A 60,948-nucleotide genomic window follows, 5' to 3' on the forward strand; every position below is an offset into this window, starting at 1 on the left:
TGCCTCAGCTAAAGAAGAATGATCATTTTTGAGCACTGTTAGCTCTTCCTACTGTTGAGGGTCACTTTGGTTGACTGCTCTTTGGTTTAGCAAACAATATGATGAGCATTCTGGATAAGCAAAGATACACATTGAGCTTAATCTGGAATAAAGGTTTCAAATTAAAAATTTCCAAATAGGCTTACAAAACCGTTCAGCGGGGTGGGTGATGATGGGGAAGAGGGCGAGGAGTGGAGGAGATACACTTGGGCTTTGGGAGCCCTAGGAGATCATGTGAGGCAGGAACTTGAGGGCGAGAAGGTCTGATTCTGAAGTTCAAGGTGATTTCTTTTCTGTCCCTGGTATTGGTGCTGCTTTGGGGAATGAAAGAAGATGGGCGATGGCCTTGTGATGCGTGACAACTGCGTGAAGGTAAGGCAGTGTGTACAGATTTTAGCAGGCAGAGGCAGCGGGATGAAGAGAGCACACAGAGAACTCAGTAGGGCTTCCAGGTGAGGTGGCCATGAGGACAAAGGCTCCCACCCTGGAATTGTTACTAATCTCAAGAGGAGTACTAGGCTTCCCTCATAATCTCTTTCTCCTACGACATGTCTCTTCTCTGCTTCAGTTCTCAGACTGGGAACCAACTGGAATGGTCAAATTATGAATCTGGGCAGAGCTCCACATAATTCCACTGGTGTGCTGGTAAACTGACTCCTGGGGGGCGGGAAGGAAGAGTGGATAATTTTTATGGTGAAAATATACCCACTTGGTCAATTTCATGCTGCAAACTTTACGTCACTGAATGTGGAGTTGGGATGAGATATATAGAACCATGTCTCGGAAGCTGGTGTAAGCCTGCTCCAGCATACCACTAGTTCAATCCTTTAACAACAATTCATTCCACTCTGTCACAGGCCCAGCCACCTGGCCTTCTTTCAATTCCCTTTACTTGCCCTGCTTCCTCTTGCCTCAGGACTTTCGTACTTTCTGTTCTGTTCTGCCTAGGAAGCACTTTCCTTCCTTTTTACCTAATCCATGTCTACTCATCCTTTTGTTTTCGGCAGGTCGATGACTTCCTCAGGCCAGCTTTATCTGACCTCTCTGGCGAGGTCAAGTTCCTTAAGTCTCGATTCTCATCGTGTCATGCCGTTTTCCTATGTTACAGGTACAATTCTACACTAGTTCAATTGATCATTTGATTAATATCTGTTTCCCCTCCTTGGTGGTAAACTTCAGGAGGTAAGATCTCATCTGCTTTTGTTCACATTGCATAGCCTGGCAAGTAACAAGTAGGCAATGATAATTTGTTGAATATAAATGAGCATCACAGATCATTCCCAATCCTAGTAAGTCATCAGCTGGTCACTTTTGATTTGCAGGTAGAAAGTGTAGAGCACGAAGAGTAAGATTATCTCTTTTTTCATCAATAGCATACCTGGAAATGCTTCAGATCAAGAAACACTCACTAAATTAGACTCTCTTAGTGAAAGTCTACAGCAACTTCTTCATATCTGAAGAACCACATACTAAACCGGCAGAGGTTTAGAAATCATTTTGTGTAATCTTAAGATACATAACAATGTCTTCTGTGGTTGCCTGATAGTACCTTCATCAAATGACCATATTTTTTTCATTCTTTTCTATCTACACATATCTACTTGATACACCAGGATATATCCAATTAAAATTACTTTAATATGGGAAATAATAAGAGAAATTGAAACTTTTAAGGGTCATATGTGATTTCCAGTCCTCAAAACATCAACATTCCATAGTGAAAAATTACATCAATGCTTAAATAATGGAAACATTTAAATTATGCAGCAAGTTGAAGGGGTTTACCAAAACAAAACAAAACAAAACAAAACACTATTGAATAGTAACTAAAATGTTTAGAGTACTTATGTACTAACTCTTCATCACAACTTTATGAGGCACGAAGTTAAAGTACTCAAGGTCATGGAACCAGAATGGTTGAGACTTGAAAAATAAGGACTGTGATACTGGAGCCCACAACTCTAATTACCGAGCTTTGTGGCCCAAGGGGAAAAAAAACAAATGAAAAATAGATACAAGGATCCTTCAGTCAGGCAAGACATACTATGGATAAAGATATTCAAATAGAATTGGAAGAAAGCAAGAAGAAATTTAAATAACCATGCTAGAGTAACAGGATGGGATAAGATTTTTAAAGGATAAAAACCCAGCTTACATCTTTGGACCTATACAACATATACACACTGTCATTAGTCTCTTGCTAAGAATTCTAAGACCAAAAGTAGATTTCAGCTTATTCTTCTGTAGTTATGTGAACTGTGCCCTCTCCTAGTCATAGTAGTAGTAGCAAATTTTGGCAGTAAAATCATAGTTAAATTTAGTTAAACTGCTTAGCTATGCATCATAAAAGTCCAAGGTCACCCAAATGTAGTTTTCTATAATTTTCTGTAAAGAATCCATTAGGCTCTAAAGCCAGGATTAAGAAAATAATTAAAAGACCAAGACACATCAGACTTATCACTCTCTGAGTATTATTCTCTTTACCAATAACTCTTTCACTGAGAATTTCCTATGGCTCAATGCTAGGACAGGCCACGAATTATTTTATTTAACTCTTACAAACCCCTGTGATCTACCTACTATTACTCCCTCATTTTAGAGTTAAAAAGTGAAGTAACTAACTCAGATTGACACATTCAGGGAAAGAAGGAGCAGAATTTTGAACAAAAATTCTTTTTATTTCATTCACTCAACATATTTCATCAAAAAATTAAAATGAAATTTTTCGTTTGAAAGCTCTGACAGACCATTCATGAGATTTGATCATATATGAGATGTCAGTTAATGCCTATTTCTTTCTGGAAACCTTTTAGATACATATATCATGAGGAAGCTTCTGCTTTGTAAGAAGCCTATCAAAGCAGCCACTGTGCTTACTGAAAAAAACCCAGCTCCAAAAAATAAGAAGCAGCAGAATCATAGCAGTAGTAGTTTTCAACATAGTAGTTTTCAATTCTGACCTATTCAAATCATCTGGACAGTTTTCAAAAAATACTGATATTTGAGCTCCATCCCAGAGCAATTAAATCAGAATGTCTTAGGGGTGAGGCTTGAGCTTTGATAATTTTGAAATGATTCCTAAGCACCTTATCCGCTTTCTCTACTTCCTCCAATCATGCAGGTAAAAAAAAAAAAAAAAAAGTTCATTGTATAACAGACACAAAAATTTTCAATGTTTTCAAATCCTTTTTGCTAATAAGCCTAATTTGTAAACTGATACGCCTGCTTGTAATTGTTTATTTTATAAATCTATCTAAATTCTGTAACCAATTTTCTAGTTTCAAAAGTTATACCAAATGACAACAGTAGATGGCCCACCTCTCTCAAAAAGATCAAAGAATTACATACTAAATGGACGGACAAAACTTTCCTTGAAAATTGGCTATAAGAGGTGGGTAAGAAGATAAAAACATGATGAGGAAAATAAGAATATAGAGTCTTTCCAAGAATAATTGAAGAATAAGTTAAAAGAATCGCATACACACACACACACAAAAGCTAAGAATGGAAATGAGCAAAAGTGATTCCAATATATGTACAATCTTGATTGATACTGATAATGAAAGTAGTGAAAGTTTGAATGGGGAAGTTGGTAAACTATAAAAGTTGAGTTCCAAAGTTCCCCTAAACATGGATATCTTTTTTCCTCTTTTTCGGTGAAAGCGAGAATGGAAGATTTGGTTTTATATGGACAACATCTGTGAGGAAACTTGATTATGTCTTTCCCCTGACTGTCAATATGTACCATAGAGAAGGGCCAAAAAGGCCAGAAATTTTCCATTGCATCATTTATTCTTAAAATTGTTTTTCATTTTCACTTTTACCATTTATATTATACTTCAGAGACACAAAGTAAATATACCCAACTCACTAGAAATTAATGAAAATTAAAGTCTAGTTAAAGGCTAACTCCTCTATCGTTTAGTCTAAAATGAAGTATTTGTCATAAATAAAATAGTGTGTAAAGGGATTGTCTTTTCTTCTTTATTCAAGTGTAATTTGTAACTAATAAAATAATGATATACTCTTTCAATAACTTTTTTCCTGCAGATATTCATACATACCCAACGGATATTCATGTTCATCAAGTAGGAAAGAACAGATTATTATTTCCATTTTACAACTAGGCCAACCGAGAGCCAGAGAAAAAGTGATCTGACAAAGCTCTTCAAATGAAGCTAATCTTATCTCTCCCAACCCAAAGTTCTATTGTAAAATAACTTTTCTCACTTTGTTATATCTGGGCTGATAGAGGTTTGAGGTTACATGTTCACTGTGAAGGATAGTTAATTGTGTCCTAATTCTAGGACCTATCATGACTAAAAGCTCAGAGTCCAACATGAGTCATTAGTTTCAACTTTTGACCCCAAACTCACGTTGGACCTGTGTAAAGCCAGAGACCCTACTAAAAAGCTGTTGTGAGGAGCCAAGAGCACACATCTTTCCCACAGCACTTATAACCTACCCTAGTACTGAATGTCAGGAACATTAAACCACACTAACCATTAGATTCCTCCATATACACGATGGTACATTACCAGAGTCCCATTTCAGTATGCCTAAAAAATGTGTTGAGCCTTAATTTAGGCTACAATCTGGCAATATGTGCAGTTATGGCAAGGCATTGATCTTACCTTGAAGCTCTGATAGAGTAGACAAATTTTTCTTTCAAGTCCATTCACTACATCTTTTTGGCATAAATTCATCCCAACTTTGGTTCAGCTCTGAATACAAATAGGTAAAGGTCTAAGGATCCACTTATTCTACATGTGAATGTCAAGTTATTTTTAGTAAGTCTGATTCCTATTTAATGTCCTATGGCTCATTTCATTCCTGGGCACTTGATTAATCCCATTTGTAACTATAAACAAGTACTGGGTCTACTCATAGGTACACTACATCTGTGAACAGATCATGTAAATCTATATTTAGAATTTATTTTAAATTAAAAAAATTAATTTTTCTGAACATTTTTAGGAAGTTATATAAATCTAATTATCATGATATATTTTGACATAAAATTGTTTTATTATTCTATATTACCTCTAGAATGAAGTCCAAACTGCCAGATAAGGAATAGAAGGTCTTTCATAGATGTCTCTAACCCCTGTCTCCATCTTTATCTATTACCACTCTCTACCATCTCTCCCATCCCCGCAGAACAGGTTCCCTGCTCTTGCTACCCAGAACTAACCATTTTTGGAGTGTGTTATTAGCCAAGATTGCCAGCTGTAGGTCTGTGGACCCATCCATCCTACAGATGTGTTTTGTTTGGGCTTTAACAGTGCTTAAAAAGATTTTTGTTTGAGCATTTCACAGGGCTTCTATCTTCTGAAAATGAAAAGATTCACCAACACTAAGCCCACATTCCTACATGGCAGCAACTAGTGGAAGCTAAATAATGGCTTTTCGCTTTAAATGTGGCATGCAGTCTCCAATTCTCCATAATACTGTTCCCTTTTCCTAGCCTAGTCATTCACTTAACACTTCCATATTATTCCCTCATACTAGTGCCTCTTTGGGACATGTTCTTCTGTGTTTCTCTCTGGTAAACTTTTACCAGTCCCGATTCAGTGTCTCCTCCACTGTGAAGTCTTTCATTTGTCCCCATCATCTGTGATCCCTTATACCATGCTTATCATAAGACTGATTGATCACAATGTTTTAGTATTCATTATAAACATCAACTCTCTGACTATCTGTCCCCTCAAGTTCAAGAATCTAGATCTATTTACTTCATTGCTGGTATTTAGCACAAGTGCCAATGAATGAATAAGTATCCAAGAGAGTCATGATATAGAAAAGAATGAACTAATTTCCATAACATTGAAGGAGAGACTTTTTTTTCTGAGGAAGGCATCATTTGTACTAACAGTGGTTGAAAGTGGGGCAAAAAAGTAGAGTAGCAAGAATGTTAAGGATTCAAGCAGAATCCTGGCTTAAGAATAAATTCAGAAAGCAAGATACACAATTGTACATATTTTGCATACAGATAGGTAAATAATAATAATAATGTACACTCGAGGAAATCTGTAAAGGAAACAGACACAAAAGTATTTGTATTTATAGTCTCTAGCTGAAAACATTTTCAAACGTAATCATATTATAATTGTACAATTAAGGAAGGACAATATCTGGAGTTCTTTATAAACTTATTTTCTACATTACAGAGGTAAAAGGTCCAAACTTCTAAATATGTATTGTGAAAAACAAACAAAAACCATGAGAAAGTAACTCTCATTTTTCTAAAATTTTCACTAGAGAATGAAAGGGGAGGAAAAGAGAATACTAAATTCATTAACATCTTAAAAAGTTTGACTGGTAGGTAGACCAGAGGTCAGCTGTATTTTTCCAAAGCAACAATTATCATTATGTGGTCTACAGATCTCTTATGCTTTCATCTTAAATTAATTCTAGTAAGCAATAAAAATATGGGGTAACAGTTGAACAGTTGACTGAATGAGGCATATGAAAAGCAAAAATTATTTGAACACATTATAACAACCAAACTAATGCCCTGTGTTAAACAACAATACTCTGGTTTGTGTAATGGAATCTTCTTTATTACTCTGAGATACACGTGCTCTCTTGTATAATTCTAGAGCACTTCCTTCAGCTTGTAACTGAAGTACTCTGACAAATGTGTGCTTACATGCATTTAAATTTTTCCTTTATATTACCTACTATTAATCTACTCCTACTTCTTTTCCATCAGCTACTTAAAAAAGGAAGAAGAAAGAAGCATGCAGTAATTGACCTAGAAAGACAAGTTGCCAATTTTTTAAGTGAAAGAAAGGAAGTGTAGTGTCTGTAAGGTGACAAGTTTATGTGGGAGTGTTATTTCAACTGACTTCAAGGAACCTCATATTTTTCTGGTGTAAAATCAAGTTAGCAGCATGCTCTTAGTTTTTTTTTTTTTTAAAGTATTCTCTCTCTTACAAAATTCTGTTGAAGAAATAAAACATACACATCTAAGTATAAGATACTAATTTCCTCAAGTATCTTCTATGAAGTTACAAAACTCATGATGAAATAACAGCCTCTTTAAACACTGTGTTCAATATCTCTGACTTCAGTTTATGCCGTTACAAAGTGCCTGGCATCAGAACATTCATTCTCAGTCCCATGTTCCCCAAGCCTTTGCACTATAAGCAAATAAGAGGTAGAAATACTAAGAGGAAGAACTGAAATGTCTTATTCTGGGAAGAAGAAAATATATCTTCACGTTATCGTTCTAAAACATCTATTATCATGGTCAAATCCTTTCCTGTCACCAGTTTTTTAAATTGAATGTTCTATTTTACTTGAATGAACAGCAAAATGTATAAGCTTTATAGTCTATAAATACATAAAGAGCTGGTTTTTTGAATCCATTTTCTTGATCCTAAGGAATTAAATTGCTACCTTTAGAAAACTGGATAAATTTCACCAGGGTATTTAATACAGAATGACATTAGTTATAGTCTTATTTCTGTTCTTTAGCATAGAGGAACTTACCTTTGACTTTGAAGAATATAAAGTTTATTATTTTTTTCAGCAAATTAGTCGGTAGGAGATCTCGTTTATCATTTTCCACTGAAATAAACAACCTTTGTTTCGTTTTTGTAGCTTTATTCTATACTTGGGCTCATTATAGTGCCTGTTAACATGTGGTCCAAACCATTTTCAAATGGCCCCATTTTTACATGTATACATAAAATATACAAATATAGATCTAGAAAAATTAGGGATGGTGGCAATCTGAGACTTTTCAATTTTGCCACTTACTAGCTGTGTAACCTTGGGCAAATTTCTTAACCTCTTTATCTCTTAGCTTCCTCTTCTCAAAAAAAGAGGATAATACCTAAATTATAATGTTGATATAAAGATTAAATGAGATAATGTATATCAAGCTTGACCTAGCCCCTGAAACATAAAAACATGGCTAATAAATGATAATGACAACAAAGCTGATGACCTGATGATGGTGATGACAGGAAAAAAGAGAGAAGAACAGTTTTTGTTATTTCATATTCAGTCTATTCATTCTGGACAAAATATATAGATTCTTCACTTAATCCAAGAAATGTTAGGAAGAAAATGAACTTTTTGGAACTGTTTAAATAATATAGAGGAATGAGGGAGAGTTTATGGACAGGCTATGCAGAAGTAACTATGCCGTTTTAATTCTCTCTTTCATTCATTAAATATTTGCTGTGTGCCCAATATGCTAGGCACTTCTCTGTGAAAAAACAAAGCCTCTTTCTCTCTTGAGCTTATATGCTAATGGAGGAGGAGACGATTACAAAGATACGTCCCAATATATTACACATGAGAAAGTGGTTAAGTGTTAATGAGAAAAATTGAGCAAGGAAGGGGCATTGGGAATGTGAGGATGGGGAGCTGAAATAGTAGACAGAGTACACAGGAAGGCCTCACTTGAAAAGGAAAATTTTAATGGAGACCCAAAGAAAGGGAGGGAGCAAGTCACGTGGATAAAGGGAAGACCATCCAAGCAAAAGAAAAAGCAGGCCCCAAAGTGGGAGCATGCCTAACATTTTCTAGGATCAGCTAAGAGGTTACGGAGATTGGAGTGGCCTGAGCAAGCACAATAGGAAGATGTGAGGTACAAAACTGGTGAGGGTGGGCAGCGGCAGGGGCTAGGAGATGGCGAATCACATATATGTCAGTATAGGGACTTAGGGTTTTACCCTAAATTAGGAAACCATCCGGTTTTGAGCAGAAAAGTGACATGGACTGGTTTATTTTTTCAAAGGATCTGGCCGTTGTCTTGAGACTGAACTGAAGTCAGCCAGTTATAGGTGAAGATGATGATGGCTAATGACAGAATGGTAACAATGGAGGTGGTGAGATGTGGCTACATTCTGGATATTTTTTAAAGGTAAAGCCAACAAGATTTCTTGATGGATTATGGAGACATCCATGGGGCATACATTCCAAGACCTTGAGTGGATGCCTGAAATCACGAATAGTACCAAACCTTATATATACTATGTTTTTTTCCTATATATACAATAAAGTTTAATTGATAAATTAAGCAAGTAAGAGATTAACAACAATGATTATTAATAAAATAGAATAAGTATAACAATATGCTGTAATAAAAGTTATGTGAATGTGGTCTCTCTCTCAAAATACTTGGAATTTTTCATTTAATATTGTAGTTGAATACAGGTAAATAAAACTGCAGAAAGTAAAACCATGGATAAGGGGAGACTACTGTAGTCTTCAAGTTTTATAAAATGAAGTTGCCATTTACTTAAAAAAAATAAAAATGACTTGGATGGGTCCAGAGATGAGGACCAGGCTTTTAGTTCCCTGAGTCTGGAGTTCAAGAAACAGATCCAGACTGGAGATAAAATTTCAGAATCATGAATCTACAGAAAGTATTTAAAACCACTTGCAAGAAATTCTAAAGCCAAGGGGATAAACACCTAAAACAGACTTTGAACAAGCAGAGCAGAGGAAATGAACATAGAAATGTAAGAGGATGGGTTATAATGTTTGCTGCAAGGGGCTTCAAGGTCAAGGATGCCAAGCACAGCTCACTGTAACAGGAAACTAGCCATGGGGCAGGGCTGTGAACAACAATGAGCAATTCTGACTTCTTCTTGCCCACCAATGGGACCTGATGATCTCACCTTACTCTCAGTTCTTACACCTCAGCCTGCTCTCCATATTAATTGAAACTAATTTAAATAAATAATTTTTTTAAAGGAAAAAAATATCTGCTTCATTATTTAATTCTAACTTAAATTTTCTACTGGACAATAACAACTTACTAAAGGAAATGTTTATCCATTTATTTCATATGCAAAGAAAATGTCATGCTTTTGTGACATTTGGTTAAGCTTATTAGAAACTATTCTTATCAATTTATAAAAGCAGGATCTTGAAATGGGCTATCCTCAGTTGTCACATATGGCCAATGACCCTTCAAGCCCCTGGGCTTTTCTTCTCACACTCTACTTTTAATTAGCGTTTCCTCCCCAACACCAGGAACTCTGTTTTTGGCCTCTTCCCCTGCTCGCCCTGCACACTCTCTCTCCAGGAGCTCAAACACCCCACACAACCACCACCCACCACTGATGATGTTCTCGTTCCTCATTTTTCACTTCTCAGGACTAAGCTAATGAAAACAACACTTCACTGGGCATCTCCCAAGTCTCCCCGGCATCTCCAAAGCCACACATCCCGAACTGTTATTTTCTCTCCAAACCCTCTCCTCCTTATCCAGAATTACCTCTCCCACAAGATGCATCATCATTTATGAAGTCTCCAGAACCAGAAACCTAGGAGTTACTCTACGCTCTCCTTCATCAACCCCTTTCTCAACACAACATCCAGTTAGTCTTGTTAATTCTACAACTTAAATGTTACTTCCTTTCTTATACCCCTTTTGTAATTCCTGCATACCTTTACCATTACATAAATCAAAAGAGTTAGCAATTATGTGTTTCTATGTCTGTGTTCCCTATTAGCCTGTGAATTCCTTAAGGGAAAATACTGGACCTTATTGTGGAGATGACTAATTCCAGATTTCAGCAGAGGGAGGCTAATCGGTAAGGGTGAAGCTAAGGCCGTTTGTGACTGCAGCAAGTGGCACTGAGAAGAAAGGGGCTGATGTCTTGCAACAGTAAAAAGCATTGCAAAGTTGATGTTGGATGGCGCCCCCTAGAGTTGTGCATGCACAGCCTGCACAGTCACATACAGAGTCCTCATTATATACACTTGAATCTATGAATGAGACTTTATTGAATGTGTGCTATGTAACCAACACAATGATAGGCACTAGTGAGGGATAAAGAAGTCTCAAACACGGTCCTCATTCTTTCAGGAGAAAAGAGGTGGATGCGCAATACATGACAGTACAAAGTTAACTGATTTACATGGTGTAGACTGTGTCCTAGAACAGAAAAATCATTGAGAGTAGTAATGAAAACCTTCACGCAGGAGGTGAACTAGAGAAGTGCCTTAAAAATGATTAAAATCCAGTAGATTAGGAGACTGTAAAAAGGAAATAAACACATAGATTCTAAGATGTGTTCACAGGATAGCCAAGAGACTGATCTGGCTGAGGGAGAGGCTGAAGGATAGTGGGGAATAAATAAGACAGGGCAGGAGAAAGACTGAAAAGCTAGGCAGATGGATGACTATGCAAAGCCTGCAGGAGTCATTCATTTAATCCTATGTTCTACTTAAGATTCATATTTCTTTTGGCTCAGTTGAATTTCCTTAGGTCTTCTAACACAAAAAGCACATGACATGGATCCAGCAGTCTGCAAAAGTAAAGGAAGGGAGAGGGCGTGCCTGATGTCAATCAACCAAGAGAAACACACCAGCTGATGAAGGAGGGGCATTATTTCCCTTTAAAAGGAACCTCTTGCTCCCTCCTATGAACTAAAAGACTGATCACTTCAACAGGAAAGGCAACATCGAAAGGAATTGAGAGGTGGGCGGATGAGAGTTACAACTGCACAGCAGAGCATCGATTACAGATTCTACAAATATGTATTTTAACTACAAAAAAAGCACTTAGTGTCTGGTCCAAAGAAAGATTTTCGTGTGTGAGTGTGATGAAAACAGAAGCTACCAGTTAAAGAAAGGACAAGAAAGGAAATGAAAGAGAGGTGTGAGGTTTGTCAACCTTTTCCCTAAGCACCATCTCCAATTCACAGTGAGTGCGATATAACTCCCCAATGTGACAGAAAACTCATCATGAAACTCAAGCCAGTGGCAAAGCAGAATGAGCAATTTCATAGAACAACAACGGACATGAGGTCTGCAACAGAACTACAAAAGGAAGAAAAGTTAACTGTTAAACCCCTAACAGTTATGTTCTGCCTGTTTTAGGAACAACAAAATTTAGAAGCCGTATAGTCTTAATTTTAATCCCCAGATGTAAATGTTTTTCTTTTATAAGCTTGCTTAGAAACTGAACATACTAGACTCTAGTAGATTTTTTTTATGTAATTTGTTGTGCATTATCAGCTATTTACATAATTACTTTAATTAAGCTACTTACAGCAGTTCCTGTAAATATGTGGAAGATCACTAAAACATGTAATTATGCCCTTATATCATTAATTAAACTATATAAGCTGGGAAAATTACTGTAAATATGTCTGGAGGTGTCATTAGTCTGTGTAATGGAGACATAGAATTCTTTATTGAACTACAATAAAGTTCTCTGCACTAATAATCCATTTAAAATACCACTTATGATTTTTTAAAAAAATTCCAGATCTCAGCCATAAAAGAAAAATGTATCTTTCATACTCATATGATTTGAAAACTGATGCAGGCCTTAGGTTTTTTTATTTCCAACTTGGGTGGAACACAAATTAACAAGTGGGCCCAATTCCCTAGTGGTTGTTACTAGAATTTCAGGGGCAGCAGCTGGAGCCTGAGCCCTGAGCTCTTCCTCTGGGAGGGGCACAGACAAGGCCCATCCAGGAGGACACGTCTGCCTTCAGTGCCCGAATCGGTCCCACCTCCGGATTCTCATGTACCTACCAACCAACCTCTTTACTCAGCATTTACACGTCCTTAGCTGTCCCGATGCCCTTAGCCAACATGTTAGATTAATAACAGTAGATTCTCAAGACTGCATTTTAAAGGACATAAACATTAGAGTGAGAAATCTCAAAGCACTACATTTCTAGAGCTAAGACTTCAGACATTGTGAGCATAATTAGTGAGGCCAGGAATCTAGTCCTTTGTCACTTCAAATCAGATGACTTCTGACTCCCTCTCAGGGAGCCCTTGCAGTTAGCATTTGAGGTACTTCGAGCCTTATGTTAGGAAAAAAGGACACTGATTGAGTCTAGAAAAATAGCAGATAGCTCTGCCAGGGGGTGGCAAATGATGTCCACAGTAGCCCTTATTGGGTCAAAGGATGATTGCCATAGAGGAAAAGGTAGCTAGGACTAAAAAGATGAGGGGATCCCCAGAGCTTCAGAAAGATACACAGGAAACCCCCTCCCTCAGAAAATAACAAACAGAGAAAGCTTTCAGTTCTTCAAGTGCAAAAAATAAAAACTTATGACTAGAATTCTGATTCTCTTTAGTTTAATGTTTATTTCTGGGGAGAGGAAAGGTTAACTTTGTTCTTATACCAAAATCTTACACAAGTTTTCATCTTTTTTGGAAATCAACGTCTGCATTTTAAAAATTTCAATTCTTTGAAGTAGAAATTTCTAAGTTTAGAAGAAGGTACATGATTTTATTTTCAAGAATTATAAAACATAACACTTCCATTTATTTCTAATCTTTGTATGTAGTGGATAACAGACCTGACTATATTTCATCAAATTCACATTTTTGAACAGTTATTTAAAAACTAGATTTAGATTAGAATTTCAGCTTTGTATCAACTTCCTTCCCTGAGGCAGAATTAAACTCATTCTATAAACGAATACATAATAATATACCTCACTTTTGGGGTGCATCAATGACTTCATGAATCTAATGACTACAATGGAAATTCTCCCCTTAAAAAATGTAATGAATATATCCATCATAATTTACACAGAATTTAAAGTGTGTCATAAAGTGTGTCCCAGACCCAGGTTGAGAGTCCCTAAAATACACTGGATTTTTATTTTTATTTATTGAATTGCGAGTGTTCTCTATTAGAAGCTCTGGAGAAAGAAAAACATTTTTAAAAAATTTTTTTTAAAACTTTAATGAAAAAATCATATCCGATTACAATACATAGTACAGAATATTGGTGATATAATGTAAACACTGGTCAGGAAATTACACTAAGCTTTAATACGCAAATGCTACAAGTATTGTTAGTTCTACGCCCCCATCTTTTCTCCCTTTGATGAATTTTCATTTAGGCTCAGAATAGTTTATATATATAAACAATTTTCCAACATATTCCTGAGGTAACCCTGTCTTCTGATCCTGCGGTGTCGTCATATCCGGCCCTGAAAAGTGAGGCAGCCTCAGCAGACCTCTCCTCAGACTCCAGATTGTCAGCTTCTGTCTTTCCCTCAGGATTCGCCTACCTACAGAGCACTCTGGTCTCCTCAAGGTGAAGCATGGCTCTGAAGGCAGGTTCCTTTCTTAATAAAACCTAGTAAAGGCTGGGAGATAAGGGGACTGTGAAGAGAAAACAGAAAATTGGAAAGATCTTACTAGTTTTCATTATCTGTCTGCAGCAGAGATACTGCACGGTGTCAGAGAAGAGATCTGAGTCTCCTGGAAATATCTGCTGCTTTTCTTTCACTTGGTGACAGCCAAGCCGTGATCTCTTTTCAAAGCCCTCAGTTAAGCTGTGCAATGCTACCTTCAAATTCAAGGTTCTCTCAGATCTACATTGAGAAGGAAAAGTCATGTCAAAACTGCAATTTTCATGTTGACCTGAACTTTTATTCCTTCAGGCAAGTAATTGCAGGAGCTAATCTCTTGGCCAGCCAAAGTAAATAAGATTTTAGGATCACACACCTGGCCACAAAGTTCATCCCAGGATATTGCACTACAAATAGAGTCCCTGATACTATCAATGAATTAGCTTACCTCACCTAGGAAAGTGGTTGCTGTCACACTGTAGTTCAAGTGGCATCAGCATGATTGTTTACATTAGGGAAAACAAGACTCTACTATGTAATTTTATAGACTTCAGTGATATCCCAAAAAATACGTCGTTGAAGAAAATGTTTTAAAAAACATTTCACAGAATACTGAATATAATGTACAATCTGTGGGTACTGTATTAATTATAGATAGAGTAAGATTTGGGTAAAATTTAAAAAGTGAGGTTAATTCTAGGCTTTCTCCCAAGTGCACCAATGGGATATACTTACTAGGATTTATCTCCTGAATGAGATTTTTCACTCCAGTGTCTAATTTGGGCCAATTCTCAACCAAATCCCCGACTCAAAAATGAATGAACACTAAGATAGATGCAGTAGTGTTCGATATGGTCATTTAATTGGATCAATATGGTCATTTAATTCAAAGCAAGAGTCTGACCAGGAGTCTGACATCACCCTAGGGTTACTGTCAGATGGATAAAGTATCCTTGGATGGCCAATCCACTGAAAACACGTTCGACTAGGTTATCCAGGGAAAGTCCTCACCAACATCTTCTCTGGCTGTTTTATAATTATGGGTTGCCTAAGCTTTCTCCCACAGAACTTCATGCACTTTGTCTGGTAATTGCTACACACTGGTCTTCCCCACACTGAGCTCCTTCAGAGCAGGGACTTGTCACATTCTCCCTTGTCACCAATGCTAAAAGACTTGCTGGCAGCCATGCTGTCCTTCGTCTGCATCCCTCAGCTGCTGAACCTACTGATCCTGAGGAAGGTGCTCAAGGCCTTCCAGCTGTGCTGCAGATGTGGCTACCTGGAGACCATGCCGAGAGGACCCTGTCTTGCCCAGCACTCAGGAGATGGAGTCAGTGGTGAAGGCAACAGAGAGACTCTTCTGAGGAGGGGACTAATGGGGTGCCCCAGTCTATCTATCATGGTCATCACAGAGTAAATCATGATTGCATGTTTGTTGGCATCCAAAGAAGTAATAAGATGCTCTGTTTATGTGAATTTGTCCAGCACAACACCATAATGACTTTGAATCTTGAAAATTATTTTCTAAATCCCAGAAGAAAAAATTTTAAAAAATACAATTTTTTCCTACTGTATAAAAGCAACATAAATTTTGTAAGCCACATTGCTAGAGCTGCCTTAAAAATGAAGAATAAAGAGGGTATCTAAAAATGTAAATATAATTAAAGCCTTGCCTTTGTGGACTTTAACATTGGTCATCTCTGATGAGCTGAGTATCTGCTGTTGATTCCCTTTCTTCTCTAAACATCAAGCAAGTCATGTAGTCTATAAAAGAAAAGCTTTTAGATTTACATGAAACCTGACCACAATACTACTAAATTCCAGTTGTTTTCTTTAATGAGTGTATGCCTAATTATGGCCAACTAATCCTTTGGTTCCAGGCATGACTCAAAGACAGAAATTCCAATAATTGCTGACTTCAGAAGGTCACATACTCAGAAGGTCATAATCCTTCTTTGGGAAATTAACTAGAGTAAAACTTTCATTCGAATTCCCTGTAAAGTTATTTTTCATTCTATTTGTTACAATGGGTAAAACTTCAGAGAGGCCTGGAATTCCATCATCCCTCTCAAAATAAGTTATGTTCTCAGCTCACTCATTGAATTATCTTATTTTATTGTTAAAAAGAATTTTAGAAACCTTACCTTTATTTTTGAGATGGGAAGAGGTGGTAAAGTTTCTAGGAAAATCCAGTCTTTGGAATCAAAAAGACTTAGGTTCAAATTCTGACTCTGAACTTGAAAGGTCATGTAACTTTGCATATGTACTTAAACTTTCAACTGTCTGTTTCTTTCTCAGTCAAACGCAGATCGTATCACCTCCTTGACAAGGATGAGAATTAAAGTTAGCCTGCGATGTGCCTGTCACAGAGGAAATGCTTAATAAATGGTAGCTATTAATCTAGTGCTTCAGTTTATTAGTCGTAAACCATATTTGTGTTCTTGTAGTAAGTTATTCACAGTTTTATGAAACACTTTGACGTATATTACCCATTTGATCCTCACTTTGTTTCTACAGGATCATGTGTAGAATAGATACCATCTCTATTACACAAAAAGAGATACAGGCTTAACGAGTACGCATTTTACTTAAAGTTATGTAGTTTGTTTGGGAGTGCTAGGACAACACAGGGACTCTGACTCCGATCACATACATATTTCTGCCCTGGTGCTACCCTGCCTCCTAGCACTGATCCAGTCAGCCTTTTCATTCATTTAAGGCAAAATGTTAACTATTCTAATGTTAGATAATCTAAATGGAACCTATTGGGAAAGTTTTCCTTATCTTTAGCATTTAGGAATTCTGCAACTCTGATTCTTAAGAAAATGATAAGGATGAGTATCAATAGCTTGAAGATAGCTGATTAGTAAGTATCTGATCTGAAACAATTCCACATTCTATAGCTACATTTTGCCTAATATGGTAGCCATTAGTTACACATGGCCATGGAGCAATTGAACTTAAACTTGTATGACTGAGGAATTGAATTTTAAATTTTACTTATTTTTAATTAATTTGTTAATACCTTTAAAACCTGACACTTGCTTCAGTTACTGAAAAACTTTTAAGTACATTTTGAAACAACTTGGTATGTAAATTTACATTTTCAATTTTACAATTTATCAATTCTAATAACAGATCAAGTATTTCTGATGAAAATTTAGCATTCGAGTTGAGATGTTCTGTAAGTACACTAAACATACCAAATTTCAAAGACTTAGTACCAGAAAAAAAATACCTTCTTAATAATTTTTAATATTGATTTGCATTAAAATGATGTTTTGACTATATCAGGTGCAATAAAATATGTTATTAAAATTAGGATTATCAGTTTGTTTTGACTTATTTGAAACATGGCCACAAAAATAATTTAAAGAAAATGTGTAACTGACATTTTGTTTGGCAGCACTGCTCATCAGGAAACCCAATTATCTGTGTAACCAGAGAACATCACGGATAATATCACTTTTGTTTTATTGACAAATTTTACCTTTTGACGGTCCTGAGTCTCAGATTCTTCACTGCTAAGATGTTTCAGAGGTGGTCCTTCCTTCAAGGCAGCCAGCTAGAAGGCAAGAGCATTTGGGCTTTTTCGTGGAGGTGAAAGTGGAAGAATAGGCAAAAGGCCTCGAGAATCCTGAAAGTGCCATAACATCGATTTAAAGGCACATCCAATTTAACCTAGTGCCTCAAACATCAATGGACTCTCTACGAAGTAAAAGTAACTTGTTACAATTAGGTTAAGAGAACCCAAATGCTGACCTCCGAGGCACTTAATCATAAACCATCGCATCAGTATCACCTGATTCTGGCTGATAAAAATGCAGATTCTCATATCCCAGTCAGGCCTGTTAGACTCTCAGGGTGTGGTTACTTAGAAATCTGCATGCTGAATGGCCATTCTTATGCCTCTAAAATATGAGGCCTACTGTTCCAGAGGGCGAGAGAGACACGAAACAAAGGTTGGATATAATATAAACACTCTCTGGAGGCACTGAGGCATTCGCCGAATGCCATGGAAGATTTTGTCGAGCAGACGGCCTCTAAACTGAGGCTGGAATGACAAGAAGGAAATAGTCACCAAAGCAGGATGGGAAGAGAGCAGCAAGCAGAGGATCAGAATGAGCAAGGTTTCTGGGCACAGATCCTCATGGCATATGTGGGGACAAAAAAGCAGTGGACTCTTACTAGGTCACAAGGATAACATTAGGCTATGAAGAATTTTAGATACAATGCTAAGGATTTTGATCTTTAATCTGTAGGTCGGTTGTTTTTTAGGGTGAAGGAGACATGGATCAAAGTGGTAAGGGAGGCACATGTAGTCAAGAGCCACTGCTAGAAGCGGGAAGCAAGAATTTGTGCTTAATTGAATCTTTGGGAAAGAGAGAGTTTAGGGTGGTCACCAGGATTCTGGCCTGACCACCTGAAAGAATGGTGATGCCACTCACTGAGAGGGGAACACCAACGACTCAGCCTATTCTAATTTAAAAACTTTGCTTGGCATGTTCTTTAGAATGAGTCATTCTGCATAAAACATGTTGACAGTCTTCAAAAGGAACCAATAAAGCTATAACATGGCACAAGATTGTATATCGCACCACAGGAACTGCATCAGGTTTTATATTCTTAAAATCCGTTCCTATAGTACATTTCAAAGAAACCTAGTTATTATAAAATGTTTTGGGGATTTGAATCAACATTATTATCATGAAAAATCTGATATTCATATTCTGAAAAGTACCTTTAAGTACATCGTGGTCAGATTTTTTTCATGGTTTAAAACATTAATAACACCTACTTTATCTATATATCTGTGTTTCTATCTATCCATCTACCTATCTATTTATCTATCACCTATCTATCTGTCTGTCTATCTATCTATCTATCTACCTATCTATCTATAGAATTGCAAAATGTAATAGCATGATGATAAAAGGTATCTTATTTCTAAAAGTATTTTTACATTTGTAAAAATACTGCTTTTAGATGTTTTATAAGAATATCATTAACTCCATTACTAAAATCTTTAAAAGAAAGAAAAAAAGCACCAAAAGGGCTTTCAGAAAAGAAACTATAAGTAATCTAGGCTAAAACATGAATTAGAACTTTTATAGAAGAATTTTGGTGTACCTGACACATTACAAACAAGGTAATAACCTTTCAGTTGCAAAAGTGCTTTTTGCCAGGCTCAGACTCAAATGGAATCAGAGTTGCTTCCCGTAGCTCCCAGCAGAGCCAGTACTTTGGGACTTTTCTAAATTTTAATAAAAAGGATTATAAATTCTTTGAAATAGTTTCTTAGTGGCTGTTTTCTTTGAAAAAAGGAAAATGTTTTGCTTAATGCAAATATTTAGACCAAATTAAGATAATTCTGGGAACTGATTTTGCATAAGCCAATTGACTATTTTTATTTATTTCCTTAGAATCATTGCTAATGCTGAAAAGAAAATCAGAAAAAGTAATTGATGATATCACAATTCTGTAGCATTGGTTTTACACTTCCACAAACTTTTTCTATTTCTAGTAATAAATTTAAATGGAAAGAGTGCAGTTATTGTATACTTCATCCTAACAGGGTTGACATTTTAAATTATATAGTCCACTTGATGTGAAGGGCCAAAGAACAGTAATAGCTCCTGTAAAGCTATTGCCTTCTTCTTGTTTCATTGGTTAAGAACTTTATTTTCTTAGACTCTGGGTTTAAATAAAAAATGAGAGATGGAGAGAGAGAGAGAGAGAGAGAGAGAGAATCAGAGAGACAGAGACAGACAGACAGGGGGAGGGAGGAAGAAGAGAGAGGAAAGTAAGTTCAAAATGAAGGAAAGAAAGAAAAAGAGAAAGGAAAAAGAGAAAGAGAAAAAGATGGAGGGAGGGAGAAAGGAAGACAGGAAAGAAGGAGGAAAGGAAGCAAGGAGGGAGGGAGGGAGGGAGGGAGGGAGGGAGAGAGGGAGGAAGAAAGGATAGAGGAAGGGAAGGAAGTGAAGATTAACGGAAAGTCAGGAACTCCCTTCCCTTCCCTTAAAGGACTCCTCTTCCCGTTCACTCCCATTCCATTCAAGTCCCTTCCATTCCCTGCCCTTCCCTGCCCTCCGTTCCCCGTCAAAGGAAAGGAAAGGAAAGGAGAAAAGGCATACTAGTGATTAGAAAAGATGCCAGTTCTTACCAAACGGATTTCACAAAGACTAAGAAAGCTCTTTCTATTTGCTAGAATTAAGCACTCATTTATCTTATAACTAATTTAAAAATGGATGACTCTTTGAGGTAAAGGAATAGAATTCAATATTCTAAAAAGATATATTAAAGTAAATAAATGATAATAATAGAGTCAGTGGGGAAGAAATAAAATTCAGACAAACAATATGTGAAGAAACATGTTTTGAAAGAAAACTGCTCCAGAGTCAAGCTGCCCAAAGGATAATGATCTATAACAAATATTAGAAAGAAAGCACTACTAGTAAGATTAAGCACGGTTTGGATATAATTTGTAACGTTATCAACCTTAACTCAAGGACTGAATTGAATCCATACAAGGTTTTCCTAATTCGAGAATAATTACAAGAAAATAAAGGTACAGGAATTAAAAGTTGGAGACTATCATAGAGTAATGGAAAGGACTCAGGATTTGGAATTTAAAAAAAACAACTGAGCTTAAACAATCCCAGCTCTTCAACTTATTATGTGTGTGACCTTGGGCAAATCACTTTACCTCTCTTAACTTTAGTTGTCTGCACCCAGAAATGGAAAAAAATAATATAGGGTCAGAGGAAACATAGGTAGAAAGATAAGAAATGCTATGAGGATGAAACGAGGTAATATGTGACAGTGTCTGTTGTTAACTCTAAAACCCACATATAAGGCATTATTAAGTATATTTAAACACGCATGTGTGTGCGCGCGCGCACACACACACACACACACACACACACACACACACACACACACTGGCTCCAACTAATCCCTCATCAATTGTCGCCAGTATGACAAATATTTACAAGCATACTTGTGCTTAAGACCCTGCTCCAAGAACTTAGTATGCAAAAAGGTAGGAGATAATTTCCCTCCCCTTCAGTTTATAATCAATACTTAAGATGAGATAAGGCACATTATAAAAAAAATAGATGATAGATAGATAGATAGATAGATAGATAGATAGATAGATAGATGATAGATAGATAGTTGATAAGCAAATAAACAGCAAAGGAAGGTAACACAGGCCAATATGTTCAATAAAAGGCAGAGAAGGCAGGCATTAGCGCAACTCACAGGTTGGAGTGACAATTGTGGAACAGGGAAGTCTAGGAGAACTTTAGAAGGAGGGCCGGGCTTCAGTGGTGCCTGAAGGATGGGGGAGCACTTATGTAAGCAGAGAGGAGGAAGGAAGGCATTGCAGTCAGGAGGCATGGTGTAAGCAAAGGCCCTGAGATTGCCAGTGGTTGTGTGTGTGTGTGGGGTGGGGGCGGGGAACAGAGTGAAGAGAGGGTGGTCAGAGATAAAGTTGGAAGGTAGGTTGTGTTGTGAAACGGAATGACATTTAGCTAATGTGACCTGGTTGAGCTATACGAATTGTCCATAGCCAGGCCCATTCTCATTGCTTAGTACTTGAGCCACTGATTATTAAATACCATTACCTCGGGGGTAAAATTGTGTGGGCACAGAGGCCAAAGCAAGCTCAAGGCAGGGAATGCCAAGTTAAGGAGTTCAGATCTAATCTTTTCAACTTTAAGAGACCAATTATGGGTTTTTAAACATATGACTAAACTGCCAAAAGTGGTTATAGTGAGAATGATCCAGCAGTGAGGTGAGAATGGGGGATGTGAGTGGGGAGGAAGAGATCATAGAGTAGAAAAGTAGTTAGGGGCTGTGATGGTAGTTCATGGTGTAGTAATGATAACCTAGAAGAAAGTGGTAACAATAAGAATGGAGCGTGCCCAAATCATCTAGCCAAAGGCCCAGTTCTTTCTTCAAGCATGTGCCTAGCACAGTGCCTGACACTGAATGAATACTTCCTGTGTATTTATCAATGAACGGGGACTATGAAAACATTGCCAGGTGTAGAGAGGGAAATAGATATCTTAAGGAAAACAGAATGCTGAAGACTGGAAGCACGTTTAAAGTTTTTTACTACAGCCTCCACATTTTGAAGGTTTGTAATATGAGGCTCAGAGGGACTGCATTCTGCCTGCCTGTATGTTTGATGAACCTGACTTGGATGCCTTGTCTTCTGGTATTCCTACAAGCCCCTAAGTGTTATTGTTTCTGTTATTGTTGTTTCTGTTAGAATTTCTGTTAATAAAAACTTGCTCTTTTGTTGACTGACTTTGAAAGCTGTTATTTTACATTTATAACATGCGGGGAAAGTGTAGATATGGAAGAGAAATTGGCTGAAAACAGTCTCCACCATGTAGGAGAAAAATGAATTCTGTAAACTGGTTTTGAAGACTTTCCCCTAAGCTTCGAAAGGAGAAGACTGTCACTTGAGCTATTCTAAAAAGCATATTTTCTAAAATAGAAAAGGTTAAGGCCTTTACCCTCTCAACAGTGTTTTTCAAACTATAATTCGCTACCAATATTTTGGAAACAAAACATTGTAGGGTTCCTGACCAGGATGTCTGGAATGGAATTCAATGGAATGGAATGGAATGGAATGGAATGGAATGGAATGGAATGGAATGGAGACTAGACTAGAATAGATCAGATTACATGGTTGGTTGGTAGTATAAGGTGAGTACTGTTCCGAGGAACATTTTTCTATCTTTGCGTGAATATCTACATTCGCGCGCGCGCGCGCGTGTGCGTGTGTGTGTGTGTGTGTGTGTGTGTGTGTGTGTGTGTTGAGATGGGATTTAAAATGGGTTTCTTGTTGTAGATCACAGTGAAAAGTGTTTGAAAATCACTGCCCAAAAATACTTTTTCCCAAAGTAAATGAAAACCTTTCAAAATCAGTTGACAAAATATAGAATTCTATCAAAAGAAGAAAAGACAAAAACATTTAATTATATATATCTAGAAAATTTTATTTACTCCTCAACAGGTCTCTCCACCTAGCCCTTACAATCACTCGCAATTTCATCTTTGAACATCTTTGAACATCTCTAAAGAGAATACTTAATACAAATACATCGTAGCACATCCATGGTACAGTACAATTATCACTTTTTGCAGGTAATCTTAAATATAGCATTTATTCAGTGTTGTCCTAAACTGGTTAGTATTTAGCAACTGGTTTTTAGGGTAGAGGGAAGAACCATTATCTATAGTATTTGCTACTTTTTGTGGTGTAAATATTCCAACCATAGCACATTGCAAGCTACCCACATGAGTCCACTGAAGACAGAATTGGAAAAATATACACATTAGCATACATTATATAGTATTTCCACCATGTAGATATAATAGAGATAAATAACCTCAAGAGCACATGTAATAGTAAAGTATGACAAAATAATTAGGAAATTAAGAATTTTAAATATTTATTATCCTTTAAAATATATTTTTAATTGTAGGTTTACATAATTTCATTCTTAATAATGTCTGTGTCTAACAACCGGCTCACAAAATGTCTCTCCAGCACACTGGTGTCCTAGCTTGACCTCTCCAGCAGGCTCTGATCCCACAGTTCCTACCATCCCCTGAACAACTCCACCCAGATCTCTTCCGTAAGAAACCACAAGCTTAACATACCGACATCTAAACTCACTTTCTTCTTTGAATCTCCTTGGCACACACTTCTCTCCTCCTCTTGACTTCACTATTTCTATCAATGGTGCCTCCAAAAGCCATCCAAATAGTTGCTAAGTCTTGAAGTTTCTGCCTACGCAATGTTCTTCTAATCTGTTCCTTCCTTTTCATTTTTTTTAGGGTTACTGTCCTAGTCCTGTCCAATTAACTGACCTCTACCCCTTCACCTTCTTCTCACTCCAACCTACCAGATGATATTGTTAGATTACTTTTCCAAATACATAGCTCTGATAACGTAGCTCTTCCATTCAACACTCTCTCTCTCTCTCTCTCTCTCTCTCTCTCTCTCTCTCTCACTCTCTCTCTCTCTCAAATCTGGCCTTCAAAGAAGCTAGCTCTCATTGATCCAGGTAACCTGGACAGCTCCTCATTCCCTGTAGTTGGAATGTGCCTTGTGGTTCCTAATTGTGTGCTTTTGCTCATACTTTTCCCTTCCTTTGGAATGTCCTTCCTTCATTATGAAAAAACTCATACCTTATATCCAAGACTCCATTCAAATAGTGATACAATTATGCAAGTTGGTTGTCAGAAGAATATATAAGTTTATGAGAATCTGGAGAGTGAAAACACACAGAAAATGCCTAACCCAGGAATCATTTATTTGGTCATAAGGAGGTTCTAGGAAACATTGCACTAATGTAGCACTCCCCCCATTGTTATTATTAAAAAGTTTGCTGTGAGCCAACATGAGGTTTATCTCAAACCTATTTCAATTATAAATGCTCCAGCTGTCATTCATTAACTGAAATGATTGAGAATTGTCTGTAGTTTCGCCATTTGGTGTTTACTGTAATTGTTTCCCTCTAATGCTCTGAGTTGAATGGGGTTGAGGGGGTGGGCAAAGATGGGTAGTTAAAGACATTGAGCCCCTAAGGCCTGATCTGTCACCACCACTGATAATTCTCATTCATCTTTGCAACACTCACTGATCACAGGTATTGAAGATCTGCGACATGGCCAGGAGTTCTCAAGAATCAGAAGCAAAAAGGCCAAAATATATATCTTTTATGCATCTTTCTTCAATCGGCCTTTCACCAATGTTTAGAGTAAAATAAAATGCTTTCAGTGCCTGCTTTTCTGAGGAGAATCATAATGTTAATGAGGAGGTAAGCAAGTAATTCCTTTTTCTTTCCGAGTGTCAGGTATAAGGCTGCAGTTTGGTAGTAAAGGGAGAAGGGATAGGCTGCCACAGCCCTGTGGTTACTGGCACCAACTTTCCCATGGCCTTGAGCTATTTGGGTTTATTGAGAGCCTGAATCCTTAACCCAGGAGAGGTGAAAGAGCATGAAAGAGGGGAAGGTAGCAAGAGACAACTGGCAAAAGGTAAAAATGTATCGAACCAGTCTGCCCTCACTCTAATATCAAGACTGTCAATTAGTGGTCTGGAGACTAGTTCCACAAAAATGATTTGGTTACTTGTTTAAAATGCAGATTCCTGGGCCCTGCCTTGGACCTACTGAATTATATAGTCTTTAGGGGGATTGCCTTGGACAGTGCATCTTTCACAGCATACCCAGTGATTTTGTTACACTCTAAAAATTGAGGATCACTGTTTTAGTGTTGGCCAACTATGGCCTGCAGCCTGGATACAACCTTTGAGCTAAAAATAGTTATTCCATTTTAAAAGTGTTGGTAGGGGAAAAAAAAAAAAAAGGAAAGTAGAAGAATACAAAACACAGCCCACAAAATCTAAAATATTTACTCTCTGGCCCTTTACAGAAGTTTGCTGACCCCTGTCTAGTGCATTGCAAATAAAAGCCTGTGTCTGAATATAGCCCTATCCCAGCCCTGCCACAGCTAAAATAACTGATGCAGCAAATTTTTTCAAAGGGGGCAGGGGAGAGAGAGATGGAAAATATAAAGTTGTCATCTAAAAATGCACTCGCAATAATTATAAGTGGAGAAAGGAAATGTATGTAGTTCCAGTGAACATTCTGCAATATCTTTGAAAATATATTTTTATCCATGCAAGAATTTATAACACCATTTGATTCTAGCCTTCCTTATATTTATCAGGTGGCAATATATCACAAAGTAGCCTAGTAAGAATCACTGCATGTATACTCTTTGTCAAACTATGCTAGTCCCCAGATATATTTTTTGTCACACATGTGAAGAGAAATGTAAACATATATCCTAAAATATCTGGGGAATAAAAATACTATAAATCCTTAAAACATATAGGAAAATGATGCACAAAAGGAACAAAGGAAATAAAATCGAATTTGGTATTTTTCTACTTAAAAGGAGTTTAAGAATCATAGAGCAGTTCTAACCCCTAAGTATCTTGGGTAAAAAACTATGAACTCAATTCAGGAAGGGCTCAGATACTCTCATTGTGCCAAAGAGACTCAGAATTTGGGAATCATGCCATTAGATTCATAAAGTAATCCCAAATGCAATTCCTTTAGGGGTGGTTTCTAAATGTTTGTTCTAGATATTTTTTTAAAAATGTGTTTGTTTCTGATGTGGAAAAAGAAACTTTATTAAAAAATCTAGAAATAAACATTGGCTTTAAAAATATATTAACTTGCAAGTGACTTGTCTTTCAGAATTGTGAACTAAAATATATCACAATAATTTTGTTTCAGAGTTATTTTTTTTTTCCTCAGGAAGGAAGGAATTCTAAAACCTTACTAGCAACTAACATTTTTGATAAGGTTTTAGACTATATTTCAATTTTTAAGAAACAAAGTTTAAAACACCAGATAAAGTCTTGAAACCTACATGCTTCACCATTTAATAAAATTATGACTCATTTCAGTAAGAAAATGCTTTTTTAGTAAGAAAAATGCTTTCTGAGCTAAGTTTGAACTGCAGGGGCACATGGGACACCCACAGACCCAGTCAGCAGAAGTCTCACACTCCTATAAGATTAAAGGAAAAATAAATTAGTGTGTACAGAGAGTGAAAAAAAATCCCCAATGGTAAAATTCTATAAACGGAAGTAAAACTAAAACTCCCCTAAAATCCCCCTATCATCAATCCTTATAAATTCAGCACTTATCTTCTCCCTTTTCTTCTTTCTTAGCCCCCAGTTAAATGAACACGAAAGCCTTGGATGATTTTATCTCTTAAGAGTCCTCAAACTACACTAAGCATGGATACCGAACCTCCGTATCACAAACCGTTTAACTTTTTAAACCACGCATGCAAAGGTGGGGTTTTCTGAGTTCTGCTAGAGGCGGGCTGTTTGGAACCCCGTGGATTCTGCAGGTGTGTAATCCAGGGTGCGCGCTGCACGAGTTGTGCAAAGGCAGAGGTGTGTGGTGGGCGCCGCCTGGGCCGGACAGGGTGGGTGGGGCCGGGCGTGTGCCGGGCTGAGAATGAAGGGCGTGTGGGCTCCAGGATCTGGAAGGGGAGTAAAAGTTCCGCCAGGTTGTCCCATACGTGAGCGGTGATCGCTCCAACCCCAGTCATATTTGTGTCCTTTGTCACTAACAAGTTAAATTGGAGGTATTCTTTATTTTTTTTTTCAAAGGACCTAGCCAAACAGTCTATGAAAACCCCTAGTACCACCTCTCTATTCCCAAAGCTCCGGGGAGCTGAGTTTTAAACCCTGCCTAAAATCCAGTCCCGCGTGCGGGAGTCTTCCCCCTGCCCCGCCCTTGGTCGCCCCCGCAACAGTGAGTCAGAACTCAGCGAGCTCCGGTTCTGGTGTCCTGGAGCACGCCGAGTGCGGCGACAGTGGTGTGGCCGTGGAGCAGGCGGGAGGCGGCATCAGCGAGACGTGGCGCGGGCCTAGCGGCCGGGGCTGGGGAGCGGGGTTCGCGCAGGAAAAGGCGCCGCTGCGGCCCCCGGCCGCCCCTCCCTGGCCCCGGGCTCCCTGCCCGCGAACCGCCCCGGCCTCGCGGCGCGCCAGGCGCATCGCGGCGGCGCGAGAGCCGAAGGGGAGCGGCGGCCGGGCGGGCCAGGCAGCCCGGCCCGCGGCAGCCAAGGCGACCGCGGAGGCGGCGGGCAGGGCGCGTGCGCACTGCAGGGGCGCCAGATTTGGCGGGAGGGGGAGTGTCCAAAGCTCTTTGTTTGATGGCATCTCTGTTTACAGAGTTTACACTTTAATATCAACCTGTTTCCTCCTCCTCCTTCTCCTCCTCCTCCGCGACCTCCTCCTCCTCCTCCTCCTCCTCTTTATCCTGAGAAACTTCGCCCCGGCAGTGCGGAGCGCCGCTGCGCAGCCGGGGAGGGACGCAGGCAGGCGGCGGGCAGCGGGAGGCGGCAGCCCCTTGCGGTCCCCCCGGCTCCCGGCGGAGCCCCGCGCCCGCCGCGCCATGGCCCGGAGACCCCGGCACAGGTAACGGGGAGCCCGGGCGGGCGGCCGCAGGTGGGGGCGCGCGGGGCACCAGGCTCCTGAAGAGCAGGTGGGAATTCGTTCCCGGATCTTGTGCGGGGCTGTCAGATCTTGCGAGGACCTAGAGTCTCTGCGTCCGCAGCAGGAGCTGCTCGAGAGACTGATGAATGGAAGATTCTATGCAGGAAATATATTAGGACGTCGGGAAGCACGCCCTGCGGTTCATTTTCCAAGTTGCACGGGAATACATTTCTCTCTAGGATGGAAAAAAAGCAGGACGTTCCACCAGCCCCTGGGATCCCACTAGGTCCCTGGCTTGATGCCGCGGGGTGTCGGTGAGGGAGTCGCAGCGTAATTGCTGGATGCGTTACGATATGTTTGGGCTTGGAAGTGCAGAGCATATGGCAGATATAAGGGAAATGCTGGATTGTTTAGTAGCTGCAGGTAGTTCATTTAAATTTCATTCATTCTTAATGGAGGCGAGGAAGAGTGTCAGCTGACAGGCGGCTGGAAACATTTTAAGGGAGAAAACGGGTCTCTGTATTTGCAGATCGTTTTAAGTCCTAGTTTCAAAAGTTGTAATCATTATTCTCTGGGAGGCTTTTATTTCTAATACAAATATTGCACACGCGTCCGCGCTGCACATGTCACCGCACTGGGAGGTGGTAGGGTAAAATCCCCTTACATTTTGGCCGGACGGAGGGGAAGAGGCTGCAGAGGAGGGAAATACTCGTCAGAACTGTCAGTTCTTGGCGCTCCGGCTTCCACCGGTCTCTGAACTTCCCCGACTGGATGCGTCCGAGCTCGCCGCGAGCAGCCGGGTGCGGGAGCCAGCTAGGGGGCCGTCACTGTTGCCACTCAACAGAAAGGGACGGAGGCGGGCAGCACCCAAGGCCGCTGCTGCGCAACCGGGACGCAATCCCCGCGAGCTCTTCCCCTAGGCAAGAGGCCCGGGTGCGGCGCGCACACGTGGACGCAGCTGAGGTCGCCGCTCCTCCCGGCACCCTGCTCACTCCACCTTAGGTCGCTCGGGCGGACTGACCCTGGCGAAGAGGCTCTGGGGAAAAGTTCCTGGAGGCAAAGCATATCCAACCTCTCTGCCTACGGGTTGTTTGATTTCCTTGTACTTTTTTTTTTTTTTTTTTAAATCGGCGGTCACTGGTCCCCGCGCAGCTTTGGGAAGTTGCAAAGAGCGAGGGTGTGGGCCCTGTGGCAGCACCCTCAGGCCCCTGCCTGGGCGGGCGGGGAGCGGCACCAAAGCATGGCTGGCCGCCGGAGAAAAAGGGAGGCGACTTAGGCGGGGGCAGGCTCCCTACGCCTAGCCCTGGGCACAGCCGCGCTGGGCGGGGGTGCTGCTCCTTCACTGGTTTCACCTTCGCTTTGAGGACTTAACAGTAGAGCCACGGTCACCTGTTTTTTTCTGGGAGCAGAAACTGGTAGAAGGTGGAGAAGGCAGGGGTGCTGGGAAGAGGCGCGGTGGAGTATCCGCGCGGAGCTCCCCGCTGTCCGCGCGGGGCGGGGCCGCGCAGGTTCCGTGTGGCTCCCAGGTAGCGGAGAGGGGAGGCGGCCTGGAGGGGCGGGAGCCTTGAACCTGCCTCAGGGGGAAGAGAAACCCGGCTGCGGGCTCAAAGCCGTTTCTTGCAGGCGAAGAGTCAACTCGGCAGGGATTATTAACCAGGTCAGCGAAATGAGTCTGAACCTCTTTTCTAGAATCACTGTAGCAGCCACAAGGCACTTCCTCCCGCTCCCCTCCCTCTTCCCAACCCCCAACACCTCTTTTCTTTTTTCGTTTCTTTGCACGGTTTGTTTCCTTGACAGAATGTAATATTCATAGTTGTACTTTTGTAACCACACCAGGTCTAGCAGGTGGGGGAGTCGAGTGCATCAAGCCTGAAATCAGCCTTTGAAAGTTCTCTGACTGTTGGGTCTGAGATCTTGTCAAAGCTCATAAAGGAAAAGTTATTTCAGGTCCTCAGTAGAAATTAATCATGCTACTTAGGCGACCGGCACAACTTGGAACAAGGAAATAGCATGCAAATCTCAAAGGCGAGCCCCCTTGCGTAGCCTGTTGATGGACACAGGAGCTGTGTGAGCAACCCTTGACTTGCCCTGCTCCCCTCATGGCCCTTCAAGACCTGCAAAAGTCACACGCCACGTGTCCTCTAAGACATTGCTTTTGCACGTCTCTGCTTCCGTGCTTAATTTTTAAGAGTCACAGAAGACATGGAATCATTTATTAGCACTGGAAAGTACCTTAGAAATAGAATCCAAGCTCTTAAGTCTATGCAAGGAACTAAGGTCCTGAAGGAGAGGAAGTGATTTGTCCAAGTCACGCAGCTAGGCGGAGGCAGAACTAGGACTGGCACCTTTGCCTCCAGAACCCTGGTCCTATATGATGCCTGTTCTCTCTCACCTGATGTTGACTGCCCCCTATGGGTGGCTGAATATGTCGCGTCTTCCTTAGTTGTTGAGCGGTTTCCAAGAGGAGCCCAGTTACTAGTTTGAAAAATGTACTTCTCAGTTCTGAAAATGTAATCTCCAGATATAGGCAAACCTAAAAAGTTAAGTTGAGTTGAATCTATGACTCCTCTTTCAGATTACTCTGGTTTTCTCGGTATTCCTGATATTTCACAAGGGTGCCACTTCATCTGGGGCTTTCCAAGGATTTCTCTGTGAACCTTTAAAAAGATGCTGACTTACAGCTCTGGGCTCGTAATAACATATTTTTCACCTTATGATGCTTGTGTTTTTTATTAAAGGGAAACAACCCTAATTGTTGTTTAGAGCCCTTTGTTGACACTTCAGAACAGGATTAGGCTCTTGTTTGAAAAGACAGACACTAAATTAAAGAAATGGTTATAGATTACAAATACAGTTTAGTGCCTTTTTTATGTTGGCAATTTGGATCACAACCTACTTGTCACCATACATCCTAGACCTTTAGATTATTGCCTAATAGTTTTAAATTATAAGAACCTCAAATTCAGGATTTTTGGTAAGCATTTTTATAAGTCAGGCAAACTTGTAAAGAGTAGGTAATATATACTTGTAATTTAGTTTGGGAAGACAACCCTGATACGAATATAAAATTTTTCAAAATAATAAGTTGCATTATAGTATTGTTTTATATCATTACATTTATTGGTGCCAGTTTCATGGATTTCTCAATATTACAATGATAAATTTTAGCAAAATTTCTAAGATAGTATAATTTTCCCTTATCTTAATATTATAAATAAGATTATAACTAAAAGTAAACTGTGGCTGTAAAATTACTCTCATCTATTCAGTATATGATTAATCAACATTAAGTATAGAGTTACTTCAGAAGCCATCACAATTCATAGTTTTGGTCAACTTGTGAAAACAGTAATGAGTTCTTTCTAAACCCTTCTGGGGGAATCTCTCAGTTTTGAAATAGGTCCATTTTAAGATATTTCAAGTACCATTCAGTCAGAGGTAGAAAAAAACAAGATTTTGACTGTCAAATGGCTTAATTATTCACTTGGTTACTCTAGAAACTGAGTATTATAAACATGGCCACAAATTGTATCAACCTGACCTGGAGTGTTGAACTGTTTGATATTAATGTTATTTATAAAGCAGTTTGATCACTTGATGGTCTCATCCTTAAGTTTTTAAGACCTTTCCTTTTAGATTATATTAATCTTCTAATCTTTAAAGAATGAATTATATGTGTATCGTTGAGTAAATCACTTCTTCAATTTTTTTCTTTTAATAAGACTCCAGTTCCATTGGAATAATATAACTGAATTATCTATTTTATTTGGGAAATATTATGTGAATGATGTGACATATGCCAAAGATTTTGAGTGTGTACTTATACAAAGGACATGGGCTCTCCTTCCTCTTATTGTCCTTAACATTAAGTCTTAAACTTTAACCTTCATTGGTTGGAAAGTTGCCAAATGTGTAACTTGTCACTGGTCTAACAGAAACAACAGGTTTAAACATGCAGAGCAATAAGAAAATGCCAAGTCCTTTGCCGTATCTGTGGATACCAATAACAGCAGAACCAATGTACAATAGTAGCACAACAGAATGCTGAAAACAATCTTGTGCAAGTTTTCAAAGATTCTTGAGGAGTTTTTGTTTAAGTTTTGTAGTTCAGTAGTTTAAATCTTCCTGTTTCAGTCCACATCTGCCCATTTTTTATTTCTGCAGCATATACAGTAGTGATGAGGATGATGAAGACATTGAAATGTGTGACCATGACTATGATGGGCTGCTTCCCAAGTCTGGAAAGCGTCACTTGGGAAAAACTAGGTGGACCAGGGAAGAGGTAACTAATCATGTTACTAAAATGTGGAAGAAACCTGGAATGTATCAGTTTATGAAAAACAAAAAATCAACTAAACTAGAGGTGCTCAAATTCATTGGCAGGCTCTTTGAAATGTTACCCTGGCATGCCTGGGCAGCTTGCTTACCTCTCACACTCCCCCACATATACATTGTATCATCCATTTCCCAACCTCTTTGTAGTTCTTTAAATGTCCTCTCCTTACTTTATGCTTCATCTGTGTTTCCTTCTGCCTATTCTGTTCTTGCCTCTTACCCTACAATGTCTTACTAATTCTTCATTACTTGTGGAGATATCACCTCTTCTGTGAAGCCATTCTGGCTTCCCCAGACAAGTTAGATGCATCCCCCAATCATTGAATCCATGTTCTTACTTACTGTTGCTATAACATCATATGCCTCCCCTACTAGACTGTAAGTCTCCTTAGGGCAGGCCAACATACCTGTTTGTTTTGTATTCCCTGAACTCAGAATTGCTTGACACAAAGTGAGATATTAACAGATGTTCCCAGAACAAATGAATGAATTGCTATTTCCAAAAACAAAACAAATAAAAGAATAAAATAAAACACTCAAAGAACTTGTCTTGTTATAATTGGATTCATTTAATATTCTTAATCTATAATATTTCACAGAGCCATGTACATGAATGTCTGTCCTAAAAGCAGTCAACAATAGATGGAAATAACCTGCTTCTCATCTTTCTTTTTCTGCAAGTTTATCAAAAGCTTGATCTTTGTAACAATGAAAAAATTTAAAGAGAAAAATTATTAATGTATGGAGAACATTTCTTTTTCTTTCAAGTTTCAAAAAGTTTGCAGCGAATTTTTGATTTTATGTTAGAATTAATGGTAATGACTTTTCCTCACTTTTATTCCACTCTACTTCACTTAAACCAGAGCTCCCGTTAATAGGCAGGGAGGATTTCCAGTGAGGGCCGTAGGAAATGCATATTTTATCCATGGAGATTGTGACTTGAATGGTCAGTCCTTAAAGATACAGAAGTTCCGTTGTTAACACTGGTTTCTTAATTCCTATGTCTGTGTTGTACCAGGGACTCACTTGTGTTTGAAAGTTATCTTTGCAAAAAATAGGAGGGTACTCTTTCACTTCTAGAAACATGTTTAGAAAGACACTTGTGAACCGAAAGATTTTTCCTGATGTTCAGTGTCTTCTGTGTTCTAAGTTTGGCCTTATTTAAATTATATTAGTACACAAACTAAATGATTTTCTTACATCATAAATGCCTTCAAGTTTAATTGAGAAAAATCATCTTCAATATTTTATATGAAAGAGGTTGGACAAACTAAAGTTAGAATAGAGATTGAACTATTTCTTACTTGAGATTCTATCTATTGCCAGAGATAAATGTCTGTTGAATCTAATATTGGAGTTCATTTCTTTTTTTGCACAGAGTAAAACTTTTAACAGTTACTATATATCAATCATTCAGTGAGCCAGGCATTACACTAAATGTTTTACATAGTTACTTCATGTAACCCCAATAATCCTGTTGACATCAGCTTTCCCATTGTATAGATAACAATTCTAAGGTACAGAAAAGCAAAATGGTGTACCTGAGCTTAAACAACTAATCAGTGGCTGAGTCAAGATTCAGACTCTGGTCTGTCTGAATAAATAAATCTATGCTCTAAACCTGTATATTGCATTAACATGTGTTATATTTGGATATTTTCGAGAGATTTTTTTTCTGGATTGGATTCTTGGATTGGTTCTCTTTTACGCTAACTTAAATAGTTATATAATAAGCGACTGATATCTTAGGATTACCTTTAAATGTCTTAGGATGAAAAACTAAAGAAACTGGTGGAACAGAATGGAACAGATGACTGGAAAGTTATTGCCAATTATCTCCCGGTAAGTTAGTCATTTTTCCTTTCCGTAAAAGTAAATTTTCTCCCAAAGATTTAAATAAGATATTCTAGGATATTAAGATATTACATATTTGCTCATATATAAGAAATAGGAAGAGAACTAACATATAATGTATATTGTAATGCATATAATTGGGGTTTCTAAATAGATTGTTAAAACATTTTTATAGCATGTAAAAATATCTGCTTCTTATTTTATCTCTCCATTTATTAGGATAATATAAATTAGCATTTTGATGATTCGTTACATGGTAGATGACTAAACTTATAATTTTTTCCCCAAGTCAGCTTCTTTGAAATTTCCTATTTTTTTAATAGAAAATTGTTCGGGACCTCAGTTTAAAATTTTGGAGTCCTCCTAGACTTATTTCACTCCCCATCCCTTACATTCAAGCAGTGACTAAGGATTCTGGAATTCCTTTGTCATCGGTCCCTTCTTTTCATTCTCTGTTCACAGGTCCAGCCCCCTTCACTCTGTGGATGATTATCGTGGCTTCCTAACTATCTTCCCTACTTATAGCTTTCTACTTTTTCATCCATTGGCAGATGGAGCTTCCTAAAATGCAGCCGTACCGTGTCTTTTCAAAATTAGCAACAGTGACTTAGTCTCACAAATTAAGTGCGCTGCCTTGACCTGGCACACAAGGGCCCTCCCATATGGCCCCAACGTACAGCTCCAGTTCTGTTTCCTACTTCCTCTCTGTAAGCAGGTTTAGTTGAATTCATTTCTGCTTTCCCTCCTCTGGGCTTTTGTCCTGGTGATGTTACTTCATGTCCTTCAGAGTCCTTATCAAGAGCTTTTCTAGCCTCTTCCTAAGGAAACAATTTCTCATCCTGAGGAGGAATTCTATTTCCCATCTCAATATCATTTCACTTTGGTTTCTTCTTGCATATGAATCAAATTCTGCCTTCTGTTAATTAATATATGTTTATCTTTTCTTTCTTATAAGATTACAAACTCTTATAAGGTAGGGCCTATCTTTACCCATCTTTATTCTGCAATATTAACACTTGGGGTCCTAAATTGAAGCACGTGTCTTAGCTTCAAGGGGATTCATTTAGAGTGGGTTTCCATAAAAGCCTGACCTTAATATGGAATTTCTAACAAGGCTTAGCCTTAGTCCTTGTAGGTACTTCCACATGCAACAGACTGAGGTTAAGTTTAAGTTAAACTGACAGCCATATGTGCACTATGATGGTCCTTTTGTTCACATGGCAGAATATTTGCCCTCAGAAGACAAAGCTCCTAATTCTAGATGCAACTTCATATGTTTTTTAGCTGTAAATAATGGGGGATAGCTGGGTTCTCCAAATATGCCTTAGAATGTGCTTGAATATGTTCACTGTATGTTATCTATGTATGACTTATGTTATTTATATTATACCAAAGTCTTCATTTGCACTTATCACAACATATCTATATGACAATGCATACTTTATCTTATCTGTCTAGAATCGAACAGATGTACAGTGCCAGCACCGATGGCAGAAAGTATTAAATCCTGAGCTCATCAAGGGTCCTTGGACCAAAGAAGAAGATCAGAGAGTAAGTTTGGTCTTCATTGATATGCAAATCACAATTAAGAATATTCCCTAAACATCTTTGTTGACTGTTTCCTTACTTGAGGAAACAGGTAAAGTATGCAAACAGGAAGTAGAGAACTCTATTCCCATATTTCCAATGAATGAAAGCAAATTTTTAGAAATTTTCTAAAGATATTGTTACATTGAAGAATGATTACACTAACTCATTACATAACATTAAAACATAGATTATTTTTGTGTGTTTATCTGAAGGTGATAGAGCTTGTACAGAAATACGGTCCGAAACGTTGGTCTGTTATTGCCAAGCACTTAAAGGGGAGAATTGGAAAACAATGTAGGGAGAGGTGGCATAACCACTTGAATCCAGAAGTTAAGAAAACCTCCTGGACAGAAGAGGAAGACAGAATTATTTACCAGGCACACAAGAGACTGGGGAACAGATGGGCAGAAATCGCAAAGCTACTGCCTGGACGGTAATAATATGTCAAAAAGTATATTGATTGGGAAGAATAAGGGAGTGGGTATTGAACAATCTGTTTTAAGTGTATGGTGAGTGAATTACATTCCATTGATCATAAGTGTTTCATTAGATAAAGCAGACCCATAGCTTTTAGAACCAGAAGATAGCTTAGACTTTATCTGGTTGAGTACTTCAGAATCCACCCAACAATGAGCCCTAGGCCACATCATTGAATTTTCCTCAGCCTCAATTTCTTTTTTTAATTTTTAAAATGAGTAATAAACTACTTCACAGAGCCAGTATTAGTATCAAATAAAATGAATGTCGAAGCACTTTATAAACTATAAAACTCAAAATACATAGAAGGAAACTGAGACAGTTTGTCTCTGGTCTGAGTTCATGTAGCTGGTTAAGTGACCAGAAGGAATTCAGCTACCATTTGTCTGGTACCAGCAAAACTAAGCACTGGCTTAGTTTTCTTCTCTCGGAGGAAGAAATAGTGTATTTATAGACTTATCATACTGCTTTTACATTCTTAAATAATGTTAGTGTTATGCTTTCTTTTTAATGAAGGCACACAAATGACCTCATTATAAGGGATATGTATAGAAGCTCGTTTTGTCCACTTCCCTACTTAAACAGTTAAAACAGATTTTGTTTAATTTGGAAGATACTTTTTTATAAAGCTTACGTAAAAAAAAAAAATAATGTAAGATAGAAAATATTTAAAATATTTTTGTTCTTGAGCTTTATAATCCAAAAGTGGGAAAAGATCACTTTAGTGATGACCATGGCTCTGATGGTTTATGTCACATTCTCTCATGAGGTGCTAAAGCATTTCCTCCCTCGTGACTCTGCATAAGCTTAGAGAATTCAAGAGGTTTATAAAAGGAGACCTTTTCTCCCATATGGTCTTAGAGGATATGCTGTTGATTCTTTTAAAAATTTGAGGGACGTTGAACTTCCTCTTTCTTTAGCATACATTCCCCATCCCCATCGAAATAGTAAAAAAGAGGCTTAAAATGGTGTTTTTTTTTTCGAATTGAGAAACTATTTTCCTGAGAATCAAAAGACTTAAGTGAAAATGTTTCGCAGTTTGAAAACATGTAAATATATTGGGAGTTAGCATCTTTCCTTTCTGGATCTCATTTTTCATTCTCACCTCTGTCTAGTTAGGGAACAATTTGAGATGGTTTTCAAAAGATGGGAGTTTTTTTTTCCACTCAAAATTTCTGGCTAGTACTATTCAAGAAAAAGAGAGGACAATGAGCTGACAGCAACCTCATTATCATTCACCAAACTTCACCTAGTGCCTATTGTGGTATAGGCCTGTCTAAGCCACACTCATAAGAGTGACTTTGTAAGATGGCTTAAGTTATATTAAAGTCTTATACCATGAGTAGTCAGAATAAACATGAAAGATTATTGTACTGAAAATACTCTTTTATCAAGGAAACAAAATGATTAAAGGATTTCGAAATGTATAGAAAGCTACAATTTTATATTATGCAATTATGAGAAATCTATGGATTTTTAATTAGGTAATAGGGGGAACATGCTTTTAGAAGGTTAGAGAAGACTGAAACAATTAAAGACACTATTAGTGGACCAAAAGAAAAGGTCTCTGTTAGAAACAGTTTTCTGTCAATTAACTCTAATCTGAATTGAAATTTTTTGTTTGTAAAATTCGTATGTGATATATTTCTGTGCAGAACTGATAATGCTATCAAGAACCACTGGAATTCTACAATGCGTCGGAAGGTCGAACAGGAAGGTTATCTGCAGGAGTCTTCCAAAGCCAGCCAGCCAACAGTGGCCACAAGTTTCCAGAAGAACAGTCACTTGATGGGTTTTGCTCACACTCTGCCTTCAGCTCAGCTCCCTCCGACTGGCCAGCCCTCAGTGAACAGTGACTACTCCTATTACCACATTTCTGAAGCACAAAATGTAAGCCACTTCTGAGAATTTCATTTAAGGAGAGAGATGGTTATTTTAGTTCTAGTTAATGATAATCCCTTGCAGCTGCATACTTTTCAGAGAGCTTTTATGAACAGGATCACAATCAATCAGATAAGGGTAGGTATTGGCGTTCCTGACTTGTTTCCGGAAACAAGGGCGTTAAATGATTTGTCCAAGGTAACGCAACTCATAGAGACAGTGCAGACTAGAATCCAAGTTGTTTAATTCTAACACTGCTTCAAATGTAATTTAAAGTTGTTTTTTTAATGTAAACTCACTTAACAAGACCTTGCTGAAGAGGAATGGAAGAATGGGGATGCAGCTGCAGTTTAATATTTTTCTCTCCCAAAATGAAAGTGAATGTAATATTACATTTAAAAAGGAGATATTTTGACATTAAAATTCAGCAGAAAATTGTAAGCTCCATCGTGGCAGTAATCAAGCAAAAATTTCTTAATTTATTTATTTTCTAAGTGTTTACCTTCTTACTCTGAGTCAGGAGCAGTTTTATGACATAATTCACTGGTATCTCTTTTTATCCTCCTTGGGTCCGTGTAATTCCTTCTTCATTTCTCGATATTTCTACCTAGGGAAAGAAATATTCCTAGTGAGTGGAAAGAGAAGAATAATGAGAAAAAAAATCAAGAAACTGTAATCTTAAAATTAACAATAATCAATGGTGAAACTTATTTATGCAAGAATACAGAGCTCATATGCAAATTATATTCAAAACATTATAAACAGTTTTTACTCTTTTCTCCCTGTTCCACATATTATTTGACTATAGACTTTCCAGAAAGATCTCAGGTGAATGAACTGTCATAAGAGGTTCTGTGCTATTTACTAAAACCCATATTATTCCCAGAGAAATATGTTTTTTTTATAAACAGCTAGTACCATTAGTTTTTCCTATCAAAACTCTTTTCATACATTCATGAGTGTAGTTTAGATTTATTTTTCATTGTGTTTTTCTTTCATTAAAGAACACCTCCTGTCAGGATCGGTGAACACTTTAAATTTATTTCACTATGTTGCTTTAGCTATTTAGCCATTAAGGCCAAAATAAACTTTAAAATTAGAGTGTGTTTTTATTGTTTAGTGAATTTGATCAGTCAAATTTGCCTTTTATTTTTTTCCTTTTTTTAAGTCCTAGAGCAAATCCTCAGAAAGCCAAGTCCCCTGAAGGATATGTCACCATGAATGACTCAGCCTTTGTTTTGCCTTTTTGTCTAGGTCTCCAGCCATGTCCCGTATCCTGTAGCGTTACATGTCAATATAGTCAACGTCCCTCAGCCGGCTGCTGCAGCCATTCAGGTAAGGTCACCTTACGGTCATTTCATAAAAAATTTATCTGCAGGGTAAGGCACCCTTTTTAAGAAATGCTCTGTTTCTTTCATCTAAACACTTATTTTCACCTGACCAACTGAAGTAAAAAGAGAAGGGAAGAGTGGAGAGATGGGTGGAGCTCCAGGCAGCCATCTGCCAATCTTTCTTCCAGTGTGAGTTTCATTAGGAATTCTGATTCTCTGATATTACAAGTTGGAACTACTCACCAGTCAGCATCCACTCTAGCCTCAGATTTCACATCGCTCCCTTACATCTAGAATAACATTCACAAAGATTCCTACGGTGGCCAGATTCAGTTGGCATTGGTTTCATGCCAAGGCTCTTTGGGCTACATAGTCCCTCGTGTGACTACAGGCCACAACCATTGCATTTACAGCTTCCAATGAGGACTTTGTCTTTTTGTCTCCCTTAACTTTTAATTTCAGAGACACTATAATGATGAAGACCCTGAGAAAGAAAAGCGAATAAAAGAATTAGAGTTGCTCCTCATGTCAACTGAGAATGAGCTCAAAGGACAGCAGGCTCTACCAGTAAGAATGTCACTGTGTGCTTGAATGGGGTTGGGGGTGGTGGTGGCAGTTTTACCTGGTGCTCTTCTGTATCTTTTCTCTTCTTTTCTAAATATTATGGGATCAACTCTATATATCTGTTCATAATGTTTAAACACAAGAAGTTGTTGGATCATTAGTATCAGAATGTTGACTAAATTGGAAGTAGTCCTTTTGTGTTGCAGTAGAAACTCAACATCTACTTGTGATGGTCATCACTGATTTTTTTTCGGAAGGACTGTAATCAATTCAAAGACTAGCAGAGATAAATCGAATGAAAATATGCTTTTTAAAATAAAGTTTTATATTCCTTTGGTGCCTATTTAATTTTTTTCTGTTATTTTTCTTAACCTAGATTTTCATACTTTATAATTTCAAACGTGATTTGATGCATGTTCAATGTATACATGTGAAAAAGATATATATGATCTCTCCATAATAACATTAGCTGCTCTTTTGTTTGCATGTATGAAAGCTGTGCAGACCATTACTGAATTCTGACATCTTTTTTAGTGATTGGGCAGCAAACTGGGAAAGCAGCTTGCACTTTGTAACCTATGTAGTTAACCAGCCAAGAGAATAAAAGAGATGTGATACATAGTAGGTATTCTTAGGAGTAAATTTTTCTTTGGTTAAATAATGAAATGATTATGTGCTTATGTTAGTTGGACCACTTTTTAACTTTGTTTTGCAATTTCTCCTGTTGCATGGTCATGCTGAAAGGAGACTTCTGTTAATTTGCTCTTCTGCTTTCCTGACCATGCTGATTTGGCAGCCCTTGGCTGCATCAGAGCAGTCCTTAGCATTAGAAAGGCATAGAAGCAACAAGAAGATATGCAGATAAAAGCAACTAACTCTTGAATTCCCCCGCTGTTTTGTAAGTTAGAAAGAGAATAGAAGAATGCTTAATTCACAGCAAACATTTATGATCCTCTTGAAAATAATATCAAAGTAGATTTTTAAGACACTCACTGCAAGTGAGAGTTGTGCTTTTTAACATAGTCCCTCTATTTGCATTTTTAACAAAATGATGACAACTAAGTTAATCATGTAGGTGACAGACTGTACCGTTTTATGAAATGACCTTAAAATGTAGGGTCTTGCATTGATAAAAGGAAACATCTTGACAACTGTTTTATAGGCGCAAGTTTTGGATGATGCAACTGCTTTTATCTTTCCTCTAACAGCATCTGATACCTTGTGCAACTTCATTGCTAAGTTCCTTCTCCCTTTCTTCTCCCCGCTCTTTCTTTCTTCCCCCACCCCCCTCCTTAGACACAGAACCACACATGCAGCTACCCCGGGTGGCACAGCACCACCATTGCCGACCACAGCAGACCTCATGGAGACAGCGCACCTGTTTCCTGTTTGGAAGAACACCACTCCACTCCATCTCTGCCTGTGGATCCTGGCTCCTTACCTGAAGAAAGCGCCTCTCCAGCAAGGTGCATGATTGTTCACCAAGGAGCCATTCTGGACAATGTTAAGAACCTCTTAGAATTTGCAGAAACACTTCAGTTTATAGATTCTGTAAGTAGAATTGTAAAGGCAAGTTAATGTTTTAGAAGGGGAATTAGGAAACCTATTTCTCAAATCATTGCCATTTTCTGTTATTGGCATGTATTAATGTAAAGTTAAAAGTATGATTTTAGTCTCTGTGTGTTTGCTTTTTCAAAGATCTGACTTCACAGACTACCCAGATAAAAGGTAGCATTCCGCATATTTCCTTCAAAATGCATGGTTTTTAAAGATAGTGAAGTTGATGACCTGTAAGTAGAGCTTGGGTTTTAGGGATGATGTTTGAGTTATTTTTAATCTTTTACTTTGCTTCTTTGTGTTTCACTAGAATTGTGCTTTCCTTTTGGATAGCACATTGAGAATTATGTTTACTCAGAGCTTAAATAAGCAATCTTTCAGTGTATTCGAAGTGTTAACAAGTTTATTAATGCTGTGTGGCTTTCTCCACAAAACATTGATTATGGATTACCATTCCCAATTGGTTCACTGAGATAAACCATCTTTCGTGAAACAAACTTGAGTTCAGCACCTCAAAAGCAGACACTCAATTCATTTTCTTTGTTTCCCAGTTGATTAAAAAGCTTTTATTGTGTACCCATCAGACGGGGGGTGAACATTGCCAATTGTGCCATGTAGAAAAGGGTTTTTCTTTTCTTTTCTTTTCTTTTCTTTTTTTTTTTTTTTTTGCTTTGGATGGCATGCAAACGCTAGAGTACCAGGAGGTCCCTACAGCACTCATGGAGGACCAGCCTTAAGGCAGCATGGCAAATATACTATGCAGTGCACCCGATCAATTGTTAATCCTGAAGCTGTTGCTCAGGAAGTCAAACAAGGGGGGCAGGTGTTTACCTTGCATTCAGCGTCTCTTTCTCAGTGCTGTGTTTCAGGTGATGGCACACATCATGCACACACTGTCTCAGAGTTCTGCGCCTCCCACATTGTTTCAGGATTCTTCATCATGGTGTGACCTCAGCAGTTTTGAACTCTTTGAAGAAGCAGAATTTTCACCTAGCCAGCATCACGCAGGCAAAGCCCTACACCTCCAGCAAAGAGAGGGCAATGTGCATAGACCTGCAGGAGAACCTAGCACGAGGGGGACCAAACGCAAGTTGAGTGAGGGTTCACTTGACTTGCTCAAGCCCTTCCCTCCTGCGAGGCACAGCACAATTCCACTGGTCATCCTTCGAAAAAAGCGGGACCAGGCCGGCCCCTTAACCGCTGGAGACTCTAGCTCCTTCATACTTGCTGACGTCAGCAGTTCAACTCCCAATTGTTCCCCTGTCAAAAACCTGCCCTTCTCCCCTTCGCAGGTAGAGCACAATTTCTGCACAGCTGTTACTAATTTTCAACAGACAACTGAGCCTTAATAATCTAGAAACTAATACTTTGGAACAAATGACTAATTACTGTTGCCCTCACTGATTTCGTTCCATCGCTGAATCTAGCTGTTGCTAAGTCATACTGCCTCCCAAAGTTTAGGCTTTCTGTAGGCTGACTGATGATTTTGTCATAATCCTCTTTTTGGTGATTTGAAAGATGGTTAGTTGCATGAGATATGCTTCTATTTCCTTCAACACTAGAGTTTAACATTTCTATCTCTTCCTCTTCTCTTACCTCTTCCCTCCCTTTAAAAACTTTAACAGATTTTCTGCCTCTTTTTTCATTTATTGTGTGATTCACTGACCCCGGGGAGGAGGGAATTAAACTATGTATGGGTTGCAAGTAGAAATTTTTAAGTTTTTAATTCACCTTTAAGTGGAAAAGTTTTAGAAGAGGGTAAGAAACAAATCCTTAAGGAAAACAACTTATGTTTTAATTTCGGTTTCTTAAAATTGGCTCTTTTGAGTTACGCCATAATATTTTATTAGCATAGTTTTTGCCAATGAATATTCTTATTTTATCCAGTATTTTTAAAGGCATGGAAATTGTAATTCTTATCAGAGACTTCCGTTCCTTAATTATCAAAATAATTTGAAGTTAATAGATAATTTGGCACTTTAAACATTTTCCAATTATGTTTGTTGAGTTTGTTTTAAGAACAACTTGAAGTATGAACAAATGATGCACTCACCAAAAAAAATTATCTTGTTTTTTTGCTTATATTTTTCAAATTGTGTGCTAGAGAATATTAGTTCTGTAAGTCTTTAATAGATGTTCCAGAAAATCATCTAAATATATAAGCATTTAAGTTTGGGAAACATTGAATCAAATAGTTAAAAATTGGTTTCTTTACTGCAGAACCTCTCAGAGTTTTTAATACACCAATGGACATTTTGAATTTCCAGGGGGAGGTTATGATACGTTTGTTCCCCAAACTTATTTTACCTTGTAACCATTTGAGGAATGCCTGTATTTTCCCACAATATTAGTGTTCTGAGAGACAAAGCTTATTATTCAAGAATTTTCCACACAATATAAACTCCAAATCTTGAGTGCTCAATTAAAATAAAACAATACCTGTGTGGCTCTACATGTTGTTATCTTTATTATTTCATAATGGGTCAGTAAAACATACTTGCTTGTTATCAGGGTGTGATTTTTAAATTGGGCTGAATAAAGAATCACTGTTTAACCTAAGTAATTTTTTTTCTTCCCATATATAGTTCTTAAACACTTCCGGTAATCATGAAAACTTAGACTTGGAAATGCCTTCTTTAACTTCTACCCCTCTCAGTGGTCACAAATTGACTGTTACAACACCATTTCATAGAGACCAGACTGTGAAAACTCAAAAGGAGAATACTATGTAAGTTCTTGGTTCAAGAATAAAATTATTTATCTTATTTGCTTACATTTAATTAATGGAATATAGTCCCCAAATGTCTCATCCATTTGTATGTATATAATCTACTTGTATGTACATAATCATGTGTATTCCACAATGAATATGTCTGTCCTGGACATTTGCAACTACCTAGAGGTGGAAGGTGGTAGTGTAAAACTAAATTACCTTTTGTAGTTCACTTCAAAATTTCCTGTATCTGTAGAGGTAGTTATCATATAACTTCTTCATTCAAATTTTCTGTTTGTTCAATAAGGCCTTTTCTCCTTCACTGAAAATAAGATTTTTAACTTCCTTTACTCTCTGATTATAAACTTGAGAATAAGTATGATTCTTTACTTAATTCATATTTTTAATCTTATTTTTTCTTTTTGAAATTTATCTATCAGTATGACCTCTTCTAACCGCCAGGAATGTTGTATGATTAGAAGCCAAGGACTGATTAACCAGTCATTTATAGTCAATAAAAGCTTAACCAATTCAAAGAAATGGCAGAGAACATCAATATGTTATAAGAGACCTTTAAAAGAAATGCAGTCATATTTCCAAGTACAATTAAGTACATTTTAAAAAATGAACATTTATTTTCTACTGTGGGCCCTGTTTTAATGAATAGATAAAATTGATTTGTAAGTGACATCAGATCTTCACAACGTTTATGGTCATTATTAAGACCTAGGGCAGTGCATATGTCTTCAGAAAGATTAAAGAAAGATGAAAAATATTTTAATGCTCTTAGTCTTAGGATTACAATATTTTGAAATATTTGAAAATAGATGATGTACATACTTAACAATACATGTATGATTACTCAGCATACTCAATTTCACATCTATAACAGAGTTTATTGTATTCAGTAGAAAAATGTTAAATTTAATAGAGCGATGGAAGGGGCATATGTTCTTTTATATTGAACCGATTCTTGTTTTCTTTTTAAAGTTTTAGAACTCCAGCTATCAAAAGGTCAATCCTAGAAAGCTCTCCAAGAACTCCTACACCATTCAAACATGCCCTTGCAGCTCAAGAAATTAAATATGGTCCCCTAAAGATGCTAGTAAGTTTTAACTAAGTTCTTCTGTTTAGTTGGTTTATTAGTTCAGACAGAAATTTTCCTCTGATGCAAACATACCTATTCTTTTCTTTAGCCTCAGACACCATCTCATCTAGTTGAAGACCTACAGGATGTGATCAAACAGGAATCTGATGAATCTGGAATTGGTACTGAGTTTCAAGAAAATGGACCACCTTTACTGAAGAAGATCAAACAAGAGGTAAATGTGGGATCCTTCGGAAGGAACAAGCTGTGAATCCTGTTCCCTTTGTTCCTCAGGGCCAGTTTGATGTGTCTGGCATCACTGCTGTGTAAAAGTTCCACTTTTCATAAGTTTTCAGCAAAAATGCAGTTAAGAGGTACTGTCAGACTGCAGGCATGTAGCCTTTCATTTGAGAAGCTAAGTCACTCCTATCTATCTACTTCATGTTTGAACAGAAAACAGGCTAGAGAGGATAAAGGAAAGAAAAGAATGCAGCTTTTTACTATACTCTTTTTTTTATTACTGTTACATAAAATGATAGATGATTGATACATAGATATTTAATTTTCAGATGTCATGGAAAATTGCAATTTAAATTAAAATAGTAGTATATTTAATTCACAGTGTAAAAGAAAGGGAATCCAACTTTCAAGGATCAAAATTTTAGCTTGGTATCAAGAAACATTTCTAACAGGCTAGCTAGTGTGCCTCTTGAATTTATTTTCATATAGAAATAAATATTTAAGAGACTGGCCAGAAATTTACTCTTTTTTTTAGCCTAATTGAAATATAATTGACAAAATTGTAAAATATTTAAAACAATGTGATGATTCGATATTTGTATACATTGTGAAAGGTGTCTTCGACATTGAGTTAATTATCACATCTATAACCTCAGATATTTACTTCTGATTCTTGGTGAAAACATTTGAATTCTATTCACTTAGCAGATCTCAATTATGCAATAGAGTGTTAGCAACTGTAGTTACTATGTTATACATTAGATCCTCAGGCTTTATTCATCTTATAGAAATTTACTCTGGAGTATAAATGTTTCATGGGAAGTTCTAGTTCTAGAAACAACAAAGCACTTCCTGTTTGCTTTTAGGTGGAATCTCCAACTGATAAAGCAGGAAACTTCTTCTGCTCAAACCACTGGGAAGGGGAGAGTCTGAACACTCAGCTGTTCACACAAGCATCGCCTGTGGCAGATGTGCCAGTAAGTACACGCCCATGTTATGAGATGTTGCTGCCTCACAGAATTCTGTGTGTGACATGTGGGGCTGCTGTGGTTTCTGCTCTTCTTGGTGCATAATCGACATATTCTTTCACATCATTATTTTTTATAATTTTTAATGTTAAACAAAGTCGAGATTTTATTTATGTATTGGAAATAGATTCTGTTCCATTGAATATTTTTTCATTATTTACTTTCTTAGGATTTGAGAGTCCTTGCCACTTAGAAAATCTGCCGTATGAATATATATAGTTCTCTGAAAACAGAATGTTAATTTTTACATTTAAAAAAAATTATTTATTTGTCTTCTAAATATATTTTATCCTTGATAAGTTGTCTCTTGTTTGGTTCTGTATAGCATGTAGCATAATGCTGACTATGTGTCTATAGTAGATGCCCTTTATTGTACCCAATATTGGATTGCTTCGGTTACCACCATTTTTTAATAGACTTTATTTTTTATAGCAGTTTTCAGTTTACAGCAAAGTTGAACAGACAGTACAGAGATTTCCCATATACACGCTGCCCCACACATGCACAGCCCTCCTCCTTATCAGCATCCCTCATTAGAGTGGTACATTTGTAACAATTGATGAACCAACAGTTATGCATCATTATCACCCAAAGTCCATAGTTCATATTAAGTCACACTCTTAGTGTTGTACATTTTGTGGGTTTGGACAAATTTATGACGTATCCATCATTATTATATCATACAGGGTAGTTTCACGGCCCTAAAAATTCTCTACGCTCCACCTGTTCATTCCTCCTCCCCCCTACCCGTCCAGCCCCTGGCAGCCACTGATCTTTTTACTATCTTCATGGTTTTGCCTTTTCTAGAATGCCATACAGTTGGCATCATATAATATGCAGCCTTTTCAGAATGACTTCTTTTACTTAATAATATGTACTTTTGTTTCCTTCTTGTCTTTTCATGGCTTAATAGCTCATTTCTTTTTAGCACTTAGTTACCACCATTTTTAAAGTTCGTAATTTGTGAATGATTGTCCTTTATGGAGCATCAAAGCTAATAACAATTGCGAATATTTATTCAATATGTACTAAGTGGTAAATGCCATTCTAAGAGCTTTAGATGCAGTAACTCAATCCTCTCAACCACCTTTCAAGGTTGGTAGCATTATCTTTCCATTATACTAACTGGGAACCTGAGGCATAGGGAGTCTTAGTCTCTTGCTCAAGATTACTTAGCTAAGAAGTGGTGGTTTGGGGTTAGAACTCAGAAAGTCTAGTTTTAAATTCCATACTTTTAACCATTATACTATATTGCCACTAATTTGTGTATTCTGCACCAATATACGAAGTAAACAATTCTCTTACCAGAGATTAGTAACTTTCATTTTTAAAAGTATGTATTTAGGAATTCGTTTAGCAGATGTTTTTTGAGCTATCTCAAAAATCTATGCAGGACAGCTATTTCAAAATTTTACCTAGCTTTTTGTTTTAGTGATGTTTGCCACATGGAATTAGCGTTAGTACATAGTTGAGCTCTCCTTTTAGCTCATTGGAAAGAGAATTTCTGGCAGATATCTGCATTTTTCCTGCTAATGTGTATCACCTCATAGTAATCTACCCATTATATTGTCAGAATTGTGTCAGTTCTCATATTATCCAACCTTATTTGAATTTCAAATTATTCTCTTTCCCTTTAGAATATTCTTACAAGTTCCGTTTTAATGACACCGGTATCAGAAGATGAAGACAATGTTCTCAAAGCATTTACAGTACCTAAAAACAGGACCCTGGCGAGTCCCTTGCAGGTAATTCCTATTCCTATTCCAACATTGGTATCTTAAAAGTCATTCACTAAAAACAAATGTCATTTTCTCCCTTCCTTTCTTTTTTTTTTTTTTTTTTTTTAACACTTTAGACATTGAGGAGTGGTGCTTTTAAACAACTCTTGATGTCTAAAACACTCCTGAAATCCTTAGTTGCCACTCGTATGAGACTTGCTGGAAATTTTTATTAGTGCAGGGTCCCAAAGCATGACGAAGTGAAGCATTTCTTACTGTGTCTGAGACTAAGATCATATATTACACATGTGTCAATATCACCTTTTGCTTTTAAATATTTTGTGAACAGTTTATTTTTATAGTCTACTTTTTGTTCTAAAAATTATTTTTTAATGCTTCATTACTAAGCCATCAAATTTCAAATGCTGTTTAGATTTTAAATGAAGTTTGAAATGAACTAGCTAGAAATAATTATAATATATTTCACTATCAGAATAAGAATGTTATCTGTTAATGTTGTGTGGCTCGCCTGTAGTTGACCATCTGCCGCTGGGTTTTAATATCTAAAGAGATTTCCCTTATAATGCTGAAGTTGTTATATGTTGATGAAGTACAACAAATTCCAAATTAATCCTGAGCCAGATGTAAATAAGGATGTAAATTTACTCCCCTAAATTATTTAAAGCAGTTCCCCACATTAAATAGCTCAATACCCAGCCACCTGCAAAGCCTTCCCCTCTCCCCAACCCCCTAAGCTACACTGAGAGGAACATCATGACCCTGGAGCATGCAGAGAACCCTGTTCAGAACTGGGAAGTCATGTTCATACTGTGAGTTAAAGACATCGTAATTGGATGGTGTGGATGGTGTGTGTGCTTTTAGAGCTTGCCTTTGCTTTAAAGGGCTCTCCTATCTTTGCGGTAAACCTTCTCCCTCCAAATCGTAAGACTCTTAAAAATTCCCCTTTTTAAATATTTGTGATATTTAGCATTACTTGGTAAGTAAGACAAATATAGCTGGAAAGGCTTTAGGCACATTTTGTTTCCTAATTCAATCAGATTGCTTTCCTTGTGGCCTCTATCTGCTCCAACTTCTTTGGTGAAAGATGACTGTTGACCACAGTGTAGATAGCGAGAGTCAGGACTTGCAGGGCATCTGGAGTTGCTCCTGAGGCAGTCAGGCCTGATTACCCCGATGTAGAGAAGACGCAGAATATTGCAAAAGATCAGGAGACAAGGAAAAGAATGAAGCACCAACACATAAAGGGGACACAGAAAGCAGGTTAGAAGGATGTCAAGGCAGAGGTAGTTTCTAAAACATTTTACCTAGCTCTGATCCTGGCTCCAGAAAGGAAAGGTTTTCTTTGTTTTCCTTTTCCTCTTCCTTCCTAAAGTAATCAGCCCTTGGTTTCCAGAGCATTAAATTTGACTAGTGTTATTAGTACATTCAGCTAGATTAAGTTTTACATATATTTTGTAACCTAACCTACATTTACAGCAATATAAAAAAAGAGCATTCTAAATTTCAAAGAGCAAACATATAAATATATGTGGGGACAGTTATTACATAAGTAGTTATCATTATGTACGTTGAAATCTCTAATTATTGTCCTAAAATCAAATCCTGAAAGCTTTTGGCCTAACTAGTGTTTAGCCAAAACCAGTGAGCTGAACATGGTATATATTTAAAATATAAAATTGACAAATTGTCAGTACAGTTGACCCTTGAACAACACAGGTTTGAACTACACAGGTCCACTTACACATGAATTTTTTTTTTTAAATAAATTTGTAGTCGGCTTCCTGTATGCCTGGGTTTTGCATCCATAGATTCAGCCACACTCAGATCAAAACAGTATTTTCAATCTGCAGCTGGTGTAATCTGCGGATGATGAGGTCAGACTGTATGCATCAATCTACACCATTTTATGTAAGAGACTTGAGCATCTGTGGATCTTGGTATCCGCAGGTTCCTGGAACCAGTCCTTCTGCAGATACTGAGGGATGACTGAGTTTTTGGGGAGTCAAAAGTTATACATATGTTTTCGGCTGCACAGGAGTCGGTGCTGCTAACCCCCATGTTGTTCAAGGGTCTATTTATAAAAAATAGGTTGCCCCAATTTTTAATTCTATTGCATTTTTAAAAATCAGTATGGAACTTAATTATCAACATATTTATATTTTATTTAAGGAAATTGTTCATTATCTTTGACTCAAAATTAAGTAGTAGCTCTATCTTATTAATCTGTGTTTTCTAGCATATCAACGAGTCATATTTAGCACTCTACAGATTCTTATGTCTGTATGCTAAGATTAAGCCATCTATGTACATCACACGGCGAAGGTGGTATTCGTCAGTCCTACTAAACTAACAGACCCAAAAGTTAATCTTAGAGTCAGTGCTTCTTCTGCACTAGATGGTTTACACTGTTCAAATATATTTTAATAACCTGCTATAATCAATACCTAATTCATTTTAAGAAATACTCATTAACCGAAAGAATGATACACACCAAATACTCCTTTGTTTTGTGTCATGGTGACCTAGCTTCCTAAATCATAGAAATACATGGTTTTAAAATGTTTCAAACTTTTGTGATAAATATTAGAAATACATCAAATAAATATTTAAACATATATTGCCTATACTTCGTATAACCCTAGTTCAACAATATTTACATAGGTTTTATGTAATTTGGTTATTTTGTTTATTTAAAACAGAATGCTTTATCATATGTTGTTGATAATTTGACCTAATTAGGCAGATTAATCATGGATGGTATTATTGAACTATTGTGCCTTTGTTAAATGACGTAGCTATTTGACCTAAGAGTACTTTAATCTATAATGTTTATAATTTGTACTTATAATAAATTAAATATTAAGTGAGATTTTAGCCAATCTATATATTTTTATCACAGTGCTTTTAATTAAAACAGCTAAATGTGATTCCTAAAATATTTTAATTCTGATACTTCTAAAATATAAAATATTTGCCACTTGTAATAGCTCAGTAGTTGATTGTCTATCCATCTAATTATCTAAATAACTTTTTACTTAGCTACAAAAACAGTTTATTGAAGACTATGGTAATAGCAGTTCTGTGTTCTGTCATTTCTGTTTTAATCATCCCTGGCTTAATTATGAAAATGACACTATAGACAGAGTAATTACTGTTTTTGAGGCCCAGATACTAAGCCTGTATGTTTGGCTTGTAATGCGCATGCATATACATAATTATGTGTAAATTACATTGATATTTTAAAATTAGAAGTGCGAGAAGCTATGAGTTTAACCTTTTATTATAAATCTCAAACATACATAGAAGTATAGAAAATATTGTATGATTTAGATTTAACAATTACTAACATTGTGCAATGTTTACTTCATTCCTTTTTAATGAAGCATTCTAAAATTCCAGATAATATAACATTTCATTCTTATGCACTTTCAGGTGTATCTCTAAACATTAGAACATTTTCATATATGACCTAGTACTGCCGTCACACATTATTATTAAAAATAATTTCTTAATATTCTAATTCTCTGGCTATATTTAAATTTTCCCCATTAATCCTGAAAAGAGTCTTTTTAGTATATGTTTGATCAAAATTGAAATAGTTTCACACATTGCATTTGGTTTCTAACTCTCTTAAATCTCTCCCAATCTGTAGACCACTGTTATCCAATAGACTCTATGCAGTGATGAAAATGTCCAATATGCTGCTCTCCAGTATGATAGCCACTAGTCAGTTGTAGCTCTGAGCACTTGTGGCTAGTGCTGTTGAAGAACAGACTTTTCAATTGTATTTAATTTAAATAGCTTTAATTTAATAGCCACATTTCCTTCCTCTCTTCCTAGAATCAACCATTTCCCCAAGGTGCTTTGATGATTTTAGTGAAAATGGTATGTAGAGAAGAAAATCAGGGTGCTAAGTATGCCCATTTGTTGTGTGGGTTGTCTTTGAGAAGCAAAAACATTTTAATAACTCGAAACTCTCCATATATCCCCTAATACATTATGCGCAAATAATGTTATATTTATTTTTAAAATTATTTATGGTTAATCTTTTTCCAAAAGTAAGTTATAGCCACTGCATAATCTCATAATTATCAGATTTCTTATTTTTTAAGGTGCTTTAATTTTAAATTGTAAAAACAAACAGGGACTCATAATAAAAATGTTCTGAGACGTTTTTTGATATTTGAGTCTTTTATGTAACTCAGAATGTATGAGATTTTCACATTGGATCATTGTTTCATTTTTTTCCACATTGCGTGGCGGGGTAGAGGATTGGATTCTAGAAGCTTAAAAATGATCACAGGTGAGGAAATAAGCATTCAGCCTAGAAAGCTTACAGTTTGAGGCAGGAAAGGCAGATTCACTGTGGAATGCTGTTCAAAAGTTACCTTGAGAGAACTACGCGTGCACACACACACATACACACACAGACACACACACACAGACACACACTCTCTCAGAGCTCCCTCCTCAGGATAGAGAAAAAAGCTGCCTATTTTTCTCAATGTGCTTTTAATTCACATTACATTTTGAAATAAATACATTTTACCACTAAATATTTCTTAAGGTAGACACTTTTCATCAGGAGATCTGAAATTCTGCTTAAGTTATAAGCCTTCTGAACTTTTGTATTTTTCTCTTAAATTATAATTTCCTTTTATTCCTATTTAAAACTCAAATGCAAAAGATGTGTTCATATGCTTTTTACTAACTCCCTTTCCTCTTTTTGCTAACCACAGAATGACAGCCTTAAATTTTAATTTCCTGACTTAGCTTGGCATGGCCTTACTTTTTAAAACAGTGAGTTTAGTTTAAGTAAATTCTCAAGCCATTATTATTTAAACACATTTGCACAGAATCAGAAAATCTTAAAATATTATTGCAAGCAATCGAAACTCCCTTTTACAGTTTCATGTGTTTTTGGATTGATCCAATTTTCATATGAATTACTTACGAATTTTTCAAAAAATAGAGCAAAACGTTATTGCATGATCAGCATTGCTGAAGAGTGTAATAAACTAGCATGCAGACAACAGGAACCTGAGTTCTAGTCTAGACTTCACCATTTTCTATTTGCATATCTTTAATTCATTAACCTCCTCAGAACAAAATCCTCTTGTCTTTAAATTGGGGACTGTCGTGTACCCTTCATTCATCATACAAAGTTGCTATGAAGTTCAAATAAATATAATATTTCAAAATGCCAGTGTTCATTGGTGATATCTATTTTTAGGCAAAGGCTATGCATAGACCTCGTCCTTAGAAACAGAAAGGAGGCCTCACCGATGGCCAGGTCCTTTCACACTGTGGTATATGGTTTCCTCAAGCATACTCTTTCTCATTCCCTATCCCATTCTTGCAGAACTGTGTCAGTGGGTCACCCAGAGAGATAGCCGATTCAACTGATTCCTGAAATAAAGGTAGTCAGATCTCTTTGGTATTATTGAGATGGAAAAACTGATTTGCTGTTTTTTGTTTTGTTTTGTTTTTCCTGATACTTGTGTTGTCCTGTCAACAGACATGGAAAAACAGTCTGTCTACATATGACATAGAGCTTTCCAGGCATTTCTTAGTATAGTGTGCTGTTGTTGACCTGTTCCCCTGGACATGTATGTATTTATTCATTTGGTCCTCCCTTTGGGGCACTTTTTTCTATTCATCCTGGCAAGAATTTACATAGTTGTCCAGTATTTCAGCACCCTGCTTTTAGTATATGTTATAAATTAAGTAAGTTTGCCATGTACAGTTTCGGAGTTGAACTGAGAAAGGCTAAATGAATAGGGAAGATTTGTCAAGCTCCAATTCAGAGTGCCCTAACCCAAATATTATAAGATGTGGGTTTTTTGTTCAGTTTGGTTTGGCAAACACCATGATATTGAATCTTCCTCAGGCCAGCAAAGATAGAATTGCTTTAGAGCAAGTTGGCACTTGTCTTAATTTAATAGTCTTGAACTAATATGTGACTAAGGAAGGAGCTATTCTTCCAATAATTTGTGATACCCTAGGCTACTTGATATAAACTGTTGGAAAGTCTATAAACATTTAAGATGAGGAGACCCCCTAGAGATATCTGGGACAAACTCCAACTTTAGGTAAAGTCCATCCACATGAACAATTGTTAACTAAGGCTTGAGGGGGGAGTGTTAGCACCGGTGCATTGGGCAACTTCCTATCACTGTCTGAACCTTCTAACCTCTAACTTTTAGGACTTTTTTTTTTTTTTTTTTATGGAAAGTTAGCAACTGTGAAGTTGGGGTCATTTAATTGTTTTGTGCAGACATAGGTGGCATTTGTGTATGAAAAAAGTGTGTAACCATTAATCTTACCTTAGCAAGATTTCATTTCATGTTCATTCCTGATTTTCAAGATACAGTTAAAGATTTCTGTGTTCTCTCTTATAACTGATACATTTTTAAAAAGATGCCCCTTTGGGAAGGACTTCTAACTTTTAGAATTTTAGTACAGAGTATTTTCTTCAAATGGGTTAAATAGAATAATCAGATCATTCTTACTCTTACTCTTTTGGACAGTATTCATATCCTCTTATTATTTAAAAATCAAACAAAAGAAAAACGTAATACCATCTCGCAAGTTGCTTTGGTCTTACAAAATCATTTTTTTATGATTTATGCAAATTTCTTATTAAGCCTGCGAATGGTAAAGCACATACTTTGCTAAGGCTTTTGACGTCGGCAGCTATTGTATGAAGTTGCTATATGAATATAATAATAGTAGTTTTTCAGCGTGATGAAAAAATTTCATATTCTAAATGAAAAAAGTAAAGATAATCTAATTCTAACAGAAAACCACCTGTGGACACGGTCTTGTCCCTTTATTTCTTCTGTTTTCTACAAAGGATCTGAGTATTTATTTAAAGTGCTTCAGCAGGATATCCCAGTTTAAGCTTTGACAGTCTATTTACAGTTCACTTCTACCCACGGGCAGTTAAAGGCAGATTACAGGATAAGCAAGATGACTCTCAGGCAAGACCAGGAGGATATGCAGTAGGATTATTAATGGTGAAATGAATCTGGGCAGAGCGACATGTCTGCAATAGCACCACGGGTTAGTAATTTAACAAGAATTCATATGCAGAAACCCATAATTCTTATCAATTCTTTAGTGTAAGTGAAACTAAAATTTAAGGAAAGAGAATTAAAAGGATACACAAAGGTCTACATGACAGTATTAGAAAATATTCTTCCAACACAAAGACATTTAATCCTTGTTTGTCAAAACTATTCTGTCTGCTTAAAAAATTGGCCAAGGGCCCCAGAGCTTCAAGGTAAGGAGGGAGAGAAGGAAACAGCAGGAGAAGAGGCAGCTCTGTTTAGAATGCTGGACCTGGGCATTTCCTTTTCACCCAAGTAATGGGCCTTCTGCTCCTCCTTTCATACCGTCAGTGCGGGTATGTGCCCCCTGTGACCAGTTTTTTTCATTCGTTATAAGAAGTGTTTGCTTTTTTCTCTCATGGTCCGGAAAAGGAGGGACCTACATACACATGCCCACTGGCTTTTTGTTCCACACGGTGGTTCTCGTACACAGTGGCTACTGTGTTCTGCTGCTATTGGCACTGGGACATTCAGGTGTTCCAAGTTCTCTTGCTCTTTTTAGGCTCTAAGCTTTAGGGCTTCTCTGCCCCCGAAATGGTCTGCTTTCTGGAATTCAGATATCTCAGTCACTGTAATTTTTTTCTTGGTACATTCCATTTTGACTTAGGAGAAGCTGGCTGAAAAGTTTTCTCAAAATTCTAATAAAAATATATGATACCTTCTTTATATTGATCTTGTTTTAAATATCCGGTCCCGAAGGAAGAGCCAAGCATAATAAAGTGATGAGCCATGTGGAGGATTCAACAAGGGTACAGTCAAGTTCCAAGTTGAAAATATATTAAACTGATAATACTATTATTAGAGACTCCTGAACAGATTTTTGGAATTCTGAATTAATTTAAGTACCATATTGCCTAGGATCAGAATCTAACTTTTTCTAAGAGGCATAGTAAAGCAAGCATAAGACTGTTTTAACGTAGTATTTTAAAATACTTAATTTACACATTTAGAAAATTAATTCTATATTAATCGAAGCACAGCTGAGTAAAAATATTCTTAGCTATAGAAAAACAGATACATTTTTCCCTACTCCTCACTTTTATCTCCATTCTCACTTTTATTCCTCTTTTCTCTCCATTCATTTGCATGGATTCTTTGAAAATGTGTGTTTTGGGGTTTTGTGTGTATTTTTAAGTAATTTTAGATTTATATTAGTATCTTAAGATATTTCATTCTGCTATTCTGCTGCTTCTTTAGTCACTTGTTTTTTTAAGATTCATGCACTTTGTTCTATGTACACCATCAGTTCTAAGCACTGCCTAGTACTTCATGGTAAACATCCACCACATTTAACTGTTTACTCTCAAATGGTAGTGATTCCATAGCACACTGCTATAATGACTACAGATGCAAGCTTAATAATTGAAATGATAACATTAAATTCTATTTTTTTAATTGGGTTTCTTGTATCAATTTGGTGTTTTAATGCTGCACCAAAAAACTTTAGCAACAACAAGTAAGCAATTAACTAAACTAAAATATGGAATTCGTATGAACAGATACACACCAGAGATATATGTATATTTAATCCAGTTGCTTAAACCTAGAGAAAATCACTTGAGAACTATTTTATAGAACAGTATAATTCCCCTAGTGAGTTTTGTTTAGGAAGATGTTAAATGTGACTCAGTAGCAAAAGTCATCCCTGAACACCTGTCATCTTTATCCTGTCATCTTTGTGACATGCAATTCCAGGAAAACATTATGATAATCCATCTTGCTATGTAGTATTTCAAGTTACATGTTGAGCCTCTGAGCCTTCAGAGGAAACGTGTGTGAACTTGGATGGCACCCTTGACATTGGTGGTGAGATGGCATGGCAGATTGGGCAGAAGCCAGGAACCCAGACTGTGTTCTATGAAAGTTTACAAATTAGACACATAGCACTATAAACCTTATGTCACTGAAGTTTGGTTCCAGCCACTAGGAAAGGAAACCCCATCACTATACAAATACCATGTTCATTCAGAATGATCATGCCTCTTTTCTAAAGAGTCTGACGACTTCGGCACCCTATCTGAGTGCATCTTCCCACATTCCAGGGCCCTGCTGACCTAACCCCACAATTTTCCACTGATAGGGACTCTAATAGAAGCAGTATCTTACACTCACTATGGCCTGGATTTACATTCTTGCTTCATCACTTCTTAGCTGGGTGACCCTGAGAATGTTGCTTAAATTCTCTTCCTTTTAAATTGATCAGTCTGTAAAACAGGTGCAATGTTTCTTGTGTTTTGTGTGAGAATTAAATGAGATGATACATGTAAAACATTTGGAAGCTTGGGTGGCATGTCGTAAGCTCTTGTTAAATGTTGCCATTTAATCTACTACATTTCTTCTTCTTTCCCACTCCTTCCCGCAGTGTACAAGTTGTAGCTTCCTGACTCAGGCTGTTTCTCCACCTGGGTTACATCTCTTCTTTCTCATCAGTCTGTCTAAATCCTGTCTAGCATTTCCCTAGCAATTCCTTAGTGTCCCATTCCCTCTCTACCTGGGCATGGCACCATGCACCTTTATGCTGCCTCTTATTACTTCATCTGTTTCACATGTGTTCATTTTGTCTCCTAAAGGACACTTGAGGCTCTAAAGAACAGAGACCCTTCTTTTCTTACTCTTCTTTTATCCCATAGAGGGAAAAAAATCCCTCTTAGATGTCACTAGCAGAAATAGTTGATTTTTTTTTAACCATTGGTTTAGTTTTGAGCTTACAGACACCAGGTCTTATATCAGCTTGTGTTTCTTTTTCCGAACTCTTTGCGTCAACTTCTAGAGAGCTCAGAGTCAAGCTTAAGGTTTACATTTAACTGGTGCATTGTACTTCATGGCAAATGCTTTGTGTACAGTCTCGCCCTATCTTCATATCATTCATTTTCATATATTTATCTGTGGCCCTGCCTTGTCCACTTTTTAAACACTGATTTTTAAATTTATTTTGTAAGCATCTTAAATCCTTTTGTGAACTAAGCAGGGCACAAATAGTACATATTTTAGCTTGAAGCAACATGGAGGGAAAGCGGGGGCTGAGGCTGTGCAGAAGACAAACCTAGATTCAAAGTCACTCTGCTACTTCCCCCCAGAGTGGTCTTGGGCAAATTATCTTTATTCCTTGAGTTTCCATTTCCTGCCTGACTAAAGAAAGGATGACCCTCCCTTAGCTGCGCTGTGCAAATGAAATCGTGTGTATGAAGTGCCAAACACTGGACCCGGATCTGGATGCAGGTCCATCTTATATCTTCCAGTGTGTCCTTAAAAAGCAAGCTATCCCAGTAAAAAGATATTCCTAAGTTAATTGTTATTTAAATGATATTAAAAATAAATAATATGTTTAGCACGCATTGACCAGTTCTAAGAAGTCTCTAAGAAGACTCAAGCACTCACCAGTTTGCTCAATGAGTAAATGCCCAGAGCTCACCTTAGGAGTCTGGGGAATTAGGCCCTTTCCTGTTTCCAGCTTTGTAAAATCTCCTTACAATGGACAAGAGGCACTCAAGGTTGAAGATGTGGCTGTCTCTTAAGATACTGTTTAGAGTGGATTTTTTCTCTTAGCGATAAATAATTTCTAATAATTAATGTCACTTAAGAACACTGGGTTCCTGGGTGTCAGGAAGTTAAAGATTTTATCTGACAAAGGCTCCCTGGTGTTTACCACTTGTTACTGGGTCAGAATTCCCTCTGGTGGCTTGGCTGGGATTGGGGATCCAACTTGTGAGCTTAAGTATGTGCTTCCTTTCTGACCTGGCTATTGTCTTCTTTTTCCCCATTAGCCTTGTAGCGGGGCCTGGGAAACTGCATCCTGTGGAAAGATGGAAGATCAGATGACAGCTTCTGGTCAGGCTCGTAAATATGTGAATGCCTTCTCAACCCGGACTCTGGTCATGTGAGACGTTTCCAGACAAGCATTATGGTTTTCAGAACACTTCAGATTGACTTAGGATGTATCATTCCTCTACATGAAACTTTTCATGAATGGAAGAACCTATTTTTGTTGTGGTACAACAGTTGAGAGCCGCACCAAGTGCATTTAGATGGATGAAATCTTATCGGATTTCACCCAACTAAAAGGATTTTTTAAAAAATAAATAAATAACAGTCTTACCTAAATTATTAGGTGATGAATTATAGTCGGTTGTTAATATCTTAGTGCAGATTTTTTTAAACATAAAGTGATTTATCTGTATTTTAGAGGATTCAACAGACCAGTATTTTTTTGTAATGGGATTTTTGAAATTTTACACACAAAAAAGGTACTTCAATATTTTACTTTTCTCAGCCACTAAACACAATGCATTATTATAAATGTTGGTTAATAACATAGAATAATTAATCGAGATTGTAAATGCTCATTTATGGTTAATAACATTGGAGGTACATTTATTGTACTAAACCATTTGATGAGTTTTTTGTTAGCTTGCTTTAAAAATTATTACTGTATGAAATAGTTTTATAAAAAAATTATATTTTTATTCAGTAATTTAATTTTGTAAATGCCAAATGAAAAATGTGTTTTGCTGCTATGGTCTTAGCCTGTAGAGATGCTGCTAGAATGAGAGGGTCAGTAGAGCTTTGGACAAAAAGAAAATTGATGTTAGGAATTAACTATGCACTAGTATTTCAAACTCTTTTATTTTTTATATGTATACTTTTTTTTCCTTTTGTAATACATTGGAAAACTTATTTGGGAGATTTTGCATTTGTTGTTATTGTTTTTTTTTTTTTTTTCATTATTGTTGGATTATAAAAGCATGCATTGCACTTCTTTTTTTTTGGGAGATCTATGTTGTTAATGTCCTATGTTTTGTTTTGAGTTCAGCCTGATGGTTCTTTAATTCAGGAGTTATGTGTTTGATCAGTATCACCCATGGTTACTAAGTGTATGGTCTCGGAACTGCCACGCAGAACCTGTGTCTGCAGCTGGAGTCAGGAGCTGGGGTTCCGTAGCCAGTTGCTGCCTTAAGAACATTTGGTGCGAGATGGCTAGCACTGAACTTTTGATATGACAGTGTACTTTACTGCCTTGTAGTGAAATAAAGCTGTGCCCTTATTTTACTTACTTTTGACTTCTCTCTTGTGATTGTGGATGATAGTTATACTTTTAAACAAAGCTAACTCAGAGCTTTTCTTTTGTTAATAATTTGTATACCATCTGAACTTCACTTGATGACGCCAAGAATAATCACATTGGAGAAAGGACAAGAAAACCAAGTTCGGTGGTTCACAAAATAATTGTGTGCAAAGTGACAGCTAGAAGGAATCTTCTAGAATGTACCAGTCAG

General features: G+C 37.3%; 1 protein-coding gene across 6 annotated transcripts; it reads left to right on the forward strand.

Annotated features, from left to right (window-relative positions):
* Positions 1–27,824: 27,824 nt before the first annotated feature.
* On the forward strand, positions 27,825–60,725 carry MYB (MYB proto-oncogene, transcription factor). 6 transcript variants are annotated; one of them, XM_016155688.2, is made up of 17 exons: positions 27,825–28,149; positions 32,332–32,449; positions 34,273–34,344; positions 35,815–35,907; positions 36,159–36,379; positions 38,079–38,313; positions 39,559–39,639; positions 40,098–40,202; positions 41,496–41,750; positions 42,686–43,048; positions 44,342–44,484; positions 45,460–45,574; positions 45,666–45,791; positions 46,663–46,773; positions 48,462–48,569; positions 52,404–52,448; positions 59,440–60,725. In XM_016155688.2, the coding sequence occupies exons 1-17, from the start codon at positions 28,127–28,129 to the stop codon at positions 59,554–59,556; spliced, it is 2,331 nt and encodes a 776-aa protein (XP_016011174.2). In that variant the 5' UTR covers positions 27,825–28,126; the 3' UTR covers positions 59,557–60,725. The 6 variants fall into 6 exon arrangements, with proteins under 6 accessions (XP_016011174.2, XP_016011177.2, XP_016011175.2 ...); XM_016155691.2 differs by lacking the exon at positions 52,404–52,448 and adding an exon at positions 53,926–53,983 and having other exon boundaries at positions 27,826–28,149; positions 59,440–59,542; XM_016155690.2 differs by lacking the exon at positions 27,825–28,149 and adding an exon at positions 28,182–29,824.
* Positions 60,726–60,948: the final 223 nt, after the last annotated feature.

Source organism: Rousettus aegyptiacus, unplaced genomic scaffold, assembly GCF_014176215.1.
Source record: "Rousettus aegyptiacus isolate mRouAeg1 unplaced genomic scaffold, mRouAeg1.p scaffold_m13_p_1, whole genome shotgun sequence".
In the NCBI taxonomy this organism is placed as follows: domain Eukaryota; kingdom Metazoa; phylum Chordata; class Mammalia; order Chiroptera; family Pteropodidae; genus Rousettus; species Rousettus aegyptiacus.

What these genes read in the sequence shown, in the direction of transcription:
- MYB (XM_016155688.2), top strand. Translation starts at nt 28,127, where the DNA reads ATGGCCCGGAGACCCCGGCACAG. An exon ending in ACATTTCTGAAGCACAAAAT is followed by an intron (nt 38,314 to 39,558) that starts GTAAGCCACTTC and finishes CTTTTTGTCTAG; the next exon opens with GTCTCCAGCCATGTCCCGTA. An exon ending in CCCTGGCGAGTCCCTTGCAG is followed by an intron (nt 48,570 to 52,403) that starts GTAATTCCTATT and finishes CTCTCTTCCTAG; the next exon opens with AATCAACCATTTCCCCAAGG.